This window comes from Zea mays, chromosome 1, assembly GCF_902167145.1.
Source record: "Zea mays cultivar B73 chromosome 1, Zm-B73-REFERENCE-NAM-5.0, whole genome shotgun sequence".
In the NCBI taxonomy this organism is placed as follows: Eukaryota; Viridiplantae; Streptophyta; class Magnoliopsida; order Poales; family Poaceae; genus Zea; species Zea mays.
This window is the reverse complement of record NC_050096.1, coordinates 264,785,782-264,857,870: the sequence shown is the minus strand read 5'-3', so window position 1 is coordinate 264,857,870 and position 72,089 is coordinate 264,785,782. Positions and strand designations below refer to the sequence as shown.

The following is a 72,089-nucleotide window of genomic DNA, read 5'->3' as shown; positions in this document are numbered from 1 at the left end:
ACGATGCTTGGAGAGTTCAAGACCCCCGAGCGCTTTTGGTCGGAAGCCGTGAACACGGCTTGCCACGCCATCAACAGGGTCTACCTTCATCGCCTCCTCAAGAAGACGTCGTATGAGCTACTAATTGGTAACAAACCCAATGTTTCGTATTTTCGAGTTTTTGGGAGTAAATGCTACATTCTAGTGAAGAAGGGTAGGAATTCCAAATTTGCTCCCAAAGCCGTAGAATGGTTTTTGTTAGGTTATGACTCAAATACAAAGGCGTATAGAGTCTTCAACAAATCATCGGGTTTGGTTGAAGTCTCTAGCGACGTTGTATTTGATGAGACTAATGGCTCTCCAAGAGAGCAAGTTGTTGATTTTGATGATGTAGATGAAGAAGAAGTTCCAACGACCGCAATACGCACCATGGCGATTGGAGATGTGCGGCCACAGGAACAAGATGAGCAAGATCAACCTTCTTCCTCAACAATGGTGCAACCCCCAACTCAAGATGATGAACAGGAGGCGTGTGATCAAGGGGGAGCACAAGATGATCATGTAATGGAGGAAGAAGCACAACCGGCACCTCCAACCCAAGTTCGAGCAATGATTCAAAGGGATCATCCCGTCGACCAAATTTTGGGTGATATTCGCAAGGGAGTAACTACTCGATCTCGATTAGTTAATTTTTGTGAGCATTACTCCTTTGTTTCTTCTATTGAGCCTTTCAGGGTAGAAGAGGCCTTGCTAGATCCGGACTGGGTGTTGGCCATGCAGGAGGAGCTCAACAACTTCAAAAGAAATGAAGTTTGGACACTAGTGCCTCGTCCCAAGCAAAATGTTGTGGGAACCAAGTGGGTATTCTGCAACAAACAAGATGAGCACGGGGTGGTGACAAGGAATAAGGCACGACTTGTGGCAAAAGGTTATGCCCAAGTCGCAGGTTTGGACTTTGAGGAGACTTTTGCTCCTGTGGCTAGGCTAGAGTCCATTCGTATTTTGCTAGCATATGCCGCTCACCATTCTTTCAGGTTGTTCCAAATGGATGTGAAGAGCACTTTCCTCAACGGGCCAATCAAGGAGGAGGTATACGTGGAGCAACCCCCTGGCTTCGAGGATGAACGGTACCCCGACCATGTGTGTAAGCTCTCTAAGGCGCTCTATGGACTTAAGCAAGCCCCAAGAGCATGGTATGAATGCCTTAGATACTTTTTAATTGCTAATGCTTTCAAGGTTGGGAAAGCCGATCCAACTCTTTTTACTAAGACTTGTGATGGTGATCTTTTTGTGTGCCAAATTTATGTCGATGACATAATATTTGGTTCTACTAACCAAAAGTCTTGTGAAGAGTTTAGCAGGGTGATGACTCAGAAATTCGAGATGTCGATGATGGGCGAGTTAAGCTACTTCCTTGGGTTCCAAGTGAGGCAACTCAAGGATGGAACCTTCATATCCCAAACGAAGTACACACAAGATTTGATCAAGAGGTTTGGGATGAAGGACGCCAAGCCCGCAAAGACTCCGATGGGAACCGACGGACACACCGACCTCAACAAAGGAGGTAAGTCCGTTGATCAAAAAGCATACCGGTCTATGATAGGGTCTTTAATTTATTTATGTGCTAGTAGACCGGATATTATGCTTAGTGTATGCATGTGTGCTAGATTTCAATCCGATCCTAAGGAGTGTCACTTAGTGGCTGTGAAGCGAATTCTTAGATATTTAGTCGCTACGCCTTGTTTCGGGATCTGGTATCCAAAGGGGTCTACCTTTGACTTGATTGGATATTCAGACTCCGACTATACTGGGTGTAAGGTCGATAGGAAGAGTACATCGAGGACGTGCCAATTCTTAGGAAGGTCCCTGGTGTCATGGAGTTCTAAGAAACAAACCTCCGTTGCCCTATCCACCTCTGAGGCCGTGTACGTTGCCGCAGGACAGTGTTGCGCGCAACTACTTTGGATGAGGCAAACCCTTAGAGACTTTGGCTACAATCTGAGCAAAGTCCCACTCCTATGTGATAATGAGAGTGCTATCCGCATGGCGGATAATCCTGTTGAACACAGCCGCACAAAGCACATAGACATCCGGCATCACTTTTTGAGAGACCACCAGCGAAAGGGAGATATCGAACTGTTTCATGTTAGCTCCGAGAACCAGCTAGCCGATATCTTTACCAAGCCTTTAGATGAGCAGACCTTTTGCAAGTTGCGCAGTGAGCTAAATGTCTTAGATTCGCGGAACTTGGATTGATTTATAGCATACTTGTGTTTATGCCTTTGATCATGTTCCTTATGCATTTTGTTGCTTATTTATGGTGCTCAAGTTGTACAAGCACTCCCCGGACCTCACAAGTCCGTTGCAAAGTGATGCACATATTTAGGGGGAGATGTGTTACAACTTGACCCTTTGAGACTAACAATGTGCTTGAGTTTGCTTGATTTAGTCTCGAAGGAGGATTGAAAGGGAAAAGGTGAACTTGCACCATGCAAGACTTCCACTGCACTCCGATGAACGAGTAACTTCTTCCAAGTTCATCTTAGTACTCTTATTGCCTTTTACTCTTAGTTGAAGATTTTTTGTGAGGCAATGGGGTTAAAGGGCCAAAATTGATCCCGTTTTGGTGCTTGATGCCAAAGGGGGAGAAAATAAGGCCAAAGCAATAAATGGATCGGCTACCACTTGTGAATTTTGAAAATAATAGAGTTAGAGTTTTTGTTTGTCAAAATACTCTTAATTGCTCTTATTGTCGAAAGTTGGTCTCCTGTGGGGAGAAGGTTTAATTATGGTAAAAGGGGGAGTTTTTGAATCCTTGATCAATTTTTTGTGAAATATCTCTCTTTATGTTTCAACATGTGTGTTTGACTTAGAGATAGGAAATTGAGTTTGATTTGCAAAAACAAACCAAGTGGTGGCAAAGAATGATCCATATATGCCAAATTTGATACAAAACAAATTTGAGTTCCTATTTGAATTGATTTTGTACTTGTTCTACTTGCTTTATGTTATGTTGGCATTAATCACCAAAAAGGGGGAGATTGAAAGGGAAATGTGCCCTTGGGCCATTTCTAAGTGTTTTGGTGATTTAGTGTCCAACACAAGTGCCTAAGTGTCAAATGGTGGACAAAGTACAAATCAAGTATAATGGTATGTTTCTCAGACTTAGTACATTGTTTTAGTGACTAATGTATTGTGTCTAAGTGCTGGAAACAGGAGAAATCGAATTGGAGAAGAGATGGCCATGTTCAGCCAAAGCCAGCTCTATCTGGATGCACCGGACTGTCCGGTTGAGAGCACCTAGAGGGGGGGGGGGGGTGAATAGGTGATCCTGTAAAACTTGAAATTTAACTCACAAAACTTGATTAGGAGTTAGCACAAATAATGCCAAGTGGCTAGAGAGGAGTCTCAACAAAACACAATAACCACAAGAGATCAATCACAGAGATGGCACAGTGGTTTATCCCGTGGTTCGGCCAAGACCAACGCTTGCCTACTCCACGTTGTGGCGTCCCAACGGACGAGGATTGCAATCAACCCCTCTCAAGCGGTCCAAAGACCCACTTGAATACCACGGTGTTTTGCTTGCTTTACTATATCCCGTTTGCGAGGAGTCTCCACACTTTGGAGCCTCTCGCCCTTACACTTGAAGTTCACAAAGAAGCACGGAGTAAGGGAGGGATAAGCAACACACTCAAGACAAGAAATCACAGCAACACCACGCACACAAGTCGCAACAAGAGCTCACAACACAACTCAATGAGTTCACAACTCAACTAGAGCTCTAATTGCTATCACAAGGAATCAAAAGCGCGGAATCGATGTCTTAGTGCTTAGGAATGCTTAGAGAATGCTTGGTGTACTCCTCCATGCGCCTAGGGGTCCCTTTTATAGCCCCAAGGCAGCTAGGAGCCATTGAGAGCATTACAGGAAGGCAAATCTTGCCTTCTGTCGCCTGGCGCACCGGACAGTCCGGTGCACACCGGACACTGTCCGGTGCGGATTTCTTTCCTTCCCTGGCGAAGCCGACCGTTGGCGCCTGGGAGCCGTTGGCGCACCGGATACTGTCCGGTGCACACCGGACAGTCCGGTGCCCCCTCCCGACCATTGGCTCGGCCACGTGTCTTGCGCAGATCGCACAGCCGACCGTTGGCCCGGCCGACCGTTGGCTCACCGGACAGTCCGGTGCACACCGGACAGTCCTGTGAATTATAGCCGTACGTCGCCGATGAATTCCCGAGAGCGGTCAGTTCGCTCGAGCCAGCCTGGCGCACCGGACACTGTCCGGTGCACCACCGGACAGTCCGGTGCACCCAGACTGCTCTGACTTTGACAGAACTTAGCCATCTCATTTTCAATTCAATTTTTCTTGTTTCCAGCACTTAGACACAATACATTAGTCCATAAACAATGTACTAAGTCTAGAAACATACCTTTTGACATGATTTGCACTTTCTCCACCACTTTGCATAGATTAACACAAAAGCACTTGCGTTGGCACTCAATCACCAAAATACTTAGAAAATGGCCCAAGGGCACATTTCCCTTTCAATCTCCCCCTTTTTGGTGATTTATGCCAACACAACATAAAGCAACTAGAACAAGTGAAACATCAATGCAAATGAGAACTCAGAATTGTTTTGATTCATATTTGGCATATATGGATCATTCTTTGCCACCACTTGGTTTGTTTTTGCAAATCAAACTCAAATTTCTATCTCTAAGTCAAACATACTTGTTAAGACATAAAGAGAGTCATTCCAAGAGAAATTGATTCAAGATTTCAAAAACTCCCCTTTTTCCCATAATCAACACTTCTCCCCACAAGAAACCAACTTTTGACAAAAATAGCCAATAAGAGTATTTTGACAAAACAAAAGCTCCATTCTATTATTTTCAAAATTCTCAAGTGGTAGCTGATCCATTTATTGCTTTGGCCTTTATTTTCTTCCCCTTTGCCTTTTAACCTCATTGCCTCACCAAAATCTTCAACTAAGAGTAAAAGGCAATAATATCATAAAGATGAACTTGGAATAAGTTACCCTCTCATCGGAGTGCAGTGGAAGTCTTGCATGGTCCAAGTCCACCTTGTCCCTTTCAATCCTCCTTCGATACTAAATCAAGCAGACTCAAGCACATGGTTAGTCTCAAAGGGTCAAGTTGTAACACATTTCCCCCTAAATATGTGCATCACTTTGCAACGGACTTGTGAGGTCCGGGGAGTGCTTGTACAACTTAAGCACCACAAGTAAGCAACAAAATGCCTAAGGAACATGATCAAAGGCATAAACACATGTATGCTATAATTCAATCCAAGTTCCGCGAATCTAAGACATTTAGCTCACTATGCAGCTTGCAAAAGGTCTGCTCATCTAAGGGCTTGGTAAAGATATCGGCTAGCTGGTTCTCGGAGCTAACATGAAACACTTTGATATCTCCCTTTTGCTGGTGGTCTCTCAAAAAGTGATGCCGGATGTCAATGTGCTTTGTGCGGCTGTGTTCAACAGGATTATCCGCCATGCAGATAGCACTCTCATTATCACATAGGAGTGGGACTTTGCTCAGATTGTAGCCAAAGTCCCTGAGGGTTTGCCTCATCCAAAGTAGTTGTGCGCAACACTGTCCTGCGGCAACATACTCGGCCTCAACGGTGGATAGGGCAACGGAGGTTTGTTTCTTAGAACTCCAGGACACCAGGGACCTTCCTAAGTATTGGCACGTCCCCGATGTACTCTTCCTATCGACCTTACATCCAGCATAGTCGGAGTCTGAATATCCAATCAAGTCAAAGGTAGACCCCTTTAGATACCAGATCCCGAAACAAGGCGTAGCGACTAAATATCTAAGAATTCGCTTCACAGCCACTAAGTGACATTCCTTAGGATCGGATTGAAATCTAGCACACATGCATACGCTAAGCATAATATCCGGTCTACTAGCACATAAATAAAGTAAAGACCCTATCATAGACCGGTATGCTTTTTGATCAACAGACTTACCTCCTTTGTTGAGGTCGGTGTGTCCGTCGGTTCCCATCGGAGTCTTTGCGGGCTTGGCGTCCTTCATCCCAAACCGCTTGATCAAGTCTTGCGTGTACTTGGTTTGAGAGATGAAGGTTCCATCCTTGAGTTGCCTCACTTGGAACCCAAGGAAGTAGCTTAACTCGCCCATATTGACATCTCGAACTTCTGAGTCATCACCCTGCTAAACTCTTCACAAGACTTTTGGTTAGTAGAACCAAATATTATGTCATCGACATAAATTTGGCACACAAAAAGATCACCATCACAAGTCTTAGTAAAAAGAGTTGGATCGACTTTCCCAACCTTGAAAGCATTAGCAATTAAAAAGTCTCTAAGGCATACCATGCTCTTGGGGCTTGCTTAAGTCCATAGAGCGCCTTAGAGAGCTTACACACGTGGTCGGGGTACCGTTCATCCTCGAAGCCAGGGGGTTGCTCCACGTACACCTCCTCCTTGATTGGCCCGTTGAGGAAAGCGCTCTTCACATCCATTTGGAACAACCTGAAAGAATGGTGAGCGGCATATGCGAGCAAAATACGAATTGACCCTAGCCTAGCCACAGGAGCAAAGGTTTCCTCAAAGTCCAAACCTGCGACTTGGGCATAACCTTTTGCCACAAGTCGAGCCTTGTTCCTCGTCACCACGCCTTGCTCGTCTTGTTTGTTGCGGAACACCCACTTGGTTCCCACAATATTTTGCTTAGGACGAGGCACCAGTGTCCAAACATCATTTCTTTTGAAGTTGTTGAGCTCCTCCTGCATAGCAACCACCCAGTCCGGATCTAGCAAGGCCTCTTCTACCCTGAAAGGCTCAATAGAAGAGACAAAGGAGTAATGCTCACAAAAATTAACTAATCGAGACCGAGTAGTTACTCCCTTGCTAATGTCACCCAAAATTTGGTCGACGGGATGATCCCTTTGAATCATCGCTCGAACTTGGGTTGGAGGTGCCGGTTGCGCTTCTTCCTCCATTACATGATCATTTTGTGCTCCCCCTTGATCACACGCCTCCTGTTCATCATCTTGAGTTGGGGGTTGCACCATTGTTGAGGAAGAAGGTTGATCTCGTTCATCTTGTTCCTGTGGCCGCACATCTCCAATTGCCATGGTGCGTATTGCGGCTGTTGGAACTTCTTCTTCATCTATATCATCAAAATCAACAACTTGCTCTCTTGGAGAGCAATTAGTCTCATCAAATACAACGTCGCTAGAGACTTCAACCAAACCCGATGATTTGTTGAAGACTCTATACGCCTTTGTATTTGAGTCATAACCTAACAAAAACCCTTCTACGGCTTTGGGAGCAAATTTAGAATTCCTACCCTTCTTCACTAGAATGTAGCATTTACTCCCAAAAACTCGAAAATACGAAACATTGGGTTTGTTACCAGTTAGCAGCTCATACAACGTCTTCTTGAGGAGGCGGTGAAGGTAGACCCGTTGATGGCGTGGCAAGCCGTGTTCACGGCTTCCGACCAAAATCGCTCGGGGGTCTTGAACTCTCCAAGCATCGTCCTCGCCATATCAATGAGCGTCCTGTTCTTCCTCTCTACCACACCATTTTGTTGTGGTGTGTAGGGAGCGGAGAACTCGTGCTTGATCCCTTCCTCCTCAAGGAACTCCTCCACTTGAAGGTTCTTGAACTCAGACCCGTTGTCGCTCCTTATCTTTTTCACCTTGAGCTCAAACTCATTTTGAGCTCTCCTGAGGAAGCGCTTGAGGGTCCCCTGGGTTTCGGATTTATCCTGCAAAAAGAATACCCAAGTGAAGCGGGAAAAATCATCAACTATAACAAGACCATACTTACTTCCTCCTATACTTAGATAGGCGACGGGTCCGAAGAGGTCCATGTGAAGCATCTCCAAAGGTCTTGATGTGGTCATCACATTTTTGGGGTGATGTGCTCCTCCCACTTGTTTACCTGCTTGACAAGCTGCACAAGGTCTATCTTTTTCGAATTGCACATTAGTTAAACCTATCACATGTTCTCCCTTTAGAAGCTTGTGAAGGTTCTTCATCCCCACATGTGCTAAGCGGCGATGCCACAACCAGCCCATGCTAGTCTTAGCAATTAAGCATGCATCTAGACCGGCCTCCTCTTGTGCAAAATCAACTAAGTAAAGTTTACCGTCTAATACACCCTTAAAAGCTAGTGAACCATCACTTCTTCTAAAGACAGACACATCTACATTTGTGAATAAACAGTTATATCCCATTTTGCATAATTGACTAACGGATAGCAAATTATATCCAAGAGACTTAACTAAAAACACATTAGAAATAGAGTGCTCATTTGATATTGCAATTTTGCCTAAGCCTTTCACCTTGCCTTGATTCCCATCACTGAATATGATTGAATCTTGGGGATCCTTGTTTTTGACGTAGGAGGTGAACATCTTCTTCTCCCCCGTCATATGGTTTGTGCATCCGCTGTCGATAATCCAGCTTGAACCCCCGGATGCATAAACCTGCAAGGCAAATTTAGGCTTGGGTCTTAGGTACCCAACTCTTGTTGGGTCCTACAAGGTTAGTCACAATTGTCTTAGGGATCCAAATGCAAGTTTTATCTCCCTTGCATTTTGCCCCTAATTTTCTAGCAACTATCTTCCTATCCTTTCTACAAATAGCAAAAGAAGCATTTACAACATGATATATTGTAGAAGGTTCATTAACTTTCCTAGGAATATTGACAACATTTCTCCTAGGCATATGAACAACATTTCTTCTAAACACATTTCTACCATGCATATAGGAAGAACTAGAAGCAAACATGACATTAGAGTCAAAAGCATCATAAGCATTATAACTCCTATAAGACTGTCTTCTATCATTGTACATAAAAGCATGGTTCTTTTTAGTACTACTAGCCATAGGGGCCTTCCCTTTCTCCTTGGCGGAGATGGGAGCCTTATGGCTTGTCAAGTTCTTGGCTTCCCTCTTGAAGCCAAGCCCATCCTTAATTGAGGGGTGTCTACCAACCGTGTAGGCATCCCTAGCAAATTTTAGTTTATCAAAATCACTCTTGCTAGTCTTAAGTTGGGCATTAAGACTAGCCACCTCGTCATTTAATTTTGCAATAGAGGCTATGTGTTCACTACAAGCATCAATATCAAAATCTTTACACTTATTGCAAATAACATCAGTTTCTACACAGGATGTTGATTTACTAGTTATTTTTAACTTAGCATTCAAATCATCATTTATGCTCTTTAAGTTAGAAATAGAATCATGGCATGTAGACAACTCACAAGCAAGCATTTCATTCCTTTTAATTTCTAATGCAAGGGATTTTTGTGCCTCTACAAACTTATCATGTTCTTCATACAAAAGATCCTCTTGCTTTTCTAGTAGACTATTCTTATCATTTAAAGCATCAATTAATTCATTAATCTTGTCAATCTTAGATCTATCTAAGCCCTTAAATAAGCATGAATAGTCTATTTCATCATCATCACTAGACTCATCCTCACTAGAAGAAGCATAAGTAGAGTTTCGAGTACTTACTTTCTTCTCCTTAGCCATGAGGCATGTGTGATGCTCGTTGGGGAAGAGGAATGACTTGTTGAAGGCGGTGGCGGCGAGTCCTTCGTTGTCGGAGTCGGATGTGGAGCAATCCGAATCCCACTCCTTTCCAATATGTGCCTCGCCCTTTGCCTTCTTGTAATTCTTCTTCTTTTCCTGGTCACTATCATTATCAGGACAATTAGCGATAAAGTGACCAATCTTACCACATTTGAAGCACGAGCGCTTCCCCTTCGTCTTGGTCTTGTTGGGATGCTCCTTGCGACCCCTTAGCGCCGTCTTGAAGCGCTTGATGATGAGGGCCATTTCTTCATCATTAAGCCCGGCCGCCTCAATTTGCGCCACCTTGCTCGGTAGCGCCTCCTTGCTTCTCGTTGCTTTGAGAGCGATAGTTTGAGGCTCTTGGATTGGGCCATTCAATGCATCATCCACGTATCTAGCCTCCTTGATCATCATCCACCCGCTTACGAACTTTCCAAGTATCTCCTCGGGCGTCATCTTGGTGTACCTAGGATTCTCACGAATATTGTTCACAAGATGAGGATCAAGAACAGTAAAGGACCTTAGCATTAGGCGGACGACGTCGTGATCCGTCCATCGCGTGCTTCCATAGCTCCTTATCTTGTTGACAAGGGTCTTGAGCCGGTTGTATGTTTGGGTTGGCTCCTCCCCCCTTATCATAGCGAATCTCCCGAGTTCGCCCTCCACCAACTCCATCTTGGTGAGCATGGTGACATCGTTCCCCTCATGTGAGATCTTGAGGGTGTCCCAAATCTTCTTGGCGTTATCCAAGCCGCTCACTTTATGGTATTCATCCCTGCACAATGATGCTAGAAGAACAGTAGTAGCTTGTGCATTTTTGTGAATTTGCTCATTGATAAACATGGGACTATCACTACTATCAAAATACATTCCATTCTCGACTATCTCCCATATGCTTGGATGGAGAGAGAACAAATGACTACGCATTTTGTGACTCCAAAAACCGTAGTCCTCTCCATCAAAGTGAGGAGGTTTACCAAGTGGAATGGAGAGTAAATGAGCGTTTGTGCTTTGCGGAATACGAGAATAATCAAAAGAAAAGTTTGAATTGACCGTTTTCTTTTTCTCGTAGTCGTCATCGTCCTTTTGGGAAGAAGAGGATTCGTCGCTGTCATCGTAATAGATGATCTCCTTGATGCGCTTTGTCTTCTTCTTCTTCCCGTCTCTTCTTTTGTGGCTTGAGCCCGAGTCCGTAGGCTTGTCATCTTTCGACTCATTGAAGATAGACTCCTTCTCGTTGTTGACCACCATCCCCTTTCCCTTAGGATCCATCTCTTCGGGCGATTAGTCCCTTCTTGAAGAGAACGGCTCTGATACCAATTGAGAGCACCTAGAGGGGGGGGGGGTGAATAGGTGATCGTGTAAAACTTGAAATTTAACTCACAAAACTTGATTAGGAGTTAGCACAAATAATGCCAAGTGGCTAGAGAGGAGTCTCAACAAAACACAATAACCACAAGAGATCAATCACAGAGATGGCACAGTGGTTTATCCCATGGTTCGGCCAAGACCAACGCTTGCCTACTCCACGTTGTGGCGTCCCAACGGACGAGGATTGCAATCAACCCCTCTCAAGCAGTCCAAAGACCCACTTGAATACCATGGTGTTTTGCTTGCTTTACTATATCCCATTTGCGAGGAGTCTCCACACTTTGGAGCCTCTCGCCCTTACACTTGAAGTTCACAAAGAAGCACAGAGTAAGGGAGGGATAAGCAACACACTCAAGACAAGAAATCACAGCAACACCATGCACACAAGTCGCAACAAGAGCTCACAACACAACTCAATGAGTTCACAACTCAACTAGAGCTCTAATTGCTATCGCAAGGAATCAAAAGCGCGGAATCGATGTCTTAGTGCTTAGGAATGCTTAGAGAATGCTTGGTGTACTCCTCCATGCGCCTAGGGGTCCCTTTTATAGCCCCAAGGCAGCTAGGAGCCGTTGAGAGCATTCCAGGAAGGCAAATCTTGCCTTCTGTCGCCTGGCGCACCGGACAGTCCGGTGCACACCGGACACTGTCCGGTGCGGATTTCTTTCCTTCCCTGGCGAAGCCGACCGTTGGCGCCTGGGAGCCGTTGGCGCACCGGACAGTCCGGTGCCCCCTCCCGACCATTGGCTCGGCCACGTGTCTTGCGCAGATCGCGCAGCCGACCGTTGGCCCGTCCGACCGTTGGCTCACCGGACAGTCCGGTGCACACCGGACAGTCCGGTGAATTATAGCCGTACGTCGCCGATGAATTCCCGAGAGTGGTCAGTTCGCTCGAGCCAGCCTGGCGCACCGGACACTGTCCGGTGCACCACCGGACAGTCCGGTGCACCCAGACTGCTCTGACTTTGACAGAACTTAGCCATCTCATTTTCAATTCAATTTTTCCTGTTTCCAGCACTTAGACACAATACATTAGTCCATAAACAATGTACTAAGTCTAGAAACATACCTTTTGACATGATTTGCACTTTCTCCACCACTTTGCATAGATTAACACAAAAGCACTTGCGTTGGCACTCAATCACCAAAATACTTAGAAATGGCCCAAGGGCACATTTCCCTTTCACCGGTGTGCCAGGCTGGCTCAGGCGAACTTGCTGCTCTCGGGAAGGAATTAACGGCGTACGGCTATAATTAACCGGACTGTCCGGTGAGCCAACGGTCGGCCGGGCCAACGGTCGGCTGCGCGATCCGCGCGAGACACGTGGCCGAGCCAACGGTCGGGAGGGGGCACCGGACTGTCCGGTGTGCACCGGACAGTGTCCGGTGTGCACCGGACTGTCCGGTGCGCCAACGGCTCCAAGGTTGCCAACGGTCGGCTTCGCCAAATAAGGAAGGAGATCTGCACCGGACAGTGTCCGGTGGTGCACCGGACTGTCCGGTGTGCCAGGCGACAGACGGCAAGAATTGCCTTCCCGGATTGCTCTCAACGGCTCCTAGCTGCCTTGGGGCTATAAAAGGGACCCCTAGGCGCATTGAGGAGGACACCAAGCATTCCTTGAGCACTCTTGATCACTCACACTCCATTCTTGCGCACTTGTTCGACATTCTAGTGATTTGAGCTCCGTTCTAGTGTGCTAGTCTTTTGAGCTTAAGTCTGGGTCTTGTGTGTGCGTATTTGCTGTGATCTTTGTGTCTTGTGTGAGTTGCTAATCCCTCCCTTACTCCGTGCTTCTTTGTGAACATCTTTGTAAGGGCGAGAGACTCCAAGTTGTGGAGATTCCTCGCGAACGGGATATAGAAAAGAAAAGCAAACACCGTGGTATTCAAGTGGGTCTTTGGACCGCTTGAGAGGGGTTGATTGCAACCCTCGTCCGTTGGGACGCCACAACGTGGAAGTAGGCAAGTGTTGTACTTGGCCGAACCACGAGATAAAACACTGTGTCTACCTGTGTTGATTCTCTTGTGGTTATTGTGTTTCGCTAAGACTCTTCTCTAGCCACTTGGCAATACTGTGCTAATGCTTGACCAAGTTTTTGTGGCATTAAGTTCAAGTTTTACAGGATCACCTATTCACCCCCCTCTAGGTGCTCTCACCTCCGACGCTAAGATGACGCCACAATCCTCGATATAGTAGTCGTCGAACGCGCGCGACATGACGAGTACCAATGACTCTTGGTTGGGCTGCCAAACGAAGTGTACCCCGGACTCATCAGCGAGGTAGTACCCCTGGCCGTTGCACCACCAGATGCGCTACTCCACTACATACATCATGTTCGAGGACACTCACACAACGTCAGCAACGTCCATCGTCCCAGCGCACAAGAATTCATGTCCGGTCAGTAGCGACTTACGTGGTAGGTTGGACTTCAGGTGGACGATGAGCTAGACGACGTGATGGCGTCGTCGTCGGATGCGGTGTGCAAAACAACCCGAGAGTCGTCGATGTTGGCGACAACCATGAGGCCTCCCTGCTTAACGATGGACAGAGCGGTGCAGCTGCTCTGGACCGCGTCCAAGTGGTGGCTTCGCGGGAGATTGTCGTACACAGCGGCGCATGCGACCACGTAGGACTGCTTCTAGAGGTCGAACTGACAGTCGCCAAGCTTCTTCTCGTCATCGATGAGCGACGCCAACGTGAGTGCCTCCTGCTCATGGTGTTTGTTCGGGGTTTCAAGTAAGAAACATGGATTCATGCTTGACGTTGGTTTATGAAAATGACTCAGAAGTCTGATCTATGGAAAAAATATTACGGAGAAAAATGTCACGCATGCAAAAAAAGGAATTTAAGTATAATACATTATTCAAGTAAAAGAAATTGCATGCAAAGCTCTTTTTTAAATAATATTACCTCCATCCAAAAATCTAATTCAAGAATCTCGGTAATACTTATCTACTACTACGCATTGTGCAAGAGTAGCAAGTGAGCTTGCTGAGAGATGTAGTAATTGTGTTTCGTGTCATAGATGTAGACATAAACACATATGTGGTGTAGTGGTAGCTACTCTTGGCCTTTGCTTAAGAGGTCACGGGTTCAAAACCCCTTGAGGACATGTGTTTTTTTAATTTTAGCTAGACGTGGGCTGTATAGGGGAATGAGAATGAGAATGAGCTTTGCGGGAGGAGGGAATGAGAAAGACAGAATAAAGAATGTGAATGACAAAGAATGACCGACTACTCTTGCAGCCTTAATAGTAGTAGAGATTTAAAGCTAGTTTGGGAGTCAGAAAAACGGAGGAGATTGAAGCGGCTTTGTTTGAATACTTTAGTATTCATTTCAATTTATATGTATTATGGTAAATTTAGGTGTAGATTAAACTAATTTATACCAAATACACCTTAATACATGTAAATTGACATGAATACTAGAGACCTACGGCTAGTTTGGAAACTTAAATTCTCTCCGAGATTTTCGGTGATTTAAGTTTCTAAACTAGCACTTATATTTAGATTCTATCAAGGGTTTCCCAAAAGCTTTTTTTAAGGCAACTAACATTTACGACTGCGCAAAAGATTATTTGGAGGCAGCAGTGCAGCCTCTTTCAGTTTACTGAATACAGCTCGATGGCACTCGGACGCGCAAGGGATCCATTGATTAATGGACAGCTGACTTGTATCCATGGCAGTTTGAGTGGTTCCCGCCCTTGTTTGCATTATATATAAGATTGAGCATAGTCTTAAGTACAACAAGGAAGCAAGTCACAGGCATATGTGAATTAAAGCGTAGTAAAAGAGCTCGTATACTAAACTATGACAATGAACAATTAAAAGTGTTTGCTGAAATTACACTTTGATTAACAACCTTATGCAATCCTAAGTCAGACAATATGAATCTGAAATTTTAGAGAAAATATCTCTCATTCTCATTCGTTTTCTAACTATCTTCAACACTCAAAATCTAGTTAAAAGATCCTAAACTTAGCTCTTATTTGACCCATTCCTAAAGTTCGTTACTATTGATCATTTTCACACCTTATGGGTAAAAGAAAGAAAGTCTCAAGAGTGAGTTAGGATGCAAGACGAACATCAGAGCATGTATTAGATAATATACAAAAATTAGAATTGTTTGCAGCTAGGACAATAACTGAATCATCTATATCTCTAACAGGCAGCGGAATCATCAAGGGCTTCTAAGCTTTGCGAGATGCTACCCGCGGCGCGTGACGTTCGAGTTCGACGGTGCGTGACAGGAACTAGTGTCTCGTTGATTGTTTGCAGCTAGGACAGGAAGCAGATAGACGGCAACATACTTCTTCCTGCTCAAGCCAAAAAGTGGTGTCACAAGTAATTGAAAGCCTGTACAGCAACAAAATTAAGGTCCAAGATCAGGTGTTGATCCCGCCGGCGAAGACACGGTCTCGGAGGGATGTATGAAAAATTTCAATCAGCATTTTTTATTTTTAATAATCCACAGTTGATGGTAAAGAAAAAATAATTTCAAGAAAGGACATAGTGGAGCCTAATCTTGCATATGTCCATAAAACGGTGTAAAGCAGCAGTGACATTTCCAAATATATCTGAACAAATGATGTAGCCAGGTAGGGACTGAATACTTCATGGCAATATAATACAATCCACGTGTTAATAGGTACGTTCTGTTCACAGAAGCAAAGATGATTAGATGAAGTGATATTTTGTATCTCCACAATGCAGGACTGTAATAAGTTGTCAACCTTTTGCAATCAGAAACCTCTATGCCGTTATTAGGGCTAGACGAAATGCTCGTGGCTCGCTGGCTCGCTCGGTTCATGGTCAGCTCGGCTCAACTCGGATCGGCTCGTTTGAATTTTTTCACGAGCTGAGCTGTCATCCTAGCTCGGTTCGTTAACAAGCCAGCTCGCGAGCTAAACGAGCTACCATATTCCAGCAAAACGAAACTATATGAATATCATTTACAGAATAATTGATGAACATGTTATATATATGTGAGATGTTTATGGTCTATGAATTAAACTAATGATTAATAAACTATGTCTATGTGTTAATTTGGTCTATGCAAATATAATTATGAGTTAAACTGATGAATATGTATGTGAATTGTGAATTAATGAGTGATGAATTGTGCTAATTTGGTGTTACATTGACGTGGTTTGTGAAACTATGAGTATAATTACTATTTTCTATTGTTAAATTAGTTTGAAATTAACTAAAAAATAATTATTATGCACATATTTTTTTTCTGCTCTGGCTCATGAGCTAAACGAGCCAGCTTGAGCTCGTAAACGAGCCGAGCCGAGCTGACTCTGTGGCTCGTTACCTTAACGAGCCGAGCCGAGCTGGCTCGTTAGCTTAACGAGCCCGCTCGAACTCGGACGAGCCGAGCCGAGCTGGCTCGTCATCCACCCCTAGTCGTTATTGGACAAACGACTAATGATTTTGTGTGTTTTTCCTGTTGAATTTATTGCTCCAATGATCTGCAAGCAGCAAATGGCTAGTGTTTTATCATTTTGTTTGGGAAACTATAATCAGCTTTGTCAAATGTGTTGAGTTTGTGATCCAAATTCTAAAAAAGGCGGCCAAGTTGGCGAGCGAAGCGGAGGCCCGTCGCCGGGAGGCTTGGGCCGGAAAGCTCGTTTACAGGATACTGTTGCTTTGTCTACCACAGAAGCTGAGTATATGGCAATTGCAGAAGTTACTAAAGAAGCCTTATGGTTGAAAGGTATATATATTCAGAGCTATGTAGAATTAAGTCTTGCATTACCATCTATTGTGATAGTCAGAGTGCTATTCATCTCACCAAAGATCAGATGATTACTGAGAAATCCAAACATATTGATATTCGTTATCACTTCGTTCGTGATATCATTGAAAATGGGTTGGTGAAGGTATGCAAGATCAGTACTCATAATAATCATGTTGATATGATGACAAAACATGTTTCTGTTGCTAAATTTGAGCTATGCTCAAACTTAGATGGTATTATAAATTAGCCCTTAGTGGTTGTTGGCGCCGGCAGCAAGATGATGATGCATTTGTTTAAGGTGGAGTTTGCTATTATGATGCTACAAGGAATTTGTCTCAAGGTGGAGTCTGTTGAGTTTGTGATCCAAATTCTGAAGAAGGCTCGTTTTAGGGTTTCACCTCTATAAATATCTTTGTAAGCCGCAGGAGATAATTATCTCATTTTTGTAAATCTCCTACGATCTGTAACACCCGAAAATAGTGAGAAGTTGTTGGCCGGCGCCCGTGGTTTTTTCCCCTTCGCTTTAGAGGGGTTTTCCACGTTAAATCTGTGTCTTCTCTGTGATTGATCACCTTTGTGTGGTATTCATTTATAACAAAATGAAATCTAGACTTCAAAGAGTACCATCTTTTCCTTTTACAAACATTAAAGACTGAGTCAGAAACTCGTTAATCGTACTGGTGGAGTGCAAGCAGACATAATTATCTTTGTTATGTAAATTCTTACCTATTTGCTGTAAGTTTCAATGCTTGTTGTTGAATATCAAACTGCTGCCTTTTAAGACCAGAAGCAGTCTTCAACCATGATTTAACCATCCTTCTCTCGACCAAACTCCTCGGCAACTGATTTGTAAGCCAAGATTGCAAACATGAGGATAATGCATGTCCATACAAAATTTTGATCGCCAAAAACTTTTGACAACTAAATCTCAATGGCGCATCTATACACAATTACCTCAGGTAAAACACCAGTAGCTTTTGATGCTAGCAAATTATGTACACTGCCATCAGAAGAAGACTCAAAAGTGGTAAAGCAGATGTTTTATTCCTGTGTAGGAATAATAAACATAAACAAGCTCACCTAACAAAATGTTGATTTCGTCCCTGATACTGGTGTAGAGTTTGGTGTTGGTGTTTTCCTTAGCCAAAAAAAATGAGAACTAGATTATCAAGCTCCTTCATTATAACCACCCTCTGCACACAGGAAGCAATGGCGCCCTCGTACGCGGGTGCAGCAGCAGCCGGCGACGTGCCAGGGTTGTGTTGCCTGCTGGTTGTATTTAATCCGTTTTTTCATTTTATTAAATGGTAAAATGGCATTATAGCGTGTACGCCTTGTTTGATAATGGCATTCAGGTGAAGCCTTTGAAATGATCCTAATGTGGCGAATCCCACTTCTGATAATGGCAGGATTCCAAATTTCTCGGAGAAGAGAGACACGGTGAGGATTCCTATAAGGGTTAGTTTGGGAGTACCAGAAGATTAATCCAAGATAGACAATCTCCCCCACGGGATTATTTTGGACAGTTGGATCCCAGGGCAGGTTTCCACCTAGTGAGGAATTTCCACGTTGCTGTTTGGAAGCTTTTTCTAGGGAAAAGAACCACTACACAGTTCAGGAACAAGATCTAAAAATCAAGAAAAAAAACTCCTTGAGCAAGGGGCTAAAAACCCATCTTGAGCAAAAAAATACTTCAAAAAATTAGAAAAAAATCAAAGAAAAATAAATATTTACAAAAAATATAAACACAATGAAACATCACTATAAATCCAAAAATTCACACTAGATATGATTCATGCAAAGTTTAATTTAAATACCATAAAATATCCAACGAAGCTAATCCATCCATCATCACATCACATAAGTTCATCTCCATTCACAACTAATACAAGTCTCTTCATTAGGAACTTTGGCATTAAAATAAATTATGAGTTAACTCGTTTTCATAAGCTTTATGTGAACTGTCATTGTATTTTCCTTCTCCATATCGGCTTCATATGTTGCTTTCACTTAGCACTCTGCAAGTAACATATGGTTACATAAAGAGCATGGTTGCATACACAACCAAAGCAACAACTAGCAATCTGAATAAACAGTTCAGAGCTCAGTGCAGACATTCAGCTCAAAATAACAAGTGCACACATATATGATGTTCTATGCCCCAGGTGACCGAAACATTGGCCACAGGAACACAAACAACACTTCCAAATTTGTTGAGGCCATGCATAACTGCCACGAAGCAACCTTCAGTTATATAAAAAGACACTATAAACATACCAAAGTTGTGACAGATTCAACCAAAATTCAGTAGTGAATGTAGGCACTATGGACATACCTGATTTCACGCTTAAGCCCAAATTGTTCGAAAATTGTGGTTCATTTTTGATATGAAAACCTCTCCAGTAATCTCAGATCCAAAGAGCTCCACAGCATATGACTTCTCCTCATTTGTTAATTCATCTATTGTGTCCATTTCATTCACACATTTCCTCATATAATATAGCTAGTGTCGTGTAGCAGGTATAAAAGAATTGAATTGAAGATGTAGAATTATAGTATAGTATATAACATGCATTTGGAGCAAAGGAGACATGTTCTCACATGTCTGCCTAACATCTATCGTGCTAATCCCAGCAAGGAATTGTCGAAGAGACTACTAGATAACTAACTAACTGATCGATGCCGCTACACTGAAAGTAGGTAAGATACTTTTTATTTTATAAGAAAAGAAGAGTGTATGATAATAGAATATACGGAGGAACAATTCTTGATAATAGAATAATTGTACGATTATTTGAAAATAGGCTTGGACATACTTCTTTGTAACAAAACCACCGAGGCGACAGAAACATGATCCTGGTCGGAGGCAGAAGCCACAGAGGCGTACTTCGAGCTCGCGTCCCCAATCCACACTAGGTCGTCCGTGTCGTTGCAAATAGTCGTCTGTGTCCCCGGTCCACACATGGCGCAAGCGAGCCATGAGTAGCGCCAGAAGCAGCAAGGCCCTCGTGGTGGCAGGCCGCCATCACAGATCGAACATCAAGCGGCGCCCTATGCCGATCTGTGGTGGATTCACGACCGAAGTCGACGGCAGAGGTGAAATTTGTGGGGAGGAGAAGGTGTCAGCAACAGCACACAGGTGGGGAAGGGAGTGGTCGAGCGGGGAGTGTCAGCAGCAGCACGAGGTTGGTGATGATGTCCCGCGAAAAGAGGTGAACTTACCACAGGTCGAGCGGAGGAAGCATCACGAGGAAGATGAACTATCGCCGGGGTGGATGGGTGGCGGCGATAGAGAATACGCGAGACGAGAGGAGGAAACAGATCAGGATAACCGCCCGACCTTCGGACATCAGACGTGATTCCACGCGGAAGTTGGGCTGACACCGGGTCAATATCACCACGAATCGGCCTTCCAAACAGGCTGGAACCATGCCCGGGGGAGATTCTCGTGCGGGACGCCGGCACAGGGAAAACAACAAATTCCTGGCGAGGAATCGGTCTGCCAATCCAGCCCTAAGTGTGGTGGGGCTTTTTGCACGCGAGGCGGGCTCGCGGGTGGTCAGCTGGTTCTGACTTCTGAGCGACGTGGCGTTCACGCTACCGAGCACATCGCCCCGAATCGTCGTGTACGAGGAAAGCCTAGCGACTTTTAATAAAAGAAAATATATGACATGACATTTGTGTACCTTATACATTAGTGTCCTCCAACAAACAAGTTTTTTTGTTTAGGTTCTATGGTTGATTGAAATTAATGCCACTAAAACATGACAAGTACAGTGGAAAATAGAAGTCACACTAATTAGTTATCCGTGCAATGCTACGATATTATATAGATAGACCTTACTTAAATGAGATATTTATTTAAACACGATTATATATTTTATTTGTCAAATTATTAGTATACACATATATATTTATAATATCTCTCCTTTATATAACACAAACAGACGCATGTATATTTTTCATTTATGGTCTTAGTAGTTACAAATAAAATTTTGACCAACAAAATAAAAATCTGAAATGCTTAGCCTCAGCCTTATCCTTGGTAAGCCTTACACTGCACTTTTTCTTACACACTTGCTGAGTACCAACCATAAGTGTATACATTCTTGCTGAATTTGCTGTTCAGAACCAAGACAACAAGATGAAGACTACTACGAATAGTTTGATGAGTTCTAGGTTGTCGTCGCTGCGATTAACCTGCCTGTGGCTCATTATCGGGGTCATCGTCGTCGTTTAGTTCTTCAATTTACTTTATTTTATTTTATAAAAAATATTATTTATATATAATAAAGTTTGTGACATTGGTTTCACTGAGATATCATATATTCATGTGTGAAATTTGATCATGGCACACATATGAGATACATCTGGGCTTGTCCCAAAATCTGGGTGTGATAGAAAACAACGCCCAACAAAAACAAAATAACTTACCACAAATTAATGAAGAGTAAAACCTCAACCAAACTGCTTCAAACCAGAACAAAACCAAAGAGCAAAGACCCAAAGAACTACAAGATCAACTACATGCTAAGGATAAAGAACTCGAAGACAATCGAACGAGAGTAAGAGAGAAACCATTAAAGTAGAAGATAGAAGCCGAAGCCACCTTACCAGAAATTAATGAAGAGATCCACAACCAGGATGTTCTATATATCGACAACCTATGCACAATAGTAAAGGCCTTGCAAGAAAGAAGGTCTCCCAATTCATTCATCTCCATTAACTCTAGCTCTCCTTTGTTAACAAATCTTCAACTAGCACATTGGGATTTGGGCTACAAGTTAAACATGCTCCCAACTTATGATTGTCATTTAGATCCAAGATAATTTATGATAAACTTTAAAGCGAAGTGCTTATAGTAGTCGTATATGCTTCCATCGTCCTTCTACTTGCAATTTTCGATATCATGGCTATTGGTTAAGTGAGGTTACATGCTTTGGAAATTATCCATGAAATTCTCAGAGAATGCTAGACAATTGACAATGGATGCTTTTAGAAGTTGTTAGATAAGTTAGTGGAGTTAATTCAAGTATCATTGGGAAGCAAATTTCTTTGATGTCTTTGTTATCATCATCAAGGCTGATGACAACTATGTAGCATCACAATAGAGATCGCGAGAAGGATGCACAGAAAATTGAATGGTCTCTACAAGCATCTAAAAGTGAGAAATTTACATGGAGCTCTATGGATGGTATTGTGGGTACTATACATGGATATTTTTGGGTGTCATCTATGCAAAGATATTACTTTTGTCAGGGTTCAGATCCTTGGGTTCCTAGGGCCACGAGTGAGTAGGAGAATGATATCGAGTCCACCTACATAGGTAAATCTACCCCTAGGTGACCCCTGCGCGCTGAGCCTGGGGGTCGGGTGAGGTGGAGGCAAGTGGGAGCGTCAGATGAATCGCCAGAAACCCAATTAAGTGGATTCTGCATATCTGTGAGACTGCACACACCGCCAGCACCGCACACGCTGCATTTATTACGACTGACAGCAAGACGCAACGCGGGTAAAGCTAGTATTCCCCCACCCATAACCTATAGGTCCTAGGCCTGAGCCCCACTCATGACCTATGGGTCCTAAGCATGAGTCCCTCGATGTCCTATGAGCTCTAGAGTCGAGCTCCACTCATATCCTATGGGTCCTAGGCCTGAGTCCTCTGACAGTATACAAGCCCACATGGTGACAAGGGGAGACCAGCAGCCAGGCTACAAAGGCAGAAAGTCAGCATAGGGAGAAACAAACAAGAATAAGTAATGACAACACTCGGACTTCCATTGCCAGCACGGATCAGGCGCTCCCCCGGCAATCTCAAAAACGCGGGAGGAGACCCATGTGGGAAAGGATATCGACACACGACAAGGGTTTACCAGGTATGAACCGTCTTTTTTACCCTAACGTCACGCTCCCTTTCGAGAGAAGCTATCTATAATCATCTTCCCCTTGATCTATAAAAGGGGGAGGGTCGATCTCAAAAGGGGGCCCCGAGAGAGAAGAGCACAAGAAGACATACAATCGCTAGTGAGATCAGGGTAGCCTTTAGACAAACAACATGTAGAGACTTGGGATCCTCCCTCTCTTGCTCGCTTGTAACCTCTAGTACGAGCAATTAGGTGTCGATAACGCGAGCAACCGAAGACTGGAATTAGTATCATTTTGAATATATGTGCCAAAATTTGGATTGTAGATAATTTGCCCCTACTTGATCTCAACGGTCAAAGTGTATGTCTCCTACAAGTATTCAAAACTTATATGCACACTTTTAGGTAGAGGTTTCTCTATAATCTGTTTCTTAGAGACTAACATCTTTTTCAAGCCTATTATGTGTTTACTAGTCTCATTGAAGAAAAATGGAGTTCCCGGAGAAAGACAATAAGCTTACACTATAAGATCTTTCAGTCTAAAAGTGGTTTCATTCCACAATTGGTATCATTTACATGTCTTCTCCAATTTTGAATAGACTATGTCACATAACGTCTTGTACCCCCCATGTTGCCACATATGCATATGCTTTTAAATTCTTCATTTGGTATGTCTAGAATATCATTTACCATTTAATTATGCATAGATTAAGGGGGGAATTAGTCTATTCATTCATGTCTTGTTTCCTCTTATGTATATAAATCTTATGCTTTTCTTAAGGAGGAGATTTTTCGACAAGGGGAGTATGTCTTCTTCCTCAAAAGGGGAGAATGATTTTCCAAATGAGGAGAGCTTTATTTAAGGGGGAGAAATCTTTTTAAGAGGGAAAGCCTCTAACATCTTCATATATGCTTTAATATGTCCCCCTTTGTGTTTGATTCCAAAGGAGAAATTTGTGGACCAAAAAAATCCAAAGTATATCAAATACCAAAACCATCATTTTAAAATTTTGTGATCTTTCAATTCGTTATTTATGTTGGTTTTGGTCCAAGATAGAAAGTATGTGGATTATGGAGTTAGGGGGAGCCTTAAGTCCATAATCACACATTATGGGGACTATTTGCATAAGCAAGAATGTGATTAAATTCTAAGTGATCACATATCTTTTCAATTTGATATCTCATACATCTTGCCTATGCACATGCATCCATAGTAAGTAGATTGCATATTTCATTTTGTTATTTAATATTTGCTTGCTTTGGTTGTGGTTCCGATTGTCAATAATCACCAAAAGGGGGGATACTTTAAGGAAAATGGACATGGGCCCATTTGACTTAGTGATTTTGGTGTTTGATGATCAACATAACCGGTAAACTATTAAGTTTTCAAGTGTTTGTGTTTTGTAGTTCACAAGATGCAAAGTAGATTGGATTGAGGCTCTAAGGATGCGACACCTCAAAGAAGACATTAAAAGACGCTAAAAAGACTTACAAATACTCAACACAAGTCTAAGACACAAGACCAAAAGATCCCAAGAAAAGAAGATATAATAATAAAAAATGGGTAGTCGTCTGGCGCGCCAGACCGATCTGGTGGTGCACTAGACCGCGTGCGCAGAGAGCTCTTCCTTTGGCTTTCAGTCAGGCGGTCAACTAGCGCATCAGACCAGTCTGGTGTGCACCAGGCCGAGGTCGAACGGCTAGTTCCTAATGGTCATCTGACGTGTTGGTCTCCGAACCAGTCCAGTGGTGCACCGGACCACTACACTGTTGCAGAAAATCTGTCAGGCTGACCAACGACTACTTACGTGGAGTTAACTAGATCCGGCCCGATGCGACACAGACAACTGCTTTCTTCCAACAGCTGCATTTGGATGGGGTCTCTATAAATACCTCTCTAATCGGCCATTTGAAGATGTGGGAGCCCAAGCAACATACCAACTTAATTGAGACACATCACGAAAACTCCAAACATATCAAGTGCTTAATAGAATCACTCGGTGGCTAGCGTAGGTACTTTGTGAAGTGTTAGGTCAGTTAGACCACTATTATACTTGCTCTAGGTTTGTTCCTAGTTGATTGAGTAAAGTTATAAAATCCTTAAAACCCTCTATTCTTGTGTGAGTCGTTGTAATATTGTACCAAGTGGGGCGAGAGTCTTATAAGACCACACCAATTGTGTTTGTGGTGTAGCCACCACCGTGTACTGGAGGGTACGAGGCCCGCGGCGTTTCAGCCGGAAGCTCGATAATGAAGATGGTGGGGAGCATCTGAGAGGAGGTCGGCAGTGGAGCACCACTTGCATGTGGAGAAGGTCCATGGCTATGGAACTACCTGACCGGTGCTTGGCCCTCGCGTGGGCTTCCCTTTGCTTAGGGGCACCAACGAGGATTAGTTAGAACCTTGTGTGGTTCTGGATACCTCGATAAAAATACCGGTGCGTCCTTAGGAGTTTGCTCTCTCTACCTTTGACTTTATGCTTCCGCATTTACATTGATTACTTAAGTTACAGTCTTTACTATTCTTAGTTTAGAATATAGTATTGGAACTTATGTTGCATAACTCCTTTTGTGGTAGAGATAGCAACACTTAGACAAAACTTAGTATGCACAATATTGCTTAGTTATTTGCATATGTTTTGTTTAGGAGAATTATTTGTGACCTAGATTAGCGTGAGAAATAGAAGTCCTAATTCACCGCCTCTTAGGCATCTGTGTTCTTTTCAACGATGACAAGGGTAGACTGATAGCTAGGCTACGAAGGTAGAAGGTTGGCATAGGAAGAAGCGAACAAGAATGGGTAATGACGATACCAAGACTTCCGTCGCCAGCACATATTGAGTGCTCCCTGGTAATCTCAGAATCATGGCACAAGACCCACATAGGAATGGATATCTACTCACGACAAGGTTTAACTAGGGGTGAATCATTCCTTTTTACCCTAACGTCACACTCCCTTCTGAAAGAAGCTATTTGTAATCACATCCCCCTTGATCTACAAAGGGGGGAGCATCGGCCTTAAGAGGGGACCCGAGAGAGAAGAACATGAGAAGACATACAATCGCAAGTGAGATTTGTGTAGCCATTAGACAAACAACATATAGAGACATGGGATCTATCCCTCTCTTGCCAACTTGTAACCCCCACTACGAGCAATCAGGTACTGGTAGTGTGAGCAATCGAAGACTAGAAGTAGGACATTCTGTAAGAACCAGTATAACTCTTGCCACCATTTAGCACACCATCTGGGCCTAAAATGCACATACACGAATTTACTCGTCGGTGCTAGTTTGAAACACCAACAACCTTCTTGAATGAAGCAATAATGCGTCGATAGGCCTCCAAGGTTGAAGTCTTAGGCAATATATATCCAGCTAGATATGAACATCTCTTACAATCATATTTTCCGTACTCACTACACACCCTGCCAGCTTACACATACTATAGATGAGGATAGTTGAAAAACTAAGGTACTTTCCATATTTTGTGTTGGAGCATAAAATAGGGTTCAAGTCATGTGTTCCTTATTTTTTTAAAGTTGATATATACAAATATCGTTACTATTGAACAATAAGGATGTATTAATCTTTGGTTTGTCTTTCCTTTTTATTTGTTGAAATGATTATTATAAATTCTTAGTGGTTGGTTTGTCATATTAGTAACACTAATCTGCATTTTTCACAATTTGAATATTGAATACTTCCCCGGTGTGGTTCTAAATTTGAAAATGGTGTTGATATATGGCATGTCATACAAATATCCTCAATTTCTAATTGTTTATGTACCTAGGCGTGCTACCAAGCATATTCACCTCTTCCATCCAATATATGACATGACATTTGTGTACCCCATCACAAGGCATTGACATTAGTATCCTCCAACCAATTTCACATTTAGGTTCTATTGTTGATTCAAACTAATGCCACTAAAATATGACAAGTATTGTGGAAAATAGAAGTTTAGAATATAAAGCATATTGATGGATAGAAAACACCAGTACATATTACCCAATTCATTTTAGATTATGAATTATAAAGCAAGGGTACAAACCCAATACTTCAATTCGGTTCTGACATCCGACTTGTCGATCTCTCCTCTCTTGTCCGACAATGGATGGGAGCAACCACCTCATGCGTTGATGCAATCCCGTCTGCAACTACTACTACGACTACAATGCTTCGATTCTCCCAAGATTTGCCACCTATTCTCTCGTCAATCCACTGTCCCCTATGCACTCTAGTTCCAACCATGTGAAGTTTGGCACCAGTAGTAGTATAAACTAACTTAGCCTACCACTACTCTAAATTTGTGTGAAACCCTAAACCCTATAGGGTTTGTGCATGTAGGCACATGGGTAATCTGTGTCTGTTGCCTCCCTAGTCACGACGACTAGTCACTGATGGCAATTAAGCATAAGGGGAGGGTATGAACCTGACTAGCAAGAAGCAACCCACCATGGTAGAGCGGACTTATACCATAGTTTGCAAATGAGTAGCATCAAATCCACTGATTTAAGTCCTTGTCATCATACTTATCGTTGTTGATGGTCTTGAACTTCTTTGGATACATGAGGGCATTTAGTCTTCTAGAAAAGCTAGGGAAGCCATCCACTAGTTTGTCCTCAAAGTCATACTCGATTGTCTAAGAAGAATATGTTGTTGGGATCTTGATGTTTGGCATTTAAACGATCGTGCAGATCTTGACTGTGAGGATGTCATGCAAATCACTTTGATGTTAATTGCCTTGAGAATGGCCTATGCCTCTCCAATTTTGGTTGATGATCTAAGCACTTTGGGCCTTATAGAATACATATTTTACAATTATGATGATGAACATTGAAAGGGAATTAGGCTTACACCAAGTTCCTAAATAATTTTGGTGGTTGAATTGCCCAACACAAATAATTGGACTAACTAGTTTGCTCTAGTGTACAAGTTATACAGGTGTAAAAGGTTCACACTTAGCCAATAAAAAGATCAAATATTGGATTCAACAAAGGAGCAAAGGGACAACCGAAGGCACCTCTGGTCTGGGGCACCGGACTGTCCGGTGTGCCACCGGACAGTGTCCGGTGCACCAGAGGACTCCAAATCGAACTCGCCACCTTCGGGAATTTCCAGAGGCACTCGCGCTATAATTCACCGGACTGTCCGGTGTACACCGGACAGTGTCCGGTGCTCCAAGGAAGAGCGGCCTCCGGAACTCGCCAGCCTCGGGAAAACGCAGCGGCTGCTCCGCTATAATTCACCGGACATGTCCGGTGTACACCGGACTGTCCGGTGAACCAGCAGAGCAACAGCTACTTCGCGCCAACGGTCACCTGCAGGCGCATTAAATGCGCGCACTGCGCGCGCAGAAGTCAGGCACGCCCATACTGGCGCACCGGACATGGAACAGTACATGTCCGGTGTGCACCGGACATCCAGGCGGGCCCAGAAGTCAGAACTCCAACGGTCAGAATCCAACGGCATTGGTGACGTGGCTGGCGCACCGGACATGTCCGGTGTGCACCGGACTATCCGGTGCACCATATGACAGACAGCCTCCACCAACGGTCAAGTTTGGTGGTTGGGGCTATAAATACCCCAACCATCCCACCATTCATTGATCCAAGTTTTCCAGCTTCCAACCACTATACAAGAGCTAGCATTCATTGCAAAGCACACCAAAAGAGATCAAATCCTCTCCCAACTCCACACAAAGCTTTAGTGACTAGAGAGAGTGATTTGTAGTGTTCATTTGAGCTCTTGCGCTTGGATCGCTTCTTTTCTTTCGCATTCTTTCTTGTGATCAAACACTCACTTGTAATTGAGGCAAGAGACACCAATTGTGTGGTGGTCCTTGCGGGAAGTTTTGATTCCCAAGTGATTTGAGAAGAGAAGCTCACTCGGTCCGAGGGACCGTTTGAGAGAGGGAAGGGTTGAAAGAGACCCGGCCTTTGTGGCCTCCTCAACGGGGAGTAGGTTTGCGAGAACCGAACCTCGGTAAAACAAATCCGTGTGTCTCACCGCTTTACTCGTTTGCAATTTGTTTTACACCCTCTCGCGGACTCGTTTATATTTCTAACGCTAACCCGGCTTGTAGTTGTGTTTATATTTGTAAATTTCAGTTTCGCCCTATTCACCCCCCTCTAGGCGACTATCAATTGGTATCAGAGCCCGGTGCTTCATTAGAGCCTAACCGCTCGAAGTGATGTCGGGAGATCACGCCAAGAAGGAGATGGAGACCGGCGAAAAGCCCACTACAAGCCATGGGAGCACTTCATCGGAAGAGTCCCGCACCAAGAGAAAGGAGAAGAAGAACTCCTCCAAAGGGAAGGAGAAGAAGTCTTCTTCACACCAAAAGGAGAAGAAGGATAAATCCTCTTCTCACAAGACACGTCGGAGTGGGGACAAGAAAAAGAGGATGAGGAAAGTGGTCTACTACGAGACCGATTCTTCATCGCCATCCACCTCCGGCTCCGACGCGACATCCGTCACTTCTAACCTCTATCCTCGCATTTCCAAACATACACCTTTACTTTCCGTCCCATTAGGCAAACCACCAACTTTTGATGGTGAAGATTACGCTAGGTGGAGTGATTTAATGCGATTTCATCTAACCTCACTCCACAAAAGTATATGGGATGTTGTTGAGTTTGGTGCACAGGTACCATCCGTAGGGGATGAAGACTATGATGTGGATGAAGTAGCCCAAATCGAGCACTTCAACTCCCAAGCCACAACCATACTCCTTGCCTCTCTAAGTAGAGAGGAATATAACAAGGTGCAAGGGTTGAAGAATGCAAAGGAGATTTGGGATCTACTCAAGACCGCGCACGAGGGTGATGAGCTCACCAAGATCACCAAGCGGGAAACGATCGAGGGGGAGCTCGGTCGCTTCCGTCTTCGCCAAGGGGAGGAGCCACAAGATATGTACAACCGGCTCAAAACCTTGGTGAACCAAGTGCGCAACCTCGGGAGCAAGAAATGGGATGACCACGAGGTGGTTAAGGTTATTCTTAGATCACTCATCTTCCTTAACCCCACTCAAGTTCAATTAATTCGTGGTAATCCTAGATATACACTAATGACCCCCGAGGAAGTTATCGGGAATTTTGTGAGCTTTGAATGTATGATCAAGGGCTCAAAGAAGATCAACGAGCTTGATGATCCCTCCACGTCCGAAGCACAACCAGTGGCTTTCAAGGCGACGGAGGAGATGAAGGAAGAGTCTACACCAAGTAGACAACCAATCGATGCTTCAAAGCTCGACAACGAGGAGATGGCTTTAATCATCAAAAGCTTTCGCCAAATCCTCAAGCAACTGAAGGGGAAGGATTACAAGTCCCGTTCCAAGAAGGTTTGCTACAAGTGTGGTAAGCCCGGTCACTTTATTGCTAAATGTTCATTATCAAGTGACAGTGACAGGGATAACGACAAGAAGGGCAAGAGGAAAGAAAAGAAGAGGTATCACAAGAAGAGGGGCGGCGATGCCCACGTGTGTTGCGAATGGGACTCCGACGAGAGCTCCACCGACTCCTCCGACGACGAGGACGCCGCCAACATCGCCGTCACCAAAGGACTCCTCTTCCCCAACGTCGGTCACAAGTGCCTCATGGCAAAGGACGGCAAAAATAAGAAGGTTAAATCTAAATCCTCCACTAGATATGAGTCTTCTAGTGATGATAATGCTAGTGATGAGGAAGATAACTTGCGTACCCTTTTTGCCAACCTTAACATGGAACAAAAGGAAAAATTGAATGAATTAATTAGTGCTATTCATGAAAAGGATGACCTTTTGGATTCTCAAGAGGACTTCCTAATTAAGGAGAATAAGAAACATGTTAAGGTTAAAAATGCTTATGCTCTAGAAATTGAGAAATGTGAAAAATTATCTAGTGAGCTAAGCACTTGCCATGAGACAATAGACAACCTTAGAAATGAAAATGCTAATTTGTTAGCTAAGGTTGATTCTCATGTTTGTAATGTTTCAATTACCAATTCTAGAAATAATGATGATGATTTACTTGCTAGGATTGAAGAATTGAACATTTCTCTTGCTAGCCTTAGAATTGAGAATGAAAAATTGCTTGCTAAGGCTAAAGATTTTGATGTTTGCAATACTACAATTTCCGACCTTAGAACTAAAAATGACATGTTACATGCTAAGGTTGTAGAATTAAAATCTTGCAAACCCTCTACATCTATCGTTGAGCATGTATCTATTTGTACTAGATGTAGAGATGTTGATATTAATGCTATTCATGATCACATGTCTTTAATTAAACAACAAAATGATCATATAGCAAAATTAGATGCTAAAATTGCCGAGCATAACTTAGAAAATAAAAAATTTAAATTTGCTAGAAATATGCTCTATAATGGGAGACGCCCTGGCATTAAGGATGACATTGGCTTCCAAAGGGGAGATAATGTCAAAGTTAGTGCCCCTCCTAAGAAATTGTCAAACTTTGTTAAGGGCAAGGCTCCCATGCCTCAGGATAACGAGGGTTACATTTTATACCCTGCCGGTTATCCCGAGGACAAAATTAGGAGAATTCATTCTAGGAAGTCTCACTCTGGCCCTAACCATGCTTTTATGTATAAGGGTGAGACATCTAGCTCTAGGCAACCAACTCGTGCTAAGTTGCCTAAGAAGAAAACTCCTAGTGCATCAAATGAACATAGTCTTTCATTTAAAACTTTTGATGCATCTTATGTTTTGGCTAACAAATCCGGCAAGGTAGTTGCCAAATATGTTGGGGGCAAGCACAAGGGGTCAAAGACTTGTGTTTGGGTACCCAAAGTTCTTGTATCTAATGCCAAAGGACCCAAAACCATTTGGGTACCTAAAGTCAAGAACTAAACTTGTTTTGTAGGTTTATGCATCCGGGGGCTCAAGTTGGATCATCGATAGCGGGTGCACAAACCACATGATAGGGGAGAAGAAAATGTTCTCCTCCTACGAGAAAAACCAAGATCCTCAACGAGCTATCACATTTGGGGATGGAAATCAAGGTTTGGTCAAAGGTCTTGGTAAAATAGCTATATCTCCTGACCATTCTATTTCCAATGTCTTTCTTGTAGATTCATTAGATTATAATTTGCTTTCCGTATCTCAATTATGCAAAATGGGCTACAACTGTCTCTTTACTGATGTAGGTGTCACTGTCTTTAGAAGAAGTGATGATTCAATAGCATTTAAGGGTGTGGTAGAGGGTAAGCTATACTTAGTAGATTTTGATAGAGCTGAACTCGACACATGCTTAATTGCTAAGACTAACATGGGTTGGCTCTGGCACCACCGACTAGCCCATGCTGGGATGAAGAATCTTCATAAGCTTCTAAAGGGAGAGCACATTTTAGGACTAACAAATGTTCATTTTGAGAAAGACAGGATTTGTAGCGCATGCCAAGCAGGAAAGCAAGTTGATGCCCATCATCCACACAAGAACATCATGACGACCGACAAGCCGCTTGAGTTACTCCACATGGATCTATTCGGCCCGATTGCTTACATAAGCATCGGCGGGAGTAAATATTGTCTTGTAATAGTGGATGATTATTCTCGCTTCACTTGGGTATTCTTTTTACAGGAAAAATCTCAAACCCAAGAGACCTTAAAGGGATTCTTGAGACGGGCTCAAAATGAGTTCGGCTTAAGGATCAAGAAAATTAGAAGCGATAACGGGACGGAGTTCAAGAACTCACAAATTGAAGGCTTCCTTGAGGAGGAGGGCATCAAGCATGAGTTCTCTTCTCCCTACACCCCTCAACAAAATGGTGTAGTGGAGAGGAAGAATCGAACTCTATTGGACATGGCAAGGACCATGCTTGATGAGTACAAGACCTCGGATCGGTTTTGGGCCGAGGCGGTCAACACCGCTTGCTACGCCATCAACCGGTTATATCTTCACCGGATCCTCAAGAAGACATCCTATGAACTCCTAACCGGTAAAAAGCCCAACATTTCATATTTTAGAGTCTTTGGTAGCAAATGTTTCATTCTTGTTAAAAGAGGTAGAAAATCTAAATTTGCTCCTAAGACTGTAGAAGGCTTTTTACTAGGATATGATTCAAACACAATGCAAGGACATATAGAGTCTTTAACAAGTCCACTGGACAAGTTGAAGTTTCTTGTGACGTTGTGTTTGATGAGACTAACGGCTCTCAAGTAGAGCAAGTTGATCTTGATGAGATAGGTAATGAAGAGGCTCCATGCATCGCACCAAGGAACATGTCCATTGGGGATGTGTGCCCTAAGGAATCCGAAGAGTCTCCAAATACACAAGATCAACCATCCTCCTCCACGCAAGCATCTCCACCGACTCAAAATGAGAATGAAGCTCAAGTTGATGAAGTAGAAGATCAAGCAAATGAGCCACCTCAAGATGACAGCAATGATCAAGGGGGAGACGCAAATGATCAAGACAAGGAGGATGAAGAGCAAAGGCCGCCACACCCAAGAGTCCACCAAGCAATCCAACGAGATCACCCTGTTGACACCATCCTCGGCGACATTCATAAGGGGGTAACCACTAGATCTCGTGTTGCACATTTTTGTGAGCATTACTCTTTTGTTTCCTCTATTGAGCCGCACAGGGTAGAGGAAGCACTCCAAGATTCGGATTGGGTGGTGGCAATGCAAGAGGAGCTCAACAACTTCACTAGGAATGAGGTATGGCATTTAGTTCCACGTCCTAACCAAAATGTTGTAGGAACCAAATGGGTCTTCCGCAACAAGCAAGATGAGCATGGTGTGGTGACAAGGAACAAAGCTCGACTTGTGGCCAAAGGATACTCCCAAGTCGAAGGTTTGGATTTCGGTGAAACCTATGCACCCGTAGCTAGGCTTGAGTCAATTCGCATATTATTGGCCTATGCTACTTACCATGGTTTTAAGCTCTATCAAATGGACGTGAAGAGTGCCTTCCTCAACGGACCAATCAAGGAAGAGGTCTATGTTGAGCAACCCCCCGGCTTTGAAGACAGTGAGTACCCTAACCATGTCTATAAGCTCTCTAAGGCGCTTTATGGGCTCAAGCAAGCCCCAAGAGCATGGTATGAATGCCTTAGAGATTTCCTTATTGCTAATGGCTTCAAAGTCGGAAAGGCCGATCCTACGCTCTTTACCAAAACACTTGAGAATGATTTGTTTGTATGCCAAATTTATGTTGATGATATTATATTTGGGTCTACTAACGAATCTACATGTGAAGAGTTTAGTGGGATCATGACACAAAAGTTCGAGATGTCTATGATGGGGGAGTTGAAGTATTTCTTAGGATTTCAAGTGAAGCAACTCCAAGAAGGCACCTTCCTAAGCCAAACAAAGTACACTCAAGATATTCTAAGCAAGTTTGGAATGAAGGATGCCAAACCCATCAAGACACCCATGGGAACTAATGGGCATCTCGACCTCGACACGAAAGGTAAGTCCGTGGATCAAAAGGTATACATGTCGATGATAGGTTCTTTACTCTATTTATCTGCATCTCGACCGGATATTATGCTTTCCGTATGCATGTGTGCAAGATTCCAAGCCGACCCTAAGGAAGCTCACCTTACGGCCGTAAAACAAATCTTGAGATACTTGGCTTATACTCCTAAGTTTGGGCTTTGGTATCCTAGGGGATCCACATTTGATTTGATTGGTTATTCGGATGCCGATTGGGCGGGGTGTAAAATCAATAGAAAGAGCACATCGGGGACTTGCCAGTTCTTGGGAAGATCCTTGGTGTCTTGGGCTTCAAAGAAGCAAAATTCGGTTGCTCTTTCCACCGCCGAAGCCGAGTACATTGCCGCAGGCCATTGTTGCGCGCAATTACTTTGGATGAGGCAAACCCTGCGGGACTACGGTTACAAATTAGCCAAAGTCCCTTTGCTATGTGATAATGAGAGTGCAATCAAGATGGCGGATAATCCAGTCGAGCATAGCCGCACTAAACACATAGCCATTCGGTATCACTTTTTGAGGGATCACCAACAAAAGGGAGATATCGAGATTTCTTATATTAACACTAAAGATCAATTAGCCGATATCTTTACCAAGCCTCTTGATGAACAAACTTTCAACAAACTTAAGCATGAGCTAAATATACTTGATTCTAGAAATTTCTTTTGTTGATTTGCACACATAGCTCATTTATATACCTTTGATCATGCCTCTTTCATATGCTATGACTAATATGTTTTTCAAGTCGATTTCAAACCAAGTCATAGGTGTATTGAAAGGGAATTGGAGTCTTCGGCGAAGACAAAGGCTTCCACTCCGTAACTCATCCTTCGCCGTCGCTCCATGCCACTCTCCATCTTTGAGGGAGAGAGCAAAAGGACTTCGTCTTTGGTATAATCTTAACTCATTTATTTTATGACAAAAAGGGGAAGAAAGTACTTCAAGGGCTCTAATGATTCCGTTTTTGGCGATTCATGCCAAAGGGGGAGAAAGTATGAGCCCAAAGTAAAAGGACCGCACCACCACCAATTTCAAAAACATCGTGTTTCCAAGAATATTATCAATTGGTATCCTATTATGTTCAAAAGGGGGAGAAAGTAGTATTTCAAAAATGATATATCAAAACCCTCTTGAACACTAAGAGGAGGATCTCATTTAAGGGGAGTTTTGTTTAGTCAAAGGAAAAGCATTTGAAACAGGGGAGAAGATTTCAAATCTTGAAAATGCTTTGTAAAATCTTATTCATTTGCCTTTGACTATTTGCAAAGGAACTTTGAAAAAGGATTTACAAAAGAGTTTGCAAAAAATAAAACATGTGGTGCAAGCGTGGTCCAAAATGTTAAAAACAAAGGAACGATCCATGCATATCTAGTAAGTATTCATATTGGCTCAATTCCAAGCAACCTTTGCACTTACATTATGCAAACTAGTTCAATTATGCACTTCTATACTTGCTTTGGTTTGTGTTGGCATCAATCACCAAAAAGGGGAGATTGAAAGGGAATTAGGCTTACACCTAGTTCCTAAATAATTTTGGTGGTTGAATTGCCCAACACAAATAATTGTACTAACTAGTTTGCTCTAGTGTACAAGTTATACAGGTGTAAAAGGTTCACACTTAGCCAATAAAAAGATCAAATATTGGATTCAACAAAGGAGCAAAGGGACAACCGAAGGCACCTCTGGTCTGGGGCACCAGACTGTCCGGTGCACCAGAGGACTCCAACTCGAACTCGCCAACTTCGGGAATTTCCAGAGGCACTCGCGCTATAATTCACCGGACTGTCCGGTGTACACCGGACAGTGTCCGGTGCTCCAAGGAAGAGCGGCCTCCGGAACTCGCCAGCCTCGGGAAAACGCAGCGGCTGCTCCGCTATAATTCACCGGACATGTCTGGTGTACACCGGACTGTCCGGTGAACCAACAGAGCAACGGCTACTTCGCGTCAACGGTCACCTGCAGGCGCATTAAATGCGCGCGCTGCGCGTGCAGAAGTCAGGCACGCCCATACTGGCGCACCGGACATGGAACAGTACATGTCCGGTGTGCACCGGACATCCAGGCGGGCCCAGAAGTCAGAACTCCAACGGTCAGAATCCAACGGCATTGGTGACGTGGCTGGCGCACCGGACATGTCCGGTGTGCACCGGACTGTCCGGTGCACCATACGACAGACAGCCTCCACCAACGGTCAAGTTTGGTGGTTGGGGCTATAAATACCCCAACCACCCCACCATTCATTGATCCAAGTTTTCCAGCTTCCAACCACTATACAAGAGCTAGCATTCATTGCAAAGCACACCAAAAGAGATCAAATCCTCTCCCAACTCCACACAAAGCTTTAGTGACTAGAGAGAGTGATTTGTAGTGTTCATTTGAGCTCTTGCGCTTGGATCGCTTCTTTTCTTTCGCATTCTTTCTTGTGATCAAACACTCACTTGTAATTGAGGCAAGAGACACCAATTGTGTGGTGGTCCTTGCGGGAAGTTTTGATTCCCAAGTGATTTGAGAAGAGAAGCTCACTCGGTCCGAGGGACCGTTTGAGAGAGGGAAGGGTTGAAAGAGACTCGGCCTTTGTGGCCTCCTCAACGGGGAGTAGGTTTGCGAGAACCGAATCTCGGTAAAACAAATCCGTGTGTCTCACCGCTTTACTCGTTTGCAATTTGTTTTACACCCTCTCGCGGACTCGTTTATATTTCTAACGCTAACCCGACTTGTAGTTGTGTTTATATTTGTAAATTTCAGTTTCGCCCTATTCACCCCCCCTCTAGGCGACTATCAAACATCACAATAGAGATCGCGACATGGATACACAGAAAATTGAATGGTCTCTACAAGCATCTAAATATTGTGAGAAGTTTACATGGAGGTCTAATAATGAATGTGGATGCTATTGTGGGTAATACATGGATATTTTTAGGTGTCATCTATGCAAAAAGATTACTTTCTTGAACGAATCAATAATGTGTGGATAGGTCTCCAAGGTTGAAGTCTTAGGTAATATATATCCAATAGGATATGAACATCTCTTATAATCATCTTTTCCGTACGCACTACACACTTATCGGCTTACACATACTACAGATGAGAAGAGTTGAAAAACTAAGATACTTTCCATATTTTGTATTGAAGCTTGAAACCGGTTCATGTAAAAAAGTTCATATACACAAATATCGTTAGTCTTGGATAATAAGGATGCATTATTTTTTGGATTGTATTTTTTTGCAATGATTATTATAAATTCTTAATAATTGGTTTGTCATATCAGTAACAGTAATCTGTATTTTCCCCAATTTGAATATTGAATATTTTTCCACTGTAGTTATAAATTTGAAAATGACATTGACATTTGTGTACCTCGTCACAAGGTACATTAGTGTCCTCCAACAAACAAGTTTTTCGTTTAGGTTCTATGGTTGATTGAAATTAATGCGACTAAAACATGACAAGTATCGTGGAATTTAGAAGTTACACTGCTAATTAGTTGCATGTACATGTTACGTTTCTATAAATCCCGAGGCGTGACCGAAGGAGTAGACTCATCTTGGCACCCAACAGCACAAATATAGGCTCACCTTGCGCGCAAGGAGGAGGCCAGCCGTGTATCTGCATGCTACTATTGGGTCTCGCGAATGGAGGCGGTGCGGTGCGGGGGCATGTGGGTGTGGGTGTCGGTCCTGCTTAGGATGGACGGAGTCGCGACGGAAGCTGTCGGGCCTGCTGCTGTGGGACTGACCGACCTTCTGGAACTCTGCGTCGTCCAGGTGTTGCTCAGGCTCAACCTGCCAGAGATCTGTAGTCTCACGTAGCTCAACCACGCGTTCTGCAACGCGACTGGGGCTGACTTCGTGTGGGAAGCGAAGCTACCGGAGAACTACAGTTACCTGATGGAGTTCGTCTCGAGCGGCAACACGAGGAGGCAGAAGCGGCAGCGGGTCGTCAAGACAGGGAACTATGCGAGGCTTGCGAGGCCTGCGTCTTTTATTTTGTGACGGCAAGGTGAGATATTTTGCTTCCTTCTTTGAATTCATCGTCTTTTCTTTGTCCATGACCGAGTGGTTCCTAATTTGTGACCCCTGGAACATTTTTCTAGAGCTCAATAAGAGATTAGAAAAAAATCGGTTGAGTACTTACTACAATATTATCTTTCAATTGAAATAAGTCACTTGTTTTCCTTTTGGAAAATTGTGTGCTCTCTCTTAGGGCTGACTCAAATTAGCGGCAAGGAAGATCGCTACATTTTAGGCCATGTATCTGCTTGCTGCTAATGGAGGGGTCGCCCTAGACGAACGATGCCGTTGGGCGAGGTCGTAGGGACCCACTGAGTCTGTATTTTCCCCAATTTGAATATTGAATATTTTCCCACTATAGTTATAAATTTGAAAATGGATTGATATATGTCATGTCACACAAATACCCTGAATTCATGAATGTTTGTGTACAATTGCTACCAAGCATATTCACCTTAGGTTCCTTTCATCCAATATATAACATGATATTTGTGTACCTCGTCACAAGGTATATTAGTGTCCTCCAACAAACGAGTTTGCCGTTTAGGTTCTATGGTTGATTGAAATTAATATTAATGCGGCTAAAACATGACAAGTATAGTGGAATTTAGAAGTCACACTGCTAATTAGTTACATGTACATGCTACGGTTTCTATAAATCATATAGGTAGACCTTGCTTAAATGAAATATTTATTCAAACACCATTATATTAAATATTTATTGAAATTATTAGTAAGTTTATATATTTACAACATCTGTCTTTTATATAACGCAAACAAACATGAGTTGCAAAAAGCCAAGCGTTGGGTTAATAAACTCATTCTTAAATATAGTAGCGAGATGTGATAACTGGTGTGAACTAATATGTAGCTTTGTAGCTATAAGTGACAATAGCCTAATAAATTCACAAATCCTCATGTGTGAAGTAGTATTCTAACCAATACCATCGGTAAAAATGAACATATTGTCTTTCAGACTTTCATTATATTGATGAGATATTATGTTTCATAATTTGAACAAACACAAGTGGCCGGAAATCACTGTAGTCACCATTAGTTCTCTAAACAAATGCTCACTAAACTCAGGTTTAATTAACAAGTTGTTAAATATATATTGGGAACAAAACTAACTCTAGTCTCTAACAGTTTCCAATTGTAGCTAGTTTAAAAGAAACTCAAGCTTTCATCTGGTTCTTCGTGCGGTCTTGGGTTATTGTTACAACTTGACTCAGATTCAACCATGCATCCATCACTCTCCTATATGATCTGTGTGCCTCTTCATTAGTAGCCTATCCATCTTCTTCATGGATCACATTTTTCGCTTCATTGGTATCTCGGTTTGTCTTCTGCTAGTAGAGACCATGAGATGATCAAGAGATTTTTTTTTTCACTTCACACGTACACAGCACGCAACCTCCGTCGTTTGTGTCGCTTGGGCAACATGGACTCAAGCTTCTCTTTCTTCTTTGGTAGCTTCAGATCGTCGACCTTGGCGAACCATGGGTGGTTGAGCGCGGCGGCTGCCGTCAGTCTCCTGTTTGGGTTGCATGTAAGCAGGCCACTGAGCACTTGGAATCCTTCCGTGGACAGCTTCGTCTCGGGGAAGAGATCGCGCAGGTGGTTGTTCCGCTGCATGTCCAGCTCCGGCATCACCTCGGTGGCGAATGGCGTCGACGAGAACCACGGCCACGTGCTGTCGTCAGGCACGCCGAGCACATCGAAGATCGCGCAGAGCTGCCCGTCGTCGTGGGATCCCTGGAAGAGAGGCCTGCCGTTGTTGACGAGCTCCGCCATGACACAGCCGAGCGACCAGACGTCGACCTTGGTGTCGTAGTCGGGCTTTCCCAGCAGCATCTCGGGCGCCTGGTACCAGAGCGTGCCGGCCGGCTCGTACGGGAGCCGCTCGTCGGTGGACATGGCGAGCCCAAAGTCACAAATCTTGACGACGCTCTGACCCTCGCCGACAAGGATGTTCTGTAGCTTTATGTCGCGGTGGATGATGCAGGCTTCGTGCATCTTCTTGGTGCCCGTAAGTAGTTGCCACATGGCGGCGCGCACGGTGGCCTCGGGCAGCGGCGGGCTCCCGCGGGGGCGCTGATGGAGAAGATCGTGGAGGCTGGTCTCCATGCACTCCATGACGAGGTACCTCTTCCAGGTGCCCGGGTCGCGGACAACGCCGTGGAAGCTGACGGCGAATGGGTTGGCACCGCCGCAGCACGCCTCCTCATGGAAGCGCGCCTCGCGGAACACCATACTGAGGTCTCCGTCGGCTGCGCTGTGGCACTTCACGGCGACGATCTGGCCCGTGGCACGGTGGCGCGCCTTGAAGACGGCGCCGAAGGCACCCGCGCCGAGGCGACAGGTCTCCTCGAACTCGTACTGCTCCGAACTCCCGACGGCGATGCGCTTTCTCTTCAGGCCGGTCTTTACCGCGGCGGCAGGCTCTACGTAGGCAGGCATCACGAGTGAATTAGTTGGACGACGGCGGATTGCGTTGCCTAGGCTAGGCTGGGGACGAGGCGAGGAGATCAGATGGAAGACGTGGTGACGGTGACGACGGACAAGAGATTGGGGGTGCAGGTGCAGATTATATAGCATTGGCCGACTGCGTGGTGCGTGCTGCACGAGTCTAAAAGCCAGATTACAGCAAGGCAGTTGCACGGTTGCACCCCGTGTCAATCGAGCGAGCCGATGGATTATGATGTTGAGAGTAGTTTTTGTTTAAGAAATGTTGTTCACCGTTTGGTTCAAAAAAATAGAATAGTCCGTCGTCTTTTAAATTCCTGTCCTCATTTTGTTTTTACTTTATTTGTGAAATAGAATATATAATAACAATATATCAATGTCACTTTGATGGGCCGTTTGGTTCAAAAAAACAGAATAGTCCATATCGTCTTTTAATTCCTCATTTTGTTTTTTTGTTTGTTTTGAGAAATAAAATAATATAATCTTTACTATATTAAAGCAACAGTTTTAACGGTCGTCTCACGTTATTTTTTATTTGCAAAAAACTCCCTCATTTTTTTAACAACCCGGAGTATATTGTTGTCCCGGATCCAAGAACGTTGTATCCCCATCCATCTGCTCTCATATCCCATCCACCCGCTTCTCGCATTGCCCGCCTGCATCCCTCGGCATCCCAATCTATACAAGCCCGTGGTAACAAACTCTCACACCTCTCTGGCGGGCCGTCAGTTGTAGTTTATCTCGTCGAAATCAACCATAAACCTGTTATAAATCCTGCGGCATGACCAGAGGAGCAGATTCATCTTGGCGCCCACCAGCACAGAGATAGGCTCACCTTGCGCGCAAGGAGGAGGCCAGTCGTGTATCTGCTTGCTACTACTGGGTCTCGCGACGGTGCGGCGCGGGGGCATGTGGGCGTGGGTGTCGGTCCTGCTTGGGATGGACGGAGTCGCGACGGCAGCTGTCGGGCCTGCTGCTGTGGGACTGACCGACCTTCCGGAACTCTGAGTCGTCCAGGTGCTGCTCAGGCTCAACCTGCCAGAGATCTGCAGTCTTGCGTAGCTCAACCACGCATTCTGCAACGCGGCGGGGGCGGACTTCGTGTGCGAAGCAAAGCTGCCGGAGAACTACAGTTACCTGATGGAGTTCGTCGGTAGCGGCGACACGGTGAGGCAGAAGCGGCGGCGGGTCGTCAAGACAGAGAACTATGTGAGGCTTGCGCCTTTTATTTGGTGACGGCAAGGTGAGATATTTTGCTTCCTTCTTTGAATTCATCAACTTTTCTTTGTCCATGACCGAGTCCTTCCTAATTTGTGACCCCTCGAACATTTTTCTAGAGCTCAATTAGAGATTAGGAAAGAACCGGCTCAGTACTTACTACAATATTATCTTTCAATTGAAATAAGTCACTTGTTTTTTCTTTTGGAAAATTGTGTGCTCTGTCTTAGGGGTGACTCAAATTAGTGGCAAGGAAGATCGCTACATTTTAGGCTATGTATCTGCTTGCTGCTAATGCAGGGGTCGCCCTAGAGGAATGACGCCGTTGGGCGAGGTCATAGGTACCCACTCAGTCTGGAGTGGAACAGGGTTGTGAGGTGCGGTGTTGCCCTCGAGTCGACGCGATATGTTGTAGCGGACAGCCACGGTGGCTATGTGTAGGAGGGGGCGAGGGGCAGGGTGGCTCACCAAGACATGTATGTCCGCATTGTCCCACCCACGCAGAAGTCGTGCCACACCGCTCCAGTTCCAAAGGTGAGCAAGGAAGTAAACAGTCGGAACGGTAGTGGGCACGCGAGCTTCTGAGCTGGGGCTCAACTCTTTTGTCTTGAGGGGGCTCGTATGGGCCATTGGGGTGTTTCTCGCGCTTGTAATGGGCTTTGTTGTCTTTATTCGTTGTAAAGATGTGCACGTGGTGAATAAAGAAAAACAATAGATTATTTTCATTTCTAGTTTCCGTTATTATCATTCTATAGTTTGTTGGGTTGATTTTAACACTGTGTATTTATCTGCTATAAATTAAGTTTTATAGTTAACCAAATCACCAAATGTTAATAAAGCAGGTTTGAAGCAAAACTAATCCCAATTACATGTTATTATTTTTATAAATTAAGGAATTCAGAAGCAAACTTAGTATATTGGTGGTTCATAAAAAAATATCGAATAATTTGTGTGTTGTCGCAACACACGTGTATTATAGTAGTATATCACTTTAATTCAGTCGTTCTCCATAAGTTTAAGCGCTAGACATAATGCAGTCTCAATTGGCATAAGATCATTCTTCAAACCAAATATTCTGCGCTTAGGGATTCGACTTTGGATAAATAAAGTCCCTAATGCTCCATAGTTTTTCTTTGTTATATCTATTTACATAAATCACGTCGTTTGTATCGTAAAGCCAAAGGAATAGCAAAGATAAAAGGACCACTTATCAAGACCACGAAAATCAAATACAATGGACAAAGTTATTTGATACTCTTCGTCGATGTTCGAAGGACAAAACCTATGCGATCACTTAGCTCGTTCGTAGAATACAAAGCCCCCTCAACCAAGACTACACAACAAAAGGAAGTCTAGAGCTTGAGTTTAGAATCAAGCGACTATATTACTCTTTTTTAAATGGATAATTGAAAGTAAATAGTCCGAGTGTATTTTAACCTTGTATAGAAAATAACAAAGGTAATGTCCTCTATAAGGTTATATATGGTCAGCAGATCGTGTATATGGTCTTAGAAAATATTGTTTTACACTATATATTGTATAGTTTACATAGTGAAGTTTAAAATAAGAAGTGGGATAAATAACGCTCCTAGAGATAGTCTAAATAATCCTCTCACATATATCATTGAAGGACATGAAATAAGAATTCAATCAAGTACATTTATAAAATATTTACTCAGTATCGGGCGCTGATAGTTTGTGTGTGCCCAAAAACCTCCACGACCATAAGGACACGGCTAGATCCGTGAAGAAAATGTAACACCTCAAAATTCAATTCGGGAGTTCAATAGAACAATTTTTAATTTATTTATTTGAGTCCATTATTATTTTTACATAGATAGAAATATCTACTTGAATAAGTAAAATAACTAATATAAGATTTAGTTTGAAAAATCATGGAAAGTTACAATCAACTATAAAGTTTGAGCATGCAAATACATTTTGGGGATGGATGGATTTGTGCCAATCTTTAGATAATGGTAAAAGACATGTGATTTTGTCCATAAGAGAGATAATGATCAAAAGATTACTTGATAGTTGCTGCACATAAGATCTCTTTGCCTTTCTCCAAGATCATGGTGTAGAAGTCATGGTAATTCAATGGTTCGTAATTGGATCTGGTTAGTGCAAAGAGTTTTGTGCATCAGTGGAGTCAAACTTTTTGCGAACGTTTGGAAGAGGTTGAATAAAAAATAATTGGCAAAAAAATGTTATATTACCAAGAAATCAGTTTCAGTTCATCAACATGATATCCATCATCTTGGCATCGATTTTCCCCTGCTTATCATATCAATAGTACCATAACTGATGTCACTGTTTAGTAAAAACAGGTGCCAGATAAACATGAAAAACACAACACAAGGTCTAAAGAATAAAATAAATAGCATAAATATGCAAGCATATTATTTACAAAACCTATAGCATGCATTCTCAAGGAAAACATGGTGAGAAATTTGGGTTGTATCTGCATACTGATTGAGTCAAATAGAAACAATCTCTCAAAGGCCGAACTTATTTATGCCCCTCCACACACACGACAGGTGTCATTAGATAATTTAAATGCATTTTTGTACATAAATAAAAGAATAACTATGAAACAACATAATATAAGGAAAAATAAATTATCTAATTTGAATGGCTTTTGGGCAGATTTGCAGACAAGCAAAGGCCACCAGAAGGAACATGATGGTTGCTCGAAAGGTCAAGATAGGTATGTTTTGTAAAATTACCTATGTATGGACGTGGGACTAGATCCATTGAAGAAATTAATGGGCAGCTCGAGAACAGGATTACTAAACCGATTTTTTCTCTCCTGAGAACAGATCGATGTGGATTATTTTTCTTCCCTCGGCTATGTATGGGGCCTATCACATAATGCTCATGTGTTGATGTGTACAACCACCTAGAATATTAAACAACTCTAGCACATCCAAATAGGAGAGTTGAAATGCAGTGCTGAAAGGGAAATAGGGTTTAACCTTTTCCTATAAATTATTTTGGTGGTTGAATGTCCAACACAAATATTGGACTAACTAGTTTGCTCTAGATCATATATCCAACAGGTGCATAAAGGTTCAACACAAACCAATAATAGATTGAAGAAAGGGTTCAAAAACAAAGGAGCAAAGAAACCAAGAGTGCCCTGGTCTGGCGCACCGGACTGTCCGGTGTGCCACCGGACAGTGTCCGGTGCACCAAGACCGTACAACGTCCAACCCTCCACCTTTGGGTTTCTCTGGGCGTGCTACGCTATAATTCACCGGACTGTCCGGTGCACCAGCGGAGCAACGACTCCTTCGCGCAACGGTCGACTGCAATAGCTGAAGATTCAGAGGAACAGTGTGCAACAGTGCGCGACAGAGCAGAGCCGCCCGTCAGAGGCGCACCGGACAGTGAACAGTACCTGTCTGGTGCGGCACCAGACTGTCCGGTGCCACTAGAAGACAAAGCCTCCTACGGTCGACAGCGCCCGAACCCTAACGGTTGGGTGACGTGGCTGGCACACCGGAATGTCCGGTGCGCCCATCGACAGCAGCCATCCTCAACGACTATGTGGTGGTTGAGGGCTATAAATACCCCCAACCAACACCACTCCAAGCATCCAAGTTTCCAGCACTTCACATTCAATACAAGAGCCAATGCATTCACTCCTAGACACAATTCAAAAGAATCAAAGCCTCTCCAAGTCCCAAATTCACTCCAAACACCTAGTGTTTTGTTCGTGTTCTTTGAGCTCTTGTTTCTTGGATCGCTTTCTTCTTCCTCATTCTTGTTCTCAAAGTGACTTGTAATCAAAGCAAGAGACACCAAGTGTGTGGTGGTCCTTGCGGGGTCTAAGTGACCCGTTTGATTAAGGAGAAAGCTCACTCGGTCTAAGTGACCGTTTGTGAGAGGGAAAGGATTGAAAGAGACCCGGTCTTTGTGACCACCTCAATGGGGACTAGGTTCTTTAGAACCGAACCTCAGTAAAACAAATCACCGTGTTCATCCGCTTTATTTCTTGGTTGATTTGTTTTCCCCTCTCTTTCGGACTCGGATTTAATTCTAACGCTAACTCCGGCTTGTAGTGTGTGCTTTAGTTTATAATTTTCAGATTTCGCCTATCCACCCCACATCTAGGCGACTTTCAAGTGCATCAAATCGAACTGCTTAGGTGTTTTCAGAACTGAATGTGCCAAGTAGTAGCAGCGAGGCTAAGGGAGACGGCACGAGGACTTTGACTGACCTGCTCGTTGTGGCCCTACGGGAAGTACACGATGCACGTGCCGACGGTGGGGAGGCAGATGAGCGGGCCAGCGCACGCATGCCATAGCTCCGAGTTGAGGCACTTCTTCTCTGCAGACCACAGTGCACCATCATAAGCAAAAAATGAATTGATCCTGAAACCAACAACACAACATAGGGAAGCGAAACCTAGTAAAGCAGGCACTGACACACTTCGCATGTGGAGTCATCCATTGCCACGGCGAGGGAGAGCCCTAGGTATGCTCCTCCACCACCGACTCGTTGATGAATGAGGAAGAGGACGACGTGGTCGCCATCGCCGTCGCTTCCGCTTCCGCAGTTAGGAGAGGAGCGGACGGATCTCCAGTGCTTGGGTTCAGGCTACGCCGGTGGGGAGCCCTCATTGTCCTCTCGATCCCCCACTGGTCGAGCATCTCATGTATTTGTAGGGGCGGGGTCGTCTCGTCGCGACAGCGAGGCGACGGGACGGAGCCCTTGGGGCATCACGGAGCGACAATGGAGCGGAGCGGTGCTGGCGGCGTGTGGGACGCGGAGGCACCATCCTATGGCGAGAGGGCGGGTTCAGGCTGAGCAGCGGACATTGCGTTGGCGCGCCATTACGGGGGAGGGAGATTGCCGCAGGGGACGCCGAGATTGCCGTGGGGGAGGGCTAGCTTGCCGCGGAGCGCTTGCCAAGGGCGCGTCGAGATTGCCACGGGGGAGGGCGAGCTTGCCGTTGAGCGCTTGTTGAGGGCGCGCCGCTGCGATGCCGGGTGGAGGCGTGGTGAAGCCGTGGTGGACGCCCACGCTACGTACATACGGTGTAGTAAAGATAACAAAATATCAATGTCACTTCCAGGGGTCGTTTGGTTAAAAAAACAGAATAGTTCATATCGTCTTTTAATTCCTCATTTCGTTTTTTGTTTGATTTGAGAAATAAAATAATATAATCTTTAATATATTAAAGCAACAGTTTCAACGGTCGTCCCGCGTCATTTTTTATTTGCAAAAATAAACTCCCTCGTTTTTTAACAACCCGCAATATATTTTTGTCCCAGATCCAAGAACGTTGTGTCCCCATCCATCCGCACTCCTATCCCATCCACTCGCTTCTCCGCATTGCCCGCCTGCATCCTTCGGCATCCCAATCTATACAAGCCCCTGGTAACAAACTCTCACACTCCTCTCGGGTGAGCTGTCAGTTATAGCTTATCTCGTCGAAATCAACCATAAACCTGCTATAAATCCCGAGGCGTGACCGAAGGAGTAGACTCATCTTGGCGCCCAGCAGCACAGAGATAGGCTCACCTTGCGTGCAAGGAGGAGGCCAGCCGTGTATCTGCATGCTACTACTAGGTCTCGCGAATGGAGGCGGTGCGGGGGCATGTGGGTGTGAGCGTCGGTCCTGCTTAGGATGGATGGAGTCGCGACGGCAGCTGTCGGGCCTGCTGCTGTGGGACTGACCGACCTTCTGGAACTCTGCGTCGTCCAGGTGTTGCTCAGGCTTAACCTGCCAGAGATCTATAGTCTCACGTAGCTCAACCACGCGTTCTGCAACGCGGCTGGGGCTGACTTCATGTGGGAAGCGAAGCTATCGGAGAACTACAGTTACCTGATGGAGTTCGTCTGGAGCGGCGACACGAGGAGGCAGAAGCGGCAGCGGGTCATCAAGACAGGGAACTATGCGAGGCTTGCGAGGCCTGCGCCTTTTATTTTGTGACGGCAAGGTGAGATATTTTGCTTCCTTCTTTGAATTCATCGTCTTTTCTTTGTCCATGACCGAGTGCTTCCTAATTTGTGACCCCTGGAACATTCTTCTAGAGCTCAATAAGAGATTAGAAAAAAATCAGTTGAGTACTTACTACAATATTATTTTCAATTGAAATAAGTCACTTGTTTTCCTTTTGGAAAATTGTGTGCTCTGTCTTAGGGCTGACTCAAATTAGTGGCAAGGAAGATCGCTACATTTTAGGCCATGTATCTGCTTGCTGCTAATGGAGGGGTCGCCCTAGAGGAACGATGCCGTTGGGCGAGGTCGTAGGGACCCACTGAGTCTGTATTTTCCCCAATTTGAATATTGAATATTTTCCCACTGTAGTTATAAATTTGAAAATGGATTGATATATGTCATGTCACACAAATATCCTCAATTCATGAATGTTTGTGTACAATTGCTACCAAGCATATTCACCTTAGGTTCCTTTCATCCAATATATAACATGACATTTGTGTACCTCGTCACAAGGTATATTAGTGTCCTCCAACAAACGAGTTTGCCGTTTAGGTTCTATGGTTGATTGAAATTAATATAATGCGGCTAAAACATGACAAGTATAGTGGAATTTAGAAGTCACACTGCTAATTAGTTACATGTGCATGCTACAGTTTCTATAAATCATATAGATAGGCCTTGCTTAAATGAAATATTTATTCAAACACCATTATATTAAATATTTATTGAAATTATTAGTAGGTTTATATATTTACAACATATGTCTTTTATATAACGCAAACAAACATGAGTTGCAAAAAGCCAAGCGTTGGGTTAATAAACTCATTCTTAAATATAGTAGAGATGTGATAACTGGTGTGAACTAATATATATAGCTTTGTAGCTACAAGTGACAATAGCCTAATAAATTCACAAATCCTCATGTGAAGTAGTATTCTAACCAATACCATCGGTAAAAATGAACATATCGTCTTTCAGACCTTCATTATATTGATGAGAGATTATGTTTCAAAATTTGAACAATCACAAGTCACCATTAGTTCTCTAAAGAAATGCTCACTAAACTCAGGTTTAATTAACAAGTTGCTAGATATATATTGGGAACAAAACTAACTCTAGTCTCTAATAGTTCCCGATTTTTTTTCACTTCACACGTACACAGAACGCAACCTCCGTCGTTTGTGTCCCTTGGGCAACATGGACTCAAGCTTCTCTTTCTTCTTTGGTAGCTCCAGATCGTCGATCTTGGCGAACCATGGGTGGTTGAGCGCGGCGGCTGCCGTCAGCCTCCTGTTGGGGTTGCATGTAAGCAGGCCACTGAGCACTTGGAATCCTTCCGTGGATAGCTTCGTCTCGGGGAACAGATCGCGCAGGCGGTTGTACGCCTGCATGTCCAGCTCCGGCATCACCTCGGTGGCGAATGGCGTCGACGAGAACCACGGCCACGTGCTGTCGTCAGGCACGCCGAGCACATCGAAGATCGCGCAGAGCTGCCCGTCGTCGTCGGATCCCTGGAAGAGAGGCCTGCCGTTGTTGACGAGCTCCGCCATGACACAGCCGAGCGACCAGACGTCGACCTTGGTGTCGTAGTCGGGCTTTCCCAGCAGCATCTCAGGCGCCTGGTACCAGAGCGTGCCGGCCGGCTCGTACGGGAGCCGCTCGTCGGTGGACATGGCGAGCCCAAAGTCACAAATCTTGACGACGCTCTGACCCTCGCCGACAAGGATGTTCTGTAGCTTTATGTCGCGGTGGATGATGCAGGCTTCGTGCATCTTCTTGGTGCCCGTAAGTAGTTGCCACATGGCGGCGCGCACGGTGGCCTCGGGCAGCGGCGGGCTCCCGCGGGGGCGCTGATGGAGAAGATCGTGGAGGCTGGTCTCCATGCACTCCATGACGAGGTACCTCTTCCAGGTGCCCGGGTCGCGGACAACGCCGTGGAAGCTGACGGCGAATGGGTTGGCACCGCCGCAGCACGCCTCCTCATGGAAGCGCGCCTCGCGGAACACCATAGTGAGGTCGCCGTCGGCTGCGCTGTGGCACTTCACGGCGACGATCTGGCCCGTGGCACGGTGGCGCGCCTTGAAGACGGCGCCGAAGGCACCCGCGCCGAGGCGACAGGTCTCCTCGAACTCGTACTGCTCCGAACTCCCGACGGCGATGCGCTTTCTCTTCAGGCCGGTCTTTACCGCGGCGGCAGGCTCTACGTAGGCAGGCATCACGAGTGAATTAGTTGGACGACGGCGGATTGCGTTGCCTAGGCTAGGCTGGGGACGAGGCGAGGAGATCAGATGGAAGACGTGGTGACGGTGACGACGGACAAGAAATTGGGGGGTGCAGGTGCAGATTATATAGCATTGGCCGACTGCGTGTTGCGTGGTGCGTGCTGCACGAGCCTAAAAGCCAGATTACAGCAAGGCAGTTGCACCGTTTGTTCACCGTTTGGTTCAAAAAATAGAATAGTCCGTCGTCTTTTAAATTCCTGTCCTCATTTTGTTTTTACTTTATTTGTGAAATAGAATATATAATAACAATATATCAATGTCACTTTGATGGGCCGTTTGGTTCAAAAAAACAGAATAGTCCATATCGTCTTTTAATTCCTCATTTTGTTTTTTGTTTGTTTTGAGAAATAAAATAATATAATCTTTACTATATTAAAGCAATAGTTTCAACGGTCGTCTCACGTTATTTTTTATTTGCAAAAAACTCCCTCATTTTTAACAACCCGGAGTATATTGTTGTCCCGGATCCAAGAACATTGTATCCCCATCCATCTGCTCTCATATCCCATCCACCCGCTTCTCGCATTGCCCGCCTGTATCCCTCGGCATCCCAATCTATACAAGCCCGTGGTAACAAACTCTCACACCTCTCTGGCGGGCCGTCAGCTGTAGCTTATCTCGTCGAAATCAACCATAAACCTGTTATAAATCCTGCGGCATGACCAGAGGAGCAGATTCATCTTGGCGCCCACCAGCACAGAGATAGGCTCACCTTGCGCGCAAGGAGGAGGCCAGTCGTGTATCTGCTTGCTACTACTGGGTCTCGCGACGGTGCGGCGCGGGGGCATGTGGGTGTGGGTGTCGGTCCTGCTTGGGATGGACGGAGTCGCGACGGCAGCTGTCGGGCCTGCTACTGTGGGACTGACCGACCTTCCGGAACTCTGAGTCGTCCAGGTGCTGCTCAGGCTCAACCTGCCAGAGATCTGCAGTCTTGCGTAGCTCAACCACGCATTCTGCAACGCGGCGAGGGCGGACTTCGTGTGGGAAGCAAAGCTACCGGAGAACTACAGTTACCTGATGGAGTTCGTCGGTAGCGGCGACATGGTGAGGCAGAAGCGGCGGCGGGTCGTCAAGACAGAGAACTATGTGAGGCTTGCACCTTTTATTTGGTGACGGCAAGGTGAGATATTTTGCTTCCTTCTTTGAATTCATCAACTTTTCTTTGTCCATGACCGAGTCCTTCCTAATTTGTGACCCCTCGAACATTTTTCTAGAGCTCAATTAGAGATTAGGAAAGAACCGGCTCAGTACTTACTACAATATTATCTTTCAATTGAAATAAGTCACTTGTTTTTTCTTTTGGAAAATTGTGTGCTGTCTTAGGGGTGACTCAAATTAGTGGCAAGGAAGATCGCTACATTTTAGGCTATGTATCTGCTTGCTGCTAATGCAGGGGTCGCCCTAGAGGAATGACGCTGTTGGGCGAGGTCATAGGTACCCACTCAGTCTGGAGTGGAACACGGTTGTGAGGTGCGGTGTTGCCCTCGAGTCGACGCGATATGTTGTAGCGGACAACCACGGTGGCTATGTGTAGGAGGGGGCGAGGGGCAGGGTGGCTCACCAAGACATGTATGTCCGCATTGTCCCACCCACGCAGAAGTCGTGCCACACCGCTCCAGTTCCAAAGGTGAGCAAGGAAGTAAGCAGTCGGAACGGTAGTGGGCACGCGAGCTTCTGAGCTGGGGCTCAACTCTTTTGTCTTGAGGGGGCTCGTATGGGCCGTTGGGGTGTTTCTCGCGCTTGTAATGGGCTTTGTTGTCTTTATTCGTTGTAAAGATGTGCACGTGGTGAATAAAGAAAAACAATAGATTATTTTCATTTCTAATTTCCGTTATTATCATTCTATAGTTTGTTGGGTTGATTTTAACACTGCGTATTTATCTGCTATAAATTAAGTTTTATAGTTAACCAAATCACCAAATGTTAATAAAGCAGGTTTGAAGCAAAAACAATCCCAATTACATGTTATTATTTTTATAAATTAAGGAATTCAGAAGCAAACTTAGTATATTGGTGGTTCATAAAAAAATATCGAATAATTTGTGTGTTGTCGCAACGCACGAGTATTATAGTAGTATATCACTTTAATTCAGTCGTTCTCCATAAGTTTAAGCGCTAGACATAATGCAATCTCAATTGGCATAAGATCATTCTTCAAACCAAATATTCTATCACTGCGCTTAGGGATTCGACTTTGGATAAATAAAGTCCCTAATGCTCCAGAGTTTTTCTTTGTTATATCTATTTACATAAATCACGTCGTTTGTATTGTAAAGCCAAATGAATAGCAAAGATAAAAGGACCACTTATCAAGACCACGAAAATCAAATACAATGGACAAAGTTATTTGATACTCTTCGTCGATGTTCGAAGGACAAAACCTATGCGATCACTTAGCTCGTTCGTAGAATACGAAGCCCCCTCAACCAAGACTACACAACAAAAGGAAGTCTAGAGCTTGAGTTTAGAATCAAGCGACTATATTACTCTTTTTTAAACGGATAATTGAAAGTAAATAGTCCGAGTGTATTTTAACCTTGTATAGAAAATAAAAAAGGTAATGTCCTCTATAAGGTTATATATGGTCAGCAGATCGTGTATATGGTCTTAGAAAATATTGTTTTACACTACATATTGTATAGTTTACATAGTGAAGTTTAAAATAAGAAGTGGGATATATAACGCTCCTAGAGATAGTATAAATAATCCTCTGACATATATCATTGAAGGACATGAAATAAGAATTCAATTCAGTACATTTATAAAATATTTACTCAGTATCGGGCGCTGATAGTTTGTGTGGGCCCAAAAACCTCCATGGCCATAAGGACACGGCTAGATCCGTGAAGAAAATGTAACACCTCAAAATTCAATTTGGGAGTTCAATAGAACAATTTTTAATTTATTTATTTGAGTCAATTATTATTTTTACATAGATAGAAATATCTACTTGAATAAATAAAATAACTATATAAGATTTAGTTTGAAAAATCATGGAAAGTTACAATCAACTATAAAGTTTGAGCATGCAAATACATTTTGGGGATGGATGGATTTGTGCCAATCTTTAGAAAATGGTAAAAGACATGTGATTTTGTCCATAAGAGAGATAATGATCAAAAGATTACTTGATAGTTGTTGCACATAAGATCTCTTTGCCTTTCTCCAAGATCATGGTGTATTAGTCCTGGTAATTCAATGGTTCGTATTTGGATCTGGTTAGTGCAAAGAGTTTTGTGCATCAGTGGAGTCAAACTTTTTGCGAACGTTTGGAAGAGGTTGAATAAAAATTAATTGGCAAAAAAATGTTATATTACCAAGAAATCAGTTTCAATTCATCAACATGATATCCATCAACTTGGCATCGATTTTCCCCTGCTTATCATATCAATAGTGAAAGGGAATTAGGCTTACACCTAGTTGCTAAATAATTTTGGTGGTTGAATTGCCCAACACAAATAATTGGACTAACTAGTTTGCTCTAGTGTATAAGTTATACAGGTGTAAAAGGTTCACACTTAGCCAATAAAAAGATCAAATATTGGATTCAACAAAGGAGCAAAGGGACAACCGAAGGCACCTCTGGTCTGGGGCACCGGACTGTCCGGTGCACCACCGGACAGTGTCCGGTGCACCAGAGGACTCCAACTCAAACTTGCCACCTTCGGGAATTTCCAGAGACACTCCGCTATAATTCACCGGACTGTCCGGTGTACACCGGACAGTGTCCGGTGCTCCAAGGAAGAGCTGCCTCCGGAACTCGCCAGCCTCGGGAAAACGCAGCGGTTGCTCCGCTATAATTCACGAGACATGTCCGGTGTACACCGAACTGTCCGGTGAACCAGCAGAGCAACGGATACTTCGCGCCAATGGTCACCTGCAGGCGCATTCAATGCGCGCCAGAAGCGCGCAGAAGTCAGGCACGCCCATACTGGCGCACCGAACATTGAACAGTACATGTCCGGTGTGCACCGGACAACCAGGCGGGCCCAGAAGACAGAAGCTCCAACGGTCGGAATCCAACGGCTTTGGTGACGTGGCTGGCGCACCGGACATGTCCGGTGTGCACCGGACTGTCCGGTGCACCATACGACGACAGCCTCCACCAACGGTCAAGTTTGGTGGTTGGGGCTATAAATACCCCAACCACCCCCACATTCATTGCATCCAAGTTTTCCACTTCTCAACCACTTGCAAGAGCTAGGCATTCAATTCTAGACACACCAAAGAGATCAAATCCTCTCCAATTCCACACAAGGCTTTAGCGATTAGCGAGAGAGATTTGCCGTGTTCTTTTGAGCTCTTGCGCTTGGATTGCTTCTTTTCTTTCTCACTTGTTCTTGTGATCAAAACTCCATTGTAATCAAGGCAAGAGGCACCAATTGTGTGGTGGCCCTTGTGGGGAAGTTTTGTTCCCGACTTTGATTTGAGAAAAGAAGCTCACTCGGTTCGAGGGACCGTTTGAGAGAGGGTAAAGGGTTGAAAGAGACCCGGCCTTTGTGTCCTCCTCAACGGGGAGTAGGTTTGAGAGAACCGAACCTCGGTAAAACAAATCCACGTGTCTTACTTCATTATTCGCTTGCGATTTATTTTCACGCCCTCTCTCGGACTCGTTCTTATTTCTAACGCTAACCCGGCTTGTAGTTGTGTTTATATTTGTAAACTTTAGTTTCGCCCTATTCACCCCTCCCTCTAGGCGACTATCAATTGGTATCAAAGCCCGGTGCTTCATTAGAGCCTAACCGCTCGAAGTGATGTCGGGAGATCACGCCAAGAAGGAGATGGAGACCGGCGAAAAGCCCACTACAAGCCATGGGAGCACTTCATCGGAAGAGTCCCGCACCAAGAGAAAGGAGAAGAAGAACTCCTCCAAAGGGAAGGAGAAGAAGTCTTCTTCACACCAAAAGGAGAAGAAGGAGAAATCCTCTTCTCACAAGACGCGTCGGAGTGGGGACAAGAAAAAGAGGATGAGGAAAGTGGTCTACTACGAGACCGATTCTTCATCGCCATCCACCTCCGGCTCCGACGCGGCATCCGTCACTTCTAAGCGCCACGAGCGCAAGAAGTATAGTAAGATCCCCCTACGTTACCCTCGCATTTCTAAACATACACCTTTGCTTTCCGTCCCATTAGGCAAACCACCAACTTTTGATGGTGAAGATTATGCTAGGTGGAGTGATTTAATGCGATTTCATCTAACCTCACTCCACAAAAGTATATGGGATGTTGTTGAGTTTGGTGCACAAGTACCATCCGTAGGGGATGAAGACTATGATGAGGATGAGGTGGCCCAAATCGAGCACTTCAACTCTCAAGCAACAACAATACTCCTCGCCTCACTAAGTAGAGAGGAGTATAACAAAGTGCAAGGGTTGAAGAGCGCCAAGGAGGTTTGGGATGTGCTCAAAACCACGCACGAGGGAGATGAGCTTACAAAGATCACCAAGCGGGAGACGATCGAGGGGGAACTCGGTCGGTTCCGGCTTCGCAAAGGGGAGGAGCCACAAAACATGTACAACCGGCTCAAGACCTTGGTGAATCAAGTGCGCAACCTCGGGAGCAAAAAGTGGGATGACCACGAGGTGGTTAAGGTTATTTTAAGATCACTTATTTTCCTTAACCCTACTCAAGTTCAATTAATCTGTGGCAACCCAAGATATACACTAATGACCCCCGAGGAAGTAATCGGAAATTTTGTAAGTTTTGAGTGCATGATCGAAGGCTCGAGGAAGATCAACGAGCTTGATGATCCCTCCACATCCGAAGCTCAACGCGTCGCATTCAAGGCGACAGAAGAAAAGAAGGAGTCTACACCAAGTAGACAACCAATCGACGCCTCCAAGCTCGACAATGAGGAAATGGCGCTCGTCATCAAGAGCTTCCGCCAAATCCTCAAACAAAGGAGAGGGAAAGACTATAAGTCCCGCTCCAAGAAGGTTTGCTACAAGTGTGGTAAGCCCGATCACTTTATAGCTAAATGTCCATTATCAAGTGATAGTGACAGGGACGACGACAAGAAGGGGAGAAGAAAGGAGAAGAAAAGGTACTACAAGAAGAGGGGCGGCGATGCCCACGTGTGCCGCGAATGGGACTCCGACGAGAGCTCCACCGACTCCTCTGACGACGAGGATGCCGCCAACATCGCCGTCACCAAGGGACTCCTCTTCCCCAACGTCGGCCACAAGTGCCTCATGGCAAAGGACGGCAAAAAGAAGAAGGTTAAATCAAAATCCTCCACTAAATATGGATCTTCTAGTGATGATAATGCTAGTGATGAGGAAGATAATTTGCGTACTCTTTTTGCCAACCTTAACATAGAACAAAAAGAAAAATTAAATGAACTAATTAGTGCCATCCATGAGAAGGATGATCTCTTGGACTCCCAAGAGGACTTCCTAATCAAGGAAAATAAAAAACATGTTAAGGTTAAAAATGCTTATGCTCTAGAAGTAGAAAAATGTGAAAAATTGTCTAGTGAGCTAAGCACTTGCCATGAGACTATAGACAACCTTATAAATGAAAATGCTAATTTATTAGCTAAGGTTGATTCTCATGTTTGTAATGTTTCAATTGACAATTCTAGAAATAATGATGATGATTTACTTGCTAGGATTGAAAAATTGAACATTTCTCTTGCTAGCCTTAGGATTGAAAATGAAAAACTGCTTGCTAAGGCTAAAGATTTTGATGTTTGCAATGCTACTATTTCCGACCTTAGAACTAAGAATGACATGTTAAATGCTAAGGTTGTAGAATTAAAATCTTGCAAACCCTCTACATCTATCGTTGAGCATGTATCTATTTGTACTAGATGTAGAGATGTTGATATTAATGCTATCCATGATCACATGTCTTTAATTAAACAACAAAATGATCATATAGCAAAATTAGATGCTAAAATTGCCGAGCATAACTTAGAGAATGAAAAATTTAAATTTGCTAGAAGTATGCTCTATAATGGGAGACGCCCTGGCATCAAGGATGGCATTGGCTTCCAAAGGGGAGACAATGTCAAGCTTAGTGCCCCTCCTAAAAGATTATCTAATTTTGTTAAGGGCAAGGCTCCCATGCCTCAGGATAACGAGGGCTACATTTTGTACCCTGTCGGTTATCCTGAGAGCAAGATTAGGAGAATTCACTCTAGGAAGTCTCACTCTAGCCCAAATCATGCTTTCATGTATAAGGGTGAGACATCTAGCTCTAGGCAACCAACCCGTGCTAAGTTGCCTAAGAAGAAAACTCCTAGTACATCAAATGAACATAGTCTCTCATTTAAAACTTTTGATGCATCTTATGTGTTGACTAACAAATCCGGCAAGGTAGTTGTCAAATATGTTGGGGGCAAGCACAAGGGGTCAAAGACTTGTGTTTGGGTACCCAAAGTTCTTGTATCTAATGCCAAAAGGACCCAAAACCATTTGGGTACCTAAAGTCAAGAACTAAACTTGTTTTGTAGGTTTATGCATCCGGGGGCTCAAGTTGGATCATCGACAGCGGGTGCACAAACCAAATGACACGGGAGAAGAAAATGTTCTCCTCCTACGAGAAAAACCAAGATCCTCAACGAGCTATCACATTTGGGGATGGAAATCAAGGTTTGGTCAAAGGTTTTGGCAAAATAGCTATATCTCCTGACCATTCTATTTCCAATGTTTTTCTTGTAGATTCATTAGATTACAATTTGCTTTCCGTATCTCAATTATGCAAAATGGGCTACAACTGTCTCTTTACTGATGTAGGTGTCACTGTCTTTAGAAGAAGTGATGATTCAATAGCATTTAAGGGAGTGTTAGAGGGTCAGCTATACTTAGTAGATTTTGATAGAGCTGAACTCGACACATGCTTAATTGCTAAGACTAACATGGGTTGGCTCTGGCACCGCCGACTAGCCCATGTTGGGATGAAGAATCTTCATAAGCTTCTAAAGGGAGAACACATTTTAGGACTAACAAATGTTCATTTTGAGAAAGACAGGATTTGTAGCGCATGCCAAGCAGGAAAGCAAGTTGGTGCCCATCATCCACACAAAAACATCATGACGACCGACAGGCCGCTTGAGCTACTCCACATGGATCTATTCGGCCCGATTGCTTACATAAGCATCGGCGGGAGTAAGTATTGTCTTGTAATAGTGGATGATTATTCTCGCTTCACTTGGGTATTCTTTTTGCAGGAAAAATCTCAAACCCAAGAGATCTTAAAGGGATTTTTGAGACGGGCTCAAAACGAGTTCGGCTTAAGGATCAAGAAAATTAGAAGCGACAACGGGACGGAGTTCAAGAACTCTCAAATCGAAGGCTTCCTTGAGGAGGAGGGCATCAAGCATGAGTTCTCTTCTCCCTACACCCCGCAACAAAATGGTGTAGTGGAGAGGAAGAATAGAACTCTATTGGACATGGCAAGAACCATGCTTGATGAGTACAAGACTTCGGATCGGTTTTGGGCCGAGGCGGTCAACACCGCTTGCTACGCCATCAACCGGTTATATCTTCACCGAATCCTCAAGAAGACATCATATGAACTCCTAACCGGTAAAAAGCCCAATATTTCATATTTTAGAGTCTTTGGTAGCAAATGCTTTATTCTTGTTAAAAGAGGTAGAAAATCTAAATTTGCTCCTAAGACTGTAGAAGGCTTTTTACTAGGATATGATTCAAACACAAGGGCATATAGAGTCTTTAACAAGTCCTCTGGACAAGTTGAAGTTTCTTGTGACGTTGTGTTTGATGAGACTAACGGCTCTCAAGTAGAGCAAGTTGATCTTGATGAGATAGGTATTGAAGAGGCTCCATGCATCGCGCTGAGGAACATGTCCATTGGGGATGTGTGTCCTAAGGAATCCGAAGAGCCTTCAAATGCACAAGATCAACCATCCTCCTCCACGCAAGCATCTCCACCAACTCAAAATGAGGATGAAGCTCAAGTTGATGAATTAGAAGATCAAGCAAATGAGCCACCTCAAGATGACGGCAATGATCAAGGGGGAGATGCAAGTGATCAAGACAAGGAGGATGAAGAACAAAGGCCGCCACACCCAAGAGTCCACCAAGCAATCCAGCAAGATCACCCCGTCGACACCATCCTCGGCGACATTCATAAGGGGGTAACTACTAGATCTCGTGTTGCACATTTTTGTGAACATTACTCTTTTGTTTCCTCTATTGAGCCACACAGGGTAGAGGAAGCACTCCAAGATTCGGATTGGGTAGTGGCGATGCAAGAGGAGCTCAACAACTTCACTAGGAATGAGGTATGGCATTTAGTTCCACGTCCTAACCAAAATGTTGTAGGAACCAAATGGTTCTTCCGCAACAAGCAAGATGAGCATGGTGTGGTGACAAGGAACAAAGCTCGACTTGTGGCCAAAGAATACTCCCAAGACGAAGGTTTGGATTTCGGTGAAACCTATGCACCCGTAGCTAGGCTTGAGTCAATTCGCATATTATTGGCCTATGCTACTTACCATGGCTTTAAGCTTTATCAAATGGACGTGAAAAGTGCCTTCCTCAATGGACCAATCAAGGAAGAGGTCTATGTTGAGCAACCTCCCGGCTTTGAAGACAGTGAGTACCCTAACCATGTCTATAAGCTCTCTAAGGCGCTTTATGGGCTCAAGCAAGCCCCAAGAGCATGGTATGAATGCCTTAGAGATTTCCTTATTGCTAATGGCTTCAAAGTCGGAAAGGTCGATCCTACGCTCTTTACCAAAACACTTGAGAATGATTTGTTTGTATGCCAAATTTATGTTGATGATATTATATTTGGGTCTACTAACGAATCTACATGTGAAGAGTTTAGTAGGATCATGACACAAAAGTTCGAGATGTCTATGATGGGGGAGTTGAAGTACTTCTTGGGATTTCAAGTGAAGCAACTCCAAGAGGGCACCTTCATTAGCCAAACGAAGTATACTCAAGATATTCTAAGCAAGTTTGGAATGAAGGATGCCAAGCCCATCAAGACACCCATGGGAACTAATGGGCATCTCGACCTCGACACGGGAGGTAAGTCCGTGGATCAAAAGGTATACCGGTCAATGATAGGTTCTTTACTCTATTTATGTGCATCTCGACCGGATATTATGCTTTCTGTATGCATGTGTGCAAGATTCCAAGCCGACCCTAAGGAAGCTCACCTTACGGCCGTAAAACGAATCTTGAGATATTTGGCTTATACTCCTAAGTTTGGGCTTTGGTATCCTAGGGGATCCACATTTGATTTGATTGGTTATTCGGATGCCGATTGGGCGGGGTGTAAAATCAATAGAAAGAGCACATCAGGGACTTGCCAGTTCTTGGGAAGATCCTTGGTGTATTGGGCTTCAAAGAAGCAAAATTCGGTCGCTCTTTCCACCGCCGAAGCCGAGTACATTGCCGCAGGCCATTGTTGCGCGCAATTGCTTTGGATGAGGCAAACCCTGCGAGACTACGGTTACAAATTAACCAAAGTCCCTTTGTTATGTGATAATGAGAGTGCAATCAAGATGGCGGATAATCCCGTCGAGCATAGCCGCACTAAACACATAGCCATTCGGTATCATTTTCTTAGGGATCACCAACAAAAGGGAGATATCGAGATTTCTTACATTAATACTAAAGATCAATTAGCCGATATCTTTACCAAGCCTCTTGATGAACAAACTTTTAACAAACTTAGGCATGAGCTAAATATTCTTGATTCTAGGAATTTCTTTTGCTAACTTGCTCAAATAGCTCATTTATATACCTTTGATCATGTCCTTTTCATATGCTATGACTAATGTGTTTTTCAAGTCCATTTCAAACCAAGTCATAGGTGTATTGAAAGGAAATTGGAGTCTTCGGCAAAGACAAAGGCTTCCACTCCGTCACTCATCCTTCGCCGTCACTCCAAGCAACTCTCCATGTTTGGGAGTGAGAGCAAAAGAACTCCATCTTTGGTATAATCTTAACTCACTTATTTATAACCAAAGGGGAAGAAAGTACTACGAGGGCTCTAATGATTCCGTTTTTGGCGATTCATGCCAAAGGGGGAGAGAGTATGAGCCCAAAGCAAAAGGACCGCACCACCAATTTCAAAAACTTAGTTTTTCAAAGGGGGAGAAAGCAGTATTTCAAAATGATATATCAAAACCCTCTTGAACACTAAGAGGATGATCTCATTTAGGGGGAGTTTTGTTTAGTCAAAGAAAAAGCATTTGAAACAGTGGGAGAAAATTTCAAATCTTGAAAATGCTCTACAAAATCTTATTCATTTACCTTTGACTATTTGCAAAAGAACTTTGAAAAGGATTTACAAAAGAGTTTGCAAAAACAAAACATGTGGTGCAAGCGTGGTCCAAAATGTTAAAAACGAAGAAACGATCCATGCATATCTTGTAAGTATTTGTATTGGCTCAATTCCAAGCAACCTTTGCACTTACATTATGCAAACTAGTTCAATTATGCATTTCTATACTTGCTTTGATTTGTGTTCGCATCAATCACCAAAAAGGGGGAGATTGAAAGGGAATTAGGCTTACACCTAGTTCCTAAATAATTTTGGTGGTTGAATTGCCCAACACAAATAATTGGACTAACTAGTTTGCTCTAGTGTATAAGTTATACAGGTGTAAAAGGTTCACACTTAGCCAATAAAAAGATCAAATATTGGATTCAACAAAGGAGCAAAGGGACAACCGAAGGCACCTCTGGTCTGGGGCACCGGACAGTGTCCGGTGCACCACCGGACAGTGTCCGGTGCACCAGAGGACTCCAACTCAAACTTGCCACCTTCGGGAATTTCCAGAGACACTCCGCTATAATTCACCGGACTGTCCGGTGTACACCGGACAGTGTCCGGTGCTCCAAGGAAGAGCTGCCTCCGGAACTCGCCAGCCTCGGGAAAACACAGCGGTTGCTCCGCTATAATTCACCAGACATGTCCGGTGTACACCGGACTGTCCGGTGAACCAGCAGAGCAACGAATACTTTGCGCTAACGGCCACCTGCAGGCGCATTCAATGCGCGCCAGAAGCGCGCAGAAGTCAGGCACGCCCATACTGGCGCACCGGACATTGAACAGTACATGTCCGGTGTGCACCGGACATCCAGGCGGGCCCAGAAGACAGAAGCTCTAACGGTCGGAATCCAACGGCTTTGGTGACGTGGCTGGCACACAGGACATGTCCGGTGTGCACCGGACTGTCCAATGCACCATACGACGACAGCCTCCACCAACGGTCAAGTTTGGTGGTTGGGGCTATAAATACCCCAACCACCCCCACATTCATTGCATCCAAGTTTTCCACATCTCAACCACTTGCAAGAGCTAGGCATTCAATTCTAGACACACCAAAGAGATCAAATCCTCTCCAATTCCACACAAGGCTTTAGCGATTAGCGAGAGAGATTTGCCGTGTTCTTTTGAGCTATTGCGCTTGGATTGCTTCTTTTCTTTCTCACTTGTTCTTGTGATCAAAACTCCATTGTAATCAAGGCAAGAGGCACCAATTGTGTGGTGGCCCTTGCGGGGAAGTTTTGTTCCCGGCTTTGATTTGAGAAAAGAAGCTCACTCGGTCCGAGGGACCGTTTGAGAGAGGGTAAAGGGTTGAAAGAGACCCGGCCTTTGTGGCCTCCTCAACGGGGAGTAGGTTTGAGAGAACCGAACCTCGGTAAAACAAATCCACGTGTCTTACTCCATTATTCGCTTGCGATTTGTTTTCACGCCCTCTCTCGGACTCGTTCTTATTTCTAACGCTAACCCGGCTTGTAGTTGTGTTATATTTGTAAATTTCAGTTTCGCCCTATTCACCCCCCCCTCTAGGCGACTATCAAATAGTACCATAATTGATGTCACGGTTTAGTAGAAACAGGTGCCAGATAAACATGAAAAACACAACACAAGGTCTAAAGAATAAAATAAATAGCACAAATATGCAAGCATATTATTTACAAAACCTATAGCATGCATTCTCAAGGAAAACATGGTGAGAAATTTGGGTTGTATCTACATAGTGATTGAGTCAAATAGAAACAATCTCTCAAAGGCCGAACTTATTTATGCCCCTCCACACACACGACAGGTGTCATTAGATAATTTAAATGCATTTTTGTACATAAATAAAAGAACTATGAAACAACATATTATAAGGAAAAATAAATTATCTAATTTCAATGGCTTTTGGGCAGATTTGCAGACAAGCAAAGGCCACCAGAAGGAGCATGATGGTTGCTCGAAAGGTCAAGATAGGTATGTTTTGTAAAATTACCTATGTATGGACGTGGGACTAGATCCATTGAAGAAATTAATGGACAGCTCCAGAACAGGATTACTAAACCGATTTTTTCTCTCCTGAGAACAGATCGATGTGGATTATTTTTCTTCCCTCGGCTATGTATGGGGCCTATCACATAATGCTCATGTGTTGATCTGTACAACCACCTAGAAATATTAAACAACTCTAGCACATCCAAATAGGAGAGTTGAAATGTAGTGCTGAAAGGGAAATAGGGTTTAACCTTTTCCTATAAATTATTTTGGTGGTTGAATGTCCAACACAAATATTGGACTAACTAGTTTGCTCTAGATCATATATCCAACAGGTGCATAAAGGTTCAACACAAACCAATAAAAGATTAAAGAAAGGGTTCAAAAACAAAGGAGCAAAGAAACCAAGAGTGCCCTGGTCTGGCGCACCGGACTGTCCGGTGTGCCACCGAACAGTGTCCGGTGCACCAAGACCGTACAACGTCCAACCCTCCACCTTTGGGTTTCTCTGGGCGTGCTACGCTATAATTCACCGGACTGTCCGGTGCACCAGCGGAGCAACGACTCCTTCGCGCAACGGTCGACTGCAATAGCTGAAGATTCAGAGGAACAGTGTGCAACAGTGCGCGACAGAGCAGAGCCGCCCGTCAGAGGCGCACCGGACAGTGAACAGTACCTGTCTGGTGCGGCACCAGACTGTCCGGTGCCACTAGAAGACAAAGCCTCCTACGGTCGACAGCGCCCGAACCCTAACGGTTGGGTGACGTGGCTGGCACACCGGAATGTCCGGTGCGCCCATCGACAGCAGCCATCCTCAACGACTATGTGGTGGTTGAGGGCTATAAATACCCCCAACCAACACCACTCCAAGCATCCAAGTTTCCAGCACTTCACATTCAATACAAGAGCCAATGCATTCACTCCTAGACACAATTCAAAAGAATCAAAGCCTCTCCAAGTCCCAAATTCACTCCAAACACCTAGTGTTTTGTTCGTGTTCTTTGAGCTCTTGTTTCTTGGATCGCTTTCTTCTTCCTCATTCTTGTTCTCAAAGTGACTTGTAATCAAAGCAAGAGACACCAAGTGTGTGGTGGTCCTTGCGGGGTCTAAGTGACCCGTTTGATTAAGGAGAAAGCTCACTCGGTCTAAGTGACCGTTTGTGAGAGGGAAAGGATTGAAAGAGACCCGGTCTTTGTGACCACCTCAATGGGGACTAGGTTCTTTAGAACCGAACCTCAGTAAAACAAATCACCGTGTTCATCCGCTTTATTTCTTGGTTGATTTGTTTTCCCCTCTCTTTCGGACTCGGATTTAATTCTAACGCTAACTCCGGCTTGTAGTGTGTGCTTTAGTTTATAATTTTCATATTTCGCCTATCCACCCCACATCTAAGCGACTTTCAAGTGCATCAAATCGAACTGCTTAGGTGTTTTCAGAACTGAATGTGCCAAGTAGTAGCAGCGAGGCTAAGGGAGACGGCACGAGGACTTTGACTCACCTGTTCGTTGTGGCCCTACGGGAAGTACACGATGCACGTGCCGACGGTGGGGAGGCAGATGAGCGGGCCAGCGCACGCATGCCATAGCTCCGAGTTGAGGCACTTCTTCTCTGCAGACCACAGTGCACCATCATAAGCAAAAAACGAATTGATCCTGAAACCAACAACACAACATAGGGAAGCGAAACCTAGTAAAGCAGGCACTGACACACTTCGCATGTGGAGTCATCCATTGCCACGGCGAGGGAGAGCCCTAGGTATGCTCCTCCACCACCGACTCGTTGATGAATGAGGAAGAGGACGACGCGGTCGCCATCGCCGTCGCTTCCGCTTCCGCAGTTAGGAGAGGAGCGGACGGATCTCTAGTGCTTGGGTTCGGGCTACGCCGGTGGGGAGCCCTCATTGTCCTCTCGATCCCCCATTGGTCGAGCATCTCATGTATTTGTAGGGGCGGGGTCGTCTCGTCGCGACAGCGAGGCGACGGGATGGAGCCCTTGGGGCATCACGGAGCGACAATGGAGCAGAGCGGAGCTGGCGGCGTGTGGGACGCGGAGGCACCATCCTATGGCGAGAGGGCGGGTTCAGGCTGAGCAGCGGACATTGCGTTGGCGCGCCATTACGGGGGAGGGAGATTGCCGCAGGGGACGCCAAGATTGCCGTGGGGGAGGGCTAGCTTGCCGCGGAGCGCTTGCCAAGGACGCGTCGAGATTGCCACGGGGGAGGGCGAGCTTGCCGTTGAGCGCTTGTTGAGGGCACGCCGCTGCGATGCCGGGTGGAGGCGTGGTGAAGCCGTGGTGGACGCCCGCGCTACGTACATACGGTGTAGTAGAGATAACAAAATATCAATGTCACTTCCAGGGGTCGTTTGGTTAAAAACAGAATAGTCCATATCGTCTTTTAATTCCTCATTTCGTTTTTTGTTTGATTTGAGAAATAAAATAATATAATCTTTAATATATTAAAGCAACAGTTTCAACGGTTGTCCCGCGTCATTTTTTATTTGCAAAAAAAAACTCCCTCGTTTTTTAACAACCCGCAATATATTGTTGTCCCGGATCCAAGAACGTTGTGTCCCCATCCATCCGCACTCCTATCCCATCCACCCGCTTCTCCGCATTGCCCGCCTGCATCCTTCGGCATCCCAATCTATACAAGCCCCTGGTAACAAACTCTCACACTCCTCTCGGGTGAGCTGTCAGTTATAGCTTATCTCGTCGAAATCAACCATAAACCTGCTATAAATCCCGAGGCGTGACCGAAGGAGTAGACTCATCTTGGCGCCCAGCAGCACAGAGATAGGCTCACCTTGCGTGCAAGGAGGAGGCCAGCTGTGTATCTGCATGCTACTACTGGGTCTCGCGAATGGAGGCGGTGCGGGGGCATGTGGGTGTGAGCGTCGGTCCTGCTTAGGATGGATGGAGTCGCGACGGCAGCTGTTGGGCCTGCTGCTGTGGGACTGACCGACCTTCTGGAACTCTGCGTCGTCCAGGTGTTGCTCAGGCTTAACCTGCCAGAGATCTGTAGTCTCACATAGCTCAACCACGCGTTCTGCAACGCGGCTGGGGCTGACTTCATGTGGGAAGCGAAGCTACCGGAGAACTACAGTTACCTGATGGAGTTCGTCTCGAGCGGCGACACGAGGAGGCAGAAGCGGCAGCGGGTCATCAAGACAGGGAACTATGCGAGCCTTGCGAGGTCTGCGCCTTTTATTTTGTGACGGCAAGGTGAGATATTTTGCTTCCTTCTTTGAATTCATCGTCTTTTCTTTGTCCATGACCGAGTGCTTCCTAATTTGTGACCCCTGGAACATTTTTCTAGAGCTCAATAAGAGATTAGAAAAAAATAGGTTGAGTACTTACTACAATATTATCTTTCAATTGAAATAAGTCACTTGTTTTCCTTTTGGAAAATTGTGCGCTCTGTCTTAGGGCTGACTCAAATTAGTGGCAAGGAAGATCGCTACATTTTAGGCCATGTATCTGCTTGCTGCTAATGGAGGGGTCGCCCTAGAGGAACGATGCCGTTGGGCGAGGTCGTAGGGACCCACTGAGTCTGTATTTTCCCCAATTTGAATATTGAATATTTTCCCACTGTAGTTATAAATTTGAAAATGGATTGATATATGTCATGTCACACAAATATCCTCAATTCATGAATGTTTGTGTACAATTGCTACCAAGCATATTCACCTTAGGTTCCTTTCATCCAATATATAACATGACATTTGTGTACCTCGTCACAAGGTATATTAGTGTCCTCCAACAAACGAGTTTGCCGTTTAGGTTCTATGGTTGATTGAAATTAATATAATGCGGCTAAAACATGACAAGTATAGTGGAATTTAGAAGTCACACTGCTAATTAGTTACATGTGCATGCTACGGTTTCTATAAATCATATAGATAGGCCTTGCTTAAATGAAATATTTATTCAAACACCATTATATTAAATCTTTATTGAAATTATTAGTAGGTTTATATATTTACAACATCTGTCTTTTATATAACGCAAACAAACATGAGTTGCAAAAAGCCGAGCGTTGGGTTAATAAACTCATTCTTAAATATAGTAGAGATGTGATAACTGGTGTGAACTAATATATAGCTTTGTAGCTATAAGTGACAATAGCCTAATAAATTCACAAATCCTCATGTGAAGTAGTATTCTAACCAATACCATCGGTAAAAATGAACATATCGTCTTTCAAACCTTCATTATATTGATGAGAGATTATGTTTCAAAATTTGAACAATCACAAGTGGCCGGAAAACACTGTAGTCACCATTAGTTCTCTAAAGAAATGCTCACTAAACTCAGGTTTAATTAACAAGTTGCTAAATATATATTGGGAACAAAACTAACTCTAGTACCTAATAGTTCCCGATTTTTTTTCACTTCACACGTACACAGCACGCAACCTCCGTCGTTTGTGTCCCTTGGGCAACATGGACTCAAGCTTCTCTTTCTTCTTTGGTAGCTCCAGATCGTCGACCTTGGCGAACCATGGGTGGTTGAGCGCGGCGGCTGCCGTCAGCCTCCTGTTTGGGTTGCATGTAAGCAGGCCACTGAGCACTTGGAATCCTTCCGTGGACAGCTTCGTCTCGGGGAACAGATCGCGCAGGTGGTTGTTCCGCTGCATGTCCAGCTCCGGCATCACCTCGGTGGCGAATGGCGTCGACGAGAACCACGGCCACGTGCTGTCGTCAGGCACGCCGAGCACATCGAAGATCGCGCAGAGCTGCCCGTCGTCGTGGGATCCCTGGAAGAGAGGCCTGCCGTTGTTGACGAGCTCCGCCATGACACAGCCGAGCGACCAGACGTCGACCTTGGTGTCGTAGTCGGGCTTTCCCAGCAGCATCTCGGGCGCCTGGTACCAGAGCGTGCCGACCGGCTCGTACGGGAGCCACTCGTCGGTGGACATGGCGAGCCCAAAGTCACAAATCTTGACGACGCTCTGACCCTCGCCGACAAGGATGTTCTGTAGCTTTATGTCGCGGTGGATGATGCAGGCTTCGTGCATCTTCTTGGTGCCCGTAAGTAGTTGCCACATGGCGGCGCGCACGGTGGCCTCGGGCAGCGGCGGGCTCCCGCGGGGGCGCTGATGGAGAAGATCGTGGAGGCTGGTCTCCATGCACTCCATGACGAGGTACCTCTTCCAGGTGCCCGGGTCGCGGACAACGCCGTGGAAGCTGACGGCGAATGGGTTGGCACCGCCGCAGCACGCCTCCTCATGGAAGCGCGCCTCGCGGAACACCATAGTGAGGTCGCCGTCGGCTGCGCTGTGGCACTTCACGGCGACGATCTGGCCCGTGGCACGGTGGCGCGCCTTGAAGACGGCGCCGAAGGCACCCGCGCCGAGGCGACAGGTCTCCTCGAACTCGTACTGCTCCGAACTCCCGACGGCGATGCGCTTTCTCTTCAGGCCGGTCTTTACCGCGGCGGCAGGCTCTACGGAGGCAGGCATCACGAGTGAATTAGTTGGACGACGGCGGATTGCGTTGCCTAGGCTAGGCTGGGGACGAGGCGAGGAGATCAGATGGAAGACGTGGTGACGGTGACGACGGACAAGAGATTGGGGGTGCAGGTGCAGATTATATAGCATTGGCCGACTGCGTGGTGTGTGCTGCACGAGTCTAAAAGCCAGATTACAGCAAGGCAGTTGCACGGTTGCACCCCGTGTCAATCGAGCGAGCCGATGGATTATGATGTTGAGAGTAGTTTTTGTTTAAGAAATGTTGTTCACCGTTTGGTTCAAAAAAATAGAATAGTCCGTCGTCTTTTAAATTCCTGTCCTCATTTTGTTTTTACTTTATTTGTGAAATAGAATATATAATAACAATATATCAATGTCACTTTGATGGGCCATTTGGTTCAAAAAAACAGAATAGTCCATATCGTCTTTTAATTCCTCATTTTGTTTTTTGTTTGATTTGAGAAATAAAATAATATAATCTTTACAATATTAAAGCAACAGTTTCAACGGTCGTCTCACGTTATTTTTTATTTGCAAAAAACTCCCTCATTTTTTTAACAACCCGCAGTATATTGTTGTCCCGGATCCAAGAACGTTGTATCCCCATCCATCTGCTCTCATATCCCATCCACCCGCTTCTCGCATTGCCCGCCTGCATCCCTCGGCATCCCAATCTATACAAGCCCGTGGTAACAAACTCTCACACCTCTCTGGCGGGCCGTCAGCTGTAGCTTATCTCGTCGAAATCAACCATAAACCTGTTATAAATCCTGCGGCATGACCAGAGGAGCAGATTCATCTTGGCGCCCACCAGCACAGAGATAGGCTCACCTTGCGCGCAAGGAGGAGGCCAGTCGTGTATCTGCTTGCTACTACTGGGTCTCGCGACGGTGCGGCGCGAGGGCATGTGGTCGTGGGTGTCGGTCCTGCTTGGGATGGTCGGAGTCGCGACGGCAGCTATCGGGCCTGCTACTGTGGGACTGACCGACCTTCCGGAACTCTGAGTCGTCCAGGTGCTGCTCAGGCTCAACCTGCCAGAGATCTGCAGTCTTGCGTAGCTCAACCACGCATTCTGCAACGCGGCGGGGGCGGACTTCGTGTGGGAAGCAAAGCTGTCGGAGAACTACAGTTACCTGATGGAGTTCGTCGGTAGCGGCGACACGGTGAGGCAGAAGCGGCGGCGGGTCGTCAAGACAGAGAACTATGTGAGGCTTGCGCCTTTTATTTGGTGACGGCAAGGTGAGATATTTTGCTTCCTTCTTTGAATTCATCAACTTTTCTTTGTCCATGACCGAGTCCTTCCTAATTTGTGACCCCTCGAACATTTTTCTAGAGCTCAATTAGAGATTAGGAAAGAACCGGCTCAGTACTTACTACAATATTATCTTTCAATTGAAATAAGTCACTTGTTTTTTCTTTTGGAAAATTGTGTGCTCTGTCTTAGGGGTGACTCAAATTAGTGGCAAGGAAGATCGCTACATTTTAGGCTATGTATCTGCTTGCTGCTAATGCAGGGGTCGCCCTAGAGGAATGACGCTGTTGGGCGAGGTCATGGTACCCACTCAGTCTGGAGTGGAACAGGGTTGTGAGGTGCGGTGTTGCCCTCGAGTCGACGCGATATGTTGTAGCGGACAGCCACAATGGCTATGTGTAGGAGGGGGCGAGGGGCAGGGTGGCTCACCAAGACATGTATGTCCGCATTGTCCCACCCACGCAGAAGTCGTGCCACACCGCTCTAGTTCCAAAGGTGAGCAAGGAAGTAAACAGTCGGAACGGTAGTGGGCACACGAGCTTCTGAGCTAGGGCTCAACTCTTTTGTCTTGAGGGGGCTCGTATGGGCCGTTGGGGTGTTTCTCGCGCTTGTAATTGACTTTGTTGTATTTATTCGTTGTAAAGATGTGCACGTGGTGAATAAAGAAAAACAATAGATTATTTTCATTTCTAGTTTCCGTTATTATCATTCTATAGTTTGTTGGGTTGATTTTAACACTGTGTATTTATCTGCTATAAATTAAGTTTTATAGTTAACCAAATCACCAAATGTTAATAAAGCAGGTTTGAAGCAAAAACAATCCCAATTACATGTTATTATTTTTATAAATTAAGGAATTCAGAAGCAAACTTAGTATATTGGTGGTTCATAAAAAAATATCGAATAATTTGTGTGTTGTCGCAACGCACGGGTATTATAGTAGTATATCACTTTAATTCAGTCGTTCTCCATAAGTTTAAGCGCTAGACATAATGCAGTCTCAATTGGCATAAGATCATTCTTCAAACCAAATATTCTATCACTGCGCTTAGGGATTCGACTTTGGATAAATAAAGTCCCTAATGCTCCATAGTTTTTCTTTGTTATATCTATTTACATAAATCACGTCGTTTGTATCGTAAAGCCAAAGGAATAGCAAAGATAAAAGGACCACTTATCAAGACCACGAAAATCAAATACAATGGACAAAGTTATTTGATACTCTTCGTCGATGTTCGAAGGACAAAACCTATGCGATCACTTAGCTCGTTCGTAGAATACGAAGCCCCCTCAACCAAGACTACACAACAAAAAAAAGTCTAGAGCTTGAGTTTAGAATCAAGCGACTATATTACTCTTTTTTAAATGGATAATTGAAAGTAAATAGTCCGAGTGTATTTTAACCTTGTATAGAAAATAAAAAAGGTAATGTCCTCTATAAGGTTATATATGGTCAGCAGATTGTGTATATGGTCTTAGAAAATATTGTTTTACACTATATATTGTATAGTTTACATAGTGAAGTTTAAAATAAGAAGTGGGATAAATAACGCTCCTAGAGATAGTCTAAATAATCCTCTGACATATATCATTGAAGGACATGAAATAAGAATTCAATTCAGTACATTTATAAAATATTTACTCAGTATCGGGCGCTGATAGTTTGTGTGTGCCCAAAAACCTCCACGGCCATAAGGACACAGCTAGATCCGTGAAGAAAATGTAACACCTCAAAATTCAATTCGGGAGTTCAATAGAACAATTTTTAATTTATTTATTTGAGTCAATTATTATTTTTACATAGATAGAAATATCTACTTGAATAAATAAAATAACTAATATAAGATTTAGTCTGAAAAATCATGGAAAGTTACAATCAACTATAAAGTTTGAGCATGCAAATACATTTTGGGGATGGATGGATTTGTGCCAATCTTTAGATAATGGTAAAAGACATGTGATTTTGTCCATAAGATTGATAATGATCAAAATATTACTTGATAGTTGCTGCACATAAGATCTCTTTGCCTTTCTCCAAGATCATGGTGTAGAAGTCCTGGTAATTCAATGGTTCGTAATTGGATCTGGTTAGTGCAAAGAGTTTTGTGCATCAGTGGAGTCAAACTTTTTGCGAACGTTTGGAAGAGGTTGAATAAAAATTAATTGGCAAAAAAATGTTATATTACCAAGAAATCAGTTTCAGTTCATCAACATGATATCCATCATCTTG

The 72,089-nt window shown here is 44.4% G+C and overlaps 3 protein-coding genes across 3 annotated transcripts; all 3 read right to left on the bottom strand.

The window, feature by feature from the left end:
- Positions 1–39,380: 39,380 nt before the first annotated feature.
- Positions 39,381–40,448, bottom strand: LOC103645511 (putative cyclin-dependent kinase F-2). Its single transcript, XM_020543869.1, has one exon. It carries the CDS (start codon positions 40,446–40,448, stop codon positions 39,381–39,383), a length of 1,068 nt encoding a protein of 355 aa, XP_020399458.1.
- Positions 40,449–48,776: 8,328 nt separating this feature from the next.
- On the bottom strand, positions 48,777–49,844 carry LOC103645507 (putative cyclin-dependent kinase F-2). Its single transcript, XM_020543865.1, has one exon. It carries the CDS (start codon positions 49,842–49,844, stop codon positions 48,777–48,779), a length of 1,068 nt encoding a protein of 355 aa, XP_020399454.1.
- A 17,686-nt stretch (positions 49,845–67,530) lies between these two features.
- Positions 67,531–68,598, bottom strand: LOC109942176 (putative cyclin-dependent kinase F-2). The gene has a single exon (XM_020543863.1). It carries the CDS (start codon positions 68,596–68,598, stop codon positions 67,531–67,533), a length of 1,068 nt encoding a protein of 355 aa, XP_020399452.1.
- Between the last annotated feature and the right edge of the window lie 3,491 nt (positions 68,599–72,089).

Excerpts from the sequence above, each read along its gene's own strand:
- LOC103645511 (XM_020543869.1), bottom strand. The coding sequence starts at position 40,448 with ATGCCTGCCTACGTAGAGCCTGCCGCCGCGGTAAAGACCGGCCTGAAG.
- LOC109942176 (XM_020543863.1), bottom strand. The coding sequence starts at position 68,598 with ATGCCTGCCTCCGTAGAGCCTGCCGCCGCGGTAAAGACCGGCCTGAAG.
- LOC103645507 (XM_020543865.1), bottom strand. The coding sequence starts at position 49,844 with ATGCCTGCCTACGTAGAGCCTGCCGCCGCGGTAAAGACCGGCCTGAAG.